At 43.9% G+C, this 60,075-nt stretch overlaps 1 protein-coding gene across 1 annotated transcript; it reads right to left on the bottom strand.

Moving 5' to 3' along the window:
* Window positions 1-23,931: 23,931 nt before the first annotated feature.
* On the bottom strand, window positions 23,932-59,874 carry LOC124594210 (chymotrypsin-like). Its single transcript, XM_047132570.1, has 7 exons — window positions 59,830-59,874; window positions 56,463-56,520; window positions 43,753-43,894; window positions 38,199-38,380; window positions 32,312-32,404; window positions 26,275-26,387; window positions 23,932-24,090 (listed from the first exon to the last, which is right to left on the bottom strand). Exons 1-7 carry the CDS (start codon window positions 59,872-59,874, stop codon window positions 23,932-23,934), a joined length of 792 nt encoding a protein of 263 aa, XP_046988526.1.
* Between the last annotated feature and the right edge of the window lie 201 nt (window positions 59,875-60,075).

The raw sequence follows: 60,075 nt of genomic DNA, 5'->3' as shown, positions 1-60,075 counted from the left end.
TCCAGAATTCGAATCGAGAACAGCTGCCAACATGAGTAACGTAGAAGTAAATATCTGCGGAGTAGTGAAGTAACTTAAATCACTTAATAAAAGCAATTCTTCTGTATACCAATTAGGTTCCTTTAGTAGTATGCTGGTGCATTAGCTCCATACTTAACCATAATATACAACCGTTCGCTCGACGAAAGATCCGTACCCAAAGACTGGAAAGTAGCACAGGTCACACCAATATTCAAGAAAGGTAGTAGTAGTAATCCACTAAATTACAGCCCATATCGTTAAAGTTGATATGCAGCAGGATTTTAGAACATATATTGTGTTCGAACATTATGAATTACCTCAAAGAAAACGGTCTATTGACATACAGTCAACATGGGTTTAGAAAACATCGTTCCTGAGAAACACAACTATCTCTTTATTCACATGAAGTGTTGAGTGCTATTCACAAGGTACACTCCTGGAAATGGAAAAAAGAACACATTGACACCGGTGTGTCAGACCCACCATACTTGCTCCGGACACTGCGAGAGGGCTGTACAAGCAATGATCACACGCACGGCACAGCGGACACACCAGGAACCGCGGTGTTGGCCGTCGAATGGCGCTAGCTGTGCAGCATTTGTGCACCGCCGCCGTCATTGTCAGCCAGTTTGCCGTGGCATACGGAGCTCCATCGCAGTCTTTAACACTGGTAGCATGCCGCGACAGCGTGGACGTGAACCGTATGTGCAGTTGACGGATTTTGAGCGAGGGCGTATAGTGGGCATGCGGGAGGCCGGGTGGACGTACCGCCGAATTGCTCAACACGTGGGGCGTGAGGTCTCCACAGTACATCGATGTTGTCGCCAGTGGTCGGCGGAAGGTGCACGTGCCCGTCGACCTGGGACCGGACCGCAGCGACGCACGGATGCACGCCAAGACCGTAGGATCCTACGCAGTGCCGTAGGGGACCGCACCGCCACTTCCCAGCAAATTAGGGACACTGTTGTTCCTGGGGTATCGGCGAGGACCATTCGCAACCGTCTCCATGAAGCTGGGCTACGGTCCCGCACACCGTTAGGCCGTCTTCCGCTCACGCCCCAACATCGTGCAGCCCGCCTCCAGTGGTGTCGCGACAGGCGTGAATGGAGGGACGATTGGAGACGTGTCGTCTTCAGCGATGAGAGTCGCTTCTGCCTTGGTGCCAATGATGGTCGTATGCGTGTTTGGCGCCGTGCAGGTGAACGCCACAATCAGGACTGCATACGACCGAGGCACACAGGGCCAACACCCGGCATCATGGTGTGGGGAGCGATCTCCTACACTGGCCGTACACCACTGGTGATCGTCGAGGGGACACTGAATAGTGCACGGTACATCCAAACCGTCATCGAACCCATCGTTCTACCATTCCTAGACCGGCAAGGGAACTTGCTGTTCCAACAGGACAATGCACGTCCGCATGTATCCCGTGCCACCCAACGTGCTCTAGAAGGTGTAAGTCAACTACCCTGGCCAGCAAGATCTCCGGATCTGTCCCCCATTGAGCATGTTTGGGACTGGATGAAGCGTCGTCTCACGCGGTCTGCACGTCCAGCACGAACGCTGGTCCAACTGAGGCGCCAGGTGGAAATGGCATGGCAAGCCGTTCCACAGGACTACATCCAGCATCTCTACGATCGTCTCCATGGGAGAATAGCAGCCTGCATTGCTGCGAAAGGTGGATATACACTGTACTAGTGCCGACATTGTGCATGCTCTGTTGCCTGTGTCTATGTGCCTGTGGTTCTGTCAGTGTGATCATGTGATGTATCTGACCCCAGGAATGTGTCAATAAAGTTTCCCCTTCCTGGGACAATGAATTCACGGTGTTCTTATTTCAATTTCCAGGAGTGTATTTCAGATCCATTCCGTATTTCTGGATTTCCGGAAGGACTTTGACACTGTACCACACAAGCGGCTCGCAGTGAAATTGCGTACTTACGGAATATCGTCTCAGTTCTGTGACTGGATTTGTGATTTCCTGTCAGAGAGGTCACAGTTCGTAGTAATTGACGGAAAGTCATCGAGTAAAACAGAAGTGATTTCTGGCGTCCCCCAAGGTAGTGTTGTAGGCCCTTTTCTGCTTCTTATCTATATAAACGATTTGGGAGACAATCTGAGCAGCAGTCTTCGATTGTTTGCAGATGACGCTGTCGTTGACCGACTAATAAAGTCATCAGAAGATCAAAACAAACTGCAAAACGATTTAGAAAAAATATCTGAATGGTGCGAAAAGTGGCAGTTGACCCTAAATAACGAAAAGTGTGAGGTCATCCACATGACTGCTAAAAGGAACTCGTTAAACTTCGGTTACATGACGAATCAGTCTAATCTAAAAGCCGTAAATTCAACTAAACACCTAGGTATTACAATTACAAAGATCTTAAATTGGAAGGAACACATGGAAAATGTTGTGGTGAAGGCGAACCAAAGACTGCGTTTTATTGGCAGGACACTTAAAAAATGTAACAGACCTACTAAGGAGACTGCCTACGCTACGCTCGTATTCTTTTAGAGTACTGCTGCGTGCTGTGGGATCCTTACCAGATAGGACTGACGTAGTACATTGAAAAAGTTCGAAGAAAGGCAGCACGTTTTGTATTATTGCGAAATATGGGAGAGAGTGTCACAGAAATGATACAGGATTTGGGCTGGAAATCATTAAAAGAAAGGCGTTTCTCGTTGCTACGGAATCTTCTCACGAAATTCCGATTACCAACTTTCTCCTCCGAAACGAAAATATTTTGTTGATACCGACAATAACTTCCTCCTAGGAACCCGCATATGACCGGGTTCCTAGGAGGAAGTTATTGTCTGTTCTACGAGATTATGGAATAGGAGGCAAACTGTTGCAAGCAATTAAAGGTCTTTATATGGATAGTCAGGCAGCAGTTAGAATTGACGGTAAATTGAGTTCATGGTTCAGAGTAGTTTCAGGGGTAAGACAAGGCTGCAACCTGTCTCCACTGTTGTTCATATTATTTATGGATCAAAATGGCTCTGAGCACTATGGGACTCAACATCTTAGGTCATAAGTCCCCTAGAACTTAGAACTACTTAAACCTAACTAACCTAAGGACATCACACACACCCACGCTCGAGGCAGGATTCGAACCTGCGACCGTAGCAGTCCCGCGGTTCCGGACTGCAGCGCCAGAACCGCACGGCCACCGCGGCCGGCTTTATGGATCATATGTTGAAAACAATAGACTGGGTGGGTGAGATTAAGATATGTGAACACAAAATAAGCAGTCTTGCATATGCGGATGACTTAGTTGTGATGGCAGATTCGATTGAAAGTTTGCAGAGTAATATTTCAGAGATAGATCAGAAATGTAAGGGCTGTGGTATGAAGATTAGCATCTCCAAAACGAAAGTAATGTCAGTGGGAAAGAAATATAAACGGATTGAGTGCCAAACAGGAGGAACAAAGTTAGAACAGGTGGACGGTTTCAAGTACTTAGGATGCATATTCTCACAGGATGGCAACATAGTGAAAGAACTGGAAGCGAGGTGTAGCAAAGCTAATGCAGTGAGCGCTCAGCTACGATCTACTCTCTTCTGCAAGAAGGAAGTCGGTACCAAGACTAAGTTATTTGTGCACCGTTCAAACTTTCGACCAACTTTGCTGTATGGGAGTGAAAGCTGGGTGGATTCAGGTTACCTTATCAACAAGGTTGAGTTTACGGATATGAAAGTAGCTAGGATGATTGCAGGTACTAGTAGATGGGAACAATGGCAGGAGGGTGTCCTCAATGAGGAAATCAAAGAAAAACTGGGAATGAACCCTGTAGATGTAGCAGTCAGGGCGAACAGACTTAGATGGTGGGGTCATGTTACACGCATGGGAGAAGCAAGGTTACCCAAGAGACTCATGAGTTCAGCAGTAGAGGGTAGGAGGAGTCGGGGCAGACCAAGGAGAAGGTACCTGGATTCGATTAAGAATGATTTGAAGTAATAGGTTTAACATCAGAAGAGGCACCAATGTTAGCACTGAATAGGGGATCATGGAGGAATTTTATAAAGGGGCTATGCTCCAGACTGAACGCTGAAAGGCATAATCAGTCTTAAATGATGATGATGATACCGACCTACATAGAGAGGAACGATCACCACGATAAAATAAGGGAAATCAGAGTTCGTACGGAAAGATATAGGTGTTCATTCTTTCCGAGCGCTATACGAGATTGGAATAATAGAGAATTGTGAAGGTGCTTCGATGAACCCGCTGCCAGGCACTTAAATGTGATTTGCAGAGTATTCATGTAGATGTAGATGTATCGGTGTATAGTAGACATGAGAGTGATGTGGTGCTATAACACATGGTTAAGAACAAAAGTGTGGTTTATACATGATAGATCTCCAGGTGTATGTAGTTTCAAACATTTCACGTAAATCAACCATGCTACCAGTTCTGAAGCATTATTCCACTGTCTGGAATACCAGGAAGATACCAGCAAGAGTGAAATAATCGTAATGTGTAAACATACACTTCTATGGTTACATGGTTCTGCACCTTAAAACACTATATTGTTAAAGCCGTATGATTTCCGAAGCATTAGTCATGTGGAATGCAACTCTCTTAATACTCCACTGCAGGATATATTTGTCCGACGTCAGACATACAACCCTCTTGCAAGTTTCCTATCTCAAACACTACAGCGATAAACTTTAAAATCACAAAACTACTTTCTTATACACTATTCTCGTGTCCTAAGAAGGCAATGTCAGTGTGTATCCGCCGCTCGAGCTGCTTGTAAATCAACTAGAATTAAGTTCTGCTTTTCTGTCTCTTAGGAAATTAAAGGATTTTATTCGTCCTTTTCAGTCGGAAACGTATGTACCCTCTATCAAACTTAGCACTTCAATTGTGCAGTTTTGACGGATGTGCTGTGTCTCTCAACGAAATATAGCGAGAAAAAAACCGACGTGAATATTTTAGATAGCTGATACACTGAGGTATCACCCACGGCCTGCAGCACGGAGATGCACACGAAGAAGCAGTAATTTCTTATGAGGGAGTATGCACCATGATAAGTAGCCAAATGAGATGTAACAGTCTTATTGCTGCTTACAGTAGCATCACCACAGCCCTGCTAGCATTCCTCTTGCACAATGAAGTCCACGTCTCATGTTAGGTAGTTTTGACCATGTGCAGAATAATATAGCAATTGCGCCCTATTAAAGGTGTCATATGAGACACTGCTTTAATATGGCGCCTCTGTGTAATACTTATGTCACCTTTGTTGAAGTGTGTGTTACAAAAACTCACATAGTTTACAGGGGTGGGGGAGAGTAAAAGTGAATGCAGCCAGAGCGTAATTTTTAAGCTTTTGTCGGTCTTGAGTATCTGAGTACTCCCAACCCACCCCAGTTCTCGCATATCATGCTACATTATCTCTAATTATATGTATTCTCAGTAAATTTACGTAATTCTGCAAATTTGTTTCAAGATTTTACATAATCGTATTTCTCTCAATTTTAAGTATTTCCCTTCATGTGTCGTAATTATACCAGGATTTCGTCGATTTTTACAGATTTTATGTCATTTTTTATTTTTTTTTATTTTTTGGGTATTTATACGCCATATAGTCTGCATACCCATGCGTCACTTGATTTTATACGAGGGTATTTGTGTGTCCAACACACCAGACTACCAAAAAATCCTAAGAATTCCCATTTTCGCGATTATCTACATGCATACGTTTTGGATAATATCATGAAAAGTATAGTAATGTGTAGCTGCATGTTTAAAAATGGGTATTACCGCAAGCCCTGAGTTATTTCGTACTTCATAACCGCTAATTAAAAGTAGACATTGCTTCAATTATAGCTCGTTGTGGAACCTAGAAATAATAGCGGTTTTTTCTAACATGTGCGTAGATTGCGTGGAACAGGCTGTGATGATGAAAGTGCTTACAAAACTAGAATACTAGAATCTGCTGTTATTGTGATTGATTGTCTGTTGTATGATAGGATTTTACACTCAGGTCAGTAGAGGGGAGTTATGGATCAAAAATGTCAAATGTAAGAATGCGGACTGTATTTGATTTCGGCGTAATGGAAGAGAGAGAGAGAGAGACGCGGAAAATTTGCAGGAGGTTCTATTACAAGAAGGGTCTTCACGATTTGTTTCGTAAATGCAGATGTGATATAGCTTCGGACTGATAAAACAGATCCCGCCATAGTGTACAAAATAGCAATGTCCTCTTGAATTATAGCTTGATTGTTGTCAAACGTAAAGTGATTGTGTTTTTTCCGACAAGTGGCCAAATGGAATGAAAGATTGTATTCTCTAATCATATTTCACGTGTCTGAAATGTTTGTAATACACACATGCATGACAGTTTATTTACGGACACTGATTTGAATGCGAGAGATGCCCTCATGTCGTGTAATTTGCCCATCAAGCTAAAAGAAATAGCTTAAGATAGATGTTTTTTCATCGCAGTTTAAATTCTAGCTTTTCTTTACTCCGATGACGGTTTTAATATAGCTAGGACATTCTGCAGTGATTGGTAGTCTTTGCAGTAAAATAGTGGAAGCTTTTTTCCCCAATTTTTTCCAGGGTGGACATGTAGAGAAGGCCTATATCCCGACCTCTGAATTTTGGTCATCTGTCTTTGGCGGTGGTGCACTTCGTTGGATGTCGCAAAATAATGATATTCAAATTGTATCCTGCAGTTGAATGTAAGAACTATACCAATTTTGGTCATATAACATTTATTATTGTCACGATTGTGTTTCCCTTTTTAATAGATGCTCGATTTTAGGAGATCAATTGACATCATCATCATCATTTAAGACTGATTATGCCTTTCAGCGTTCAGTCTGGAGCATAGCCCCCCTCATACAGTTCCTCCATGATCCCCTATTCAGTGCTAACATTGGTACCTCTTCTGATGTTAAACCTATTACTTCAAATCATTCTTAACCGAATCCAGGTACCTTCTCCTCTGTCTGCCCCGACTCCTCTTACCCTCTACCGCTGAATCCATGAGTCTCTTGGGTAACCTTGCTTCTCCCACGCGTGTAACATGACCCCACCATCTAAGCCTGTTCGCCCTGACTGCTACATCTATAGAGTTCATTCCCAGTTTTTCTTTGATTTCCTCATTGTGGACACCCTCCTGCCATTGTCCCCATCTACTAGTACCTGCAATCATCCTAGCTACTTTCATATCCCTAACCAAAACCTTGTTGATAAGGTAACCTGAATCCACCCAGCTTTCGCTCCCATACGGCAAAGTAGGTCGAAAGATTGAACGGTGCACAGATAACTTAGTCTTGGTACTGACTTCCTTCTTGCAGAAGAGAGTAGATTGTAGCTGAGCGCTCACTGCGTTAGCTTTGCTACACCTCGCTTCCAGTTCCTTCACTATGTTGCCATCCTGTGAGAATATGCATCCTAAGTACTTGAAACCGTCCACCTGTTCTAACTTTGTTCCTCCTATTTGGCACTCAATCCGTTTATATTTCTTTCCCACTGACATTACTTTCGTTTTGGAGATGCTAATCTTCATACCATAGTCCTTACATTTCTGATCTAGCTCTGAAATATTACTCTGCAAACTTTCAATCGAATGTGCCATCATAACTAAGTCATCTGCATATGCAAGACTGCTTATTTTGTGTTCACATATGTTAATCCCACCCAGCCAGTCTATTGTTTTCAACATATGATCCATAAATAATATGAACAACAGTGGAGACAGGTTGCAGCCTTGTCTTACCACTGAAACTACTCTGAACCATGAACTCAATTTACCGTCAACTCTAACTGCTGCCTGACTATCCATGTAAAGACCTTTAATTGCTTGCAAAAGTTTGCCTCCTATTCCATAATCTTGTAGGACAGACAATAACTTCCTCCTAGGAACCCGGTCATATGCCTTTTCTAGATCTATAAAGCATAGATACAATTCCCTGTTCCACTCATAACACTTCTCCATTATTTGCCGTAAGCTAAAGATCTGGTCCTGACAGCCTCTAAGAGGCCTAAACGCACACTGATTTTCATCCAATTGGTCCTCAACTAATACTCGCACTTTCCTTTCAACAATATCTCAGAAGATTTTACCCACAACGCCGATTAAAGAGATACCTTTGTAGTTGTTACAATCTTTTCTGTTTCCATGTTTAAAGATTGGTGTGATTACTGCTTTTGTCCAGTCTGATGGAACCTGTCCCGACTCCCAGGCCATTTCAATTATCCTGTGTAGCCATTTAAGACCTGACATTCCGCTGTATTTGATGAGTTCCGACTTAATTTCATCCACCCCAGCCGCTTTATAGCACTGCAATCTATTGACCATTTTTTCCACTTCCTCAAATGTGATCCTATTTCCATCATCATTCCTATCCCATTCTACCTCGAAATCTGAAACATTACTGATAGCATTTTCACCTACATTGAGCAACTCTTCAAAATATTCCCTCCATCTGCCCAAGGCATCCACAGGATTCACCAGCAGTTTTCCTGACCTGTCCAAAATACTTGTCATTTACTTCTTACCTCCCTTTCGAAGACTGATAATTACACTCCAGCATGGTTTTCCAGCAGCTTGACCCATAATCTCCAACCTGTTTCCAAAGTCTTCCCACGATTTCTTCTTGGATGCTGCAATTATCTGTTTGGCTTTGTTTCTTTCTTCAACATAACTTTCTCTGTCTACCTGGGTTCTGGTATGTAGCCATTTTTGATACGCCTTCTTTTTCCTTTTACAGGCTGCCTTGACTGTATCATTCCACCAAGCTGTTTGCTTCATCCTACTTTTACACACTACTGTTCCAAGACATTGTTTAGCCACTTCTAGTACTGTGTCCCTGTACCTTGTCCATTCCTTCATTGACATTAAATACAATTGTTTCAGGGCAGTGTTTTCACATTCAAAATGGCGGGCTTTTGTGGAGCTGGTGTGGTGACGGTCCAGTGTGTATGTGTGTGTGGTCGACCTAGACAATTGTGCCCCGCCTGTGGCACGGTATGTGGGGTGGGGTGGCCCTAATTTGTCTCATATTGTTTATTTGACTTTGCATCCTTTTGTGGTGGTGAAAGGCCTATGATGGCCTGACAGCTTAAGATGGGCCTGGTGCCATTCATCTGCCGGTGGGAAGCATCCTGGAATGTGAGAGTTTCCCCTCCCTCTGCCTGCAGAGTGTGCACCACTGGCAACGTAATTTAGAAATGAACAGTTAGCAAGTTATGCATTCGAGCCGAAACTATCCGCCACTGACAGCTCTACACATGTAGATATAGAGACTATGCATGCATATTGTGAATCATGAAGTCTCGATTTCATCTGCTTATATGTTATTCTCGACAGTCTTACAGCCCTGCAAATAGCGAAAAACTCTTCTCAAAGCGATTCTGCAGGGGATGTAAGCACTTTTAAATTAATCCTGCTAAAGAGGATAACATATTCGATGCAAGTTATATTACCGATATTTCGTAACAATATCGTCTACATTCTCCAGTAATAACATCAAACCAGAGAATCCAGGTACGCCTGTCTCACCACCTTTTATATTCTTAAAGGTCCACCATGATGCCACATTCCCAATTCTGCTGTTTTGTCTGATGGACGTCCGTTGGATGGAGGAACACAGTCTTTCGTGAGTATTTTTCTTATGTATGTTACAGAACAGCACGTTAGTCAGATAGTATAGTACTGTAATCGAATGCAACCAGTCACTTACAACCAAATATTCACAGAAGAAGTGCAACTGCTCTATTTTTTGTATGTGTATGTCTATGGGAATGTCAATGATGGCTCCACTAAATCTGACCCAGTCTTATCCGTGGGGGCTCAGCCACACAATTTATCCCAAACGGTGTCTGGAGGATGGTCCGCAATGCAGTATATCCAGGACAGAGTATAAGTGGTTAAAGTTTGCATGCAGATAGTTCTCTCAAAAGTACACTTATTTTGCCCAGAAGACTAATTGAAATTGGCTGTATCCATTCTCGTGGAATCATGACTGTTTCTATTATTATTGTCACGATTGTGTGTATAAAAGTAGGTGTTACCGCAAGTTCTATGTTATTTCATACTTCATAATCTCTAATTATGAAATAGACATCACTTCAATTATAGCTCATTGTGGTACCTAGAAATGAGAGCATTTTTTCCCAACATGTGAGCAGATTGAGTGAAACAGGCTGTATTGATCAAACTGCTTACAAAAATAGAACATAATAATCTGCTGCAATTGTGGTTGATTGTCCTTTGTATCGTAGAAATTTTACACGCAGGTCAGTATAGAGGAGTTGTGGATACAAAATGTTAATGTAAACAATCAGAATGAGATTTTCACTCTGCAGCGGAGTGTGAGCTGATATGAAACTTCCTGGCAGATTAAAACTGTGTGCCGGACCGAGACTCGATCTCGGGACCTTTGCCTTTCGCGGGCAAGCGCTCTACCATTTTTTATTTTTGTATGTACACTCCTGGAAATGGAAAAAAGAACACATTGACACCGGTGTGTCAGACCCACCATACTTGCTCCGGACACTGCGAGAGGGCTGTACAAGCAATGATCACGCGCACGGCACAGCGGACACACCAGGAACCGCGGTGTTGGCCGTCGAATGGCGCTAGCTGCGCAGCATTTGTGCACCGCCGCCGTCAGTGTCAGCCAGTTTGCCGTGGCATACGGAGCTCCATCGCAGTCTTTAACACTGGTAGCATGCCGCGACAGCGTGGACGTGAACCGTATGTGCAGTTGACGGACTTTGAGCGAGGGCGTATAGTGGGCATGCGGGAGGCCGGGTGGACGTACCGCCGAATTGCTCAACACGTGGGGCGTGAGGTCTCCACAGTACATCGATGTTGTCGCCAGTGGTCGGCGGAAGGTGCACGTGCCCGTCGACCTGGGACCGGACCGCAGCGACGCACGGATGCACGCCAAGACCGTAGGATCCTACGCAGTGCCGTAGGGGACCGCACCGCCGCTTCCCAGCAAATTAGGGACACTGTTGCTCCTGGGGTATCGGCGAGGACCATTCGCAACCGTCTCCATGAAGCTGGGCTACGGTCCCGCACACCGTTAGGCCGTCTTCCGCTCACGCCCCAACATCGTGCAGCCCGCCTCCAGTGGTGTCGCGACAGGCGTGAATGGAGGGACGAATGGAGACGTGTCGTCTTCAGCGATGAGAGTCGCTTCTGCCTTGGTGCCAATGATGGTCGTAGGCGTGTTTGGCGCCGTGCAAGTGAGCGCCACAATCAGGACTGCATACGACCGAGGCACACAGGGCCAACACCCGGCATCATGGTGTGGGGAGCGATCTCCTACACTGGCCGTACACCACTGGTGATCGTCGAGGGGACACTGAATAGTGCACGGTACATCCAAACCGTCATCGAACCCATCGTTCTACCATTCCTAGACCGGCAAGGGAACTTGCTGTTCCAACAGGACAATGCACGTCCGCATGTATCCCGTGCCACCCAACATGCTCTAGAAGGTGTAAGTCAACTACCTTGGCCAGCAAGATCTCCGGATCTGTCCCCCATTGAGCATGTTTGGGACTGGATGAAGCGTCGTCTCACGCGGTCTGCACGTCCAGCACGAACGCTGGTCCAACTGAGGCGCCAGGTGGAAATGGCATGGCAAGCCGTTCCACAGGACTACATCCAGCATCTCTACGATCGTCTCCATGGGAGAATAGCAGCCTGCATTGCTGCGAAAGGTGGATATACACTGTACTAGTGCCGACATTGTGCATGCTCTGTTGCCTGTGTCTATGTGCCTGTGGTTCTGTCAGTGTGATCATGTGATGTATCTGACCCCAGGAATGTGTCAATAAAGTTTCCCCTTCCTGGGACAATGAATTCACGGTGTTCTTATTTCAATTTCCAGGAGTGTATTTTATTCTGTATTGGTCGTTGAATTTGTTCGTGACGCACGTCCGATGACATTCGTTCAGGTTGTTCGTTGATCCGTTCACTCAGTTTTTTTTTATTGCAGAGGGTAGCTAAACCCTCTGACCGAACACGCTGAGCTGCCGTGCCGGTGAACCGTCTGAGCTACCCAAGCACGACTCACGCCCCGTCCTCACAGGAGACGGGGTACTGGCGGAAGTAAAGCTGTGAGGAGGGTACGTGAGTCATGCTTGGGTAGCTCAGATGGTAGAGCACTTGCCCGCGAAAGGGAAAGGTGCCGAGTTCGAGTCTGTGTCCGGCACACAGTTTTAATCTGCCAGGAAGTTTCATAAACAATCAGACTTTATTTGATTTCAATGTAACGGAAGAGAGAAAGATGTGGTAAAATCTTATATGAGGTCCTATTACAAGACAGCCTTCATGATTTGTTTCATAAATGCAGATATGATATAGCTTCGCGTTGGTAAAACGGAACGTGCCATAGTGTACAAGACAGCAACGTCCCCTTGAATTATAGCTTGTTGATTATGTTTTTTTTTCTTTTCAACATGTGAGCAAATGGCATGAAAGATTGTATTCTCTAATGTTTTTTCACGTGTCTGAAATGTTTGTAATACATACATGTGTGACAGTTTATTTAGGGACATAGATTTGAACGTGAAACACGCTCTCATGTTATGTAATTTGTCCACCAGGCTGAAAGAAATTGCTTAAGATAGATGTTTTTTCTTTGCAGTTTAAATTTTCGATTTTTCTTTACTCCGATGATTGTTTTGATACAGTGAGCATATTCTGCGGTGATTGGTAGTTTTCACAGCAAAATAGTGGAAGCTTCTTTTTGCAAATTTTACACAGGGAGTGAATGGCCTGACCTCTGAATTTTGGACATCTGCAGTTTGTGGTGGCGCACTTCATTGGATGCCGCAAAATAATGAGATGAAAATTGTGTCCTGCCAGTCGAACATAAAAGGTATACCGATTTTGCTCGTATAGTTAAAACAAAATGGATTGCACTCATTTTCGTGGAAATAGGACATTTATTATCGTCGCAACTGTCTTCTCCTTCTTAATAGATGCTCGATTATAGGAGGTGCATTGACATTAAATACAATTGTTACAGTACAGTGTTTCATGTGCGTTTGCCCTAGGAAGATATGCCCTGACCGGGGCATGGCATGTGGGGTGGGCAGCCATAATTTATCTCATATTGTTTAGTTGACTTTACATCCTTTTGTGTTGGTAAAGGGCAGATGCTAGACTGTCGCCTTATGAAGGGGCAGCGAGGTGGTAGGCCACAGACAAATGCGTGGCATGCGGTATTCTTTGGCCGTTTTAAAAGGCCCGTGTCCCCACCATAGGTGGAGGAAGGGAGAAACGGAGGAAGATGGAGGGGTGAGGGGTGGTCAGGGGGCCTCTGATCTCAGCGGTTTGTGATTGTACACTGAAAAGGATGCATGTTCGACAACTGTCCCCTTTGCAGTTTTTGGCATGAGGTTTTTCCCCAATACATGTGATGCATTATAAACTATTCATTGTGAGTGCTATATTTTTAACAACAATTTCGATATTTAATTAGAAAAGTGATGCATTGCCCATCAGTTGCGACAGCGTGTATTGGCTTCGATTACTTGGGCTGCAGGGCGACTATCAAGCAGGCATTTGTAGCGAACTCTGACACCAAACAGCAATAGATAAAGTCCTCAGCAGTATGCTTACAGTTAATACACTTCATAAACTCCTCTCTGTCCAACACCAGCATCGTGTCAGTTGAATATATTTCCCTCAAAAAGAGGAAGATAGTACCTTACACCCAACCTTTCTCCTGCAAGAATGTAGGCGAAGGGTACAGTTTGAGTACGTCTGCCAAGGCTTTCAAGTCACATTGTGAAATTTCTTCCCATCAGGATAATAACAAGTTCTATGGCATTGTCAATTTTTGAGCTGTATAGCCATTTTAGGATCTCCTTGTGCAGCACTACGCATATAGAACCAATCTTTTTGATTTATCACGTAATTAGGACCGATCTCTATTTCAGTTTCCCAGCCAAAATAATTAAAATACACTAACCTAACCTCCCTATCCTGCATCTGGACAGTATCCATGTGGTGGAGAATGCACTTAGGTTTTCTGTCCAGAAGGACCAGGGTTCGAGTCCCAGAAATGGCACCACTATTTTTAATTTCTTGCCGATTCCCAGGAGAGGTGTGGGGTGGGGTGGTATATCAGCACAACCGTTGGACAAAGACATAATTCGAAATTCCCTCCAAACTTCAAAATTCCCACTGTAATTCGTAATTCCCACCAATGGGATAGGTGGGAAATGGAGAAGGAGGGGCCAAGGGCCCACGTGCCAGCTGAAGTTGGGGGGGGGGGGGGTAGGAGATGAGGGACGTAATTAAGTGATCAGTTTAATTAATCTGCATATCAATTTTATATCATGCTGCCCTTACCCTACTACTCCAAGTAGTGAAGGAATTAGTTATTTCATTAAAATAAAAGAGATAAAGTTAGTGAAATGCTTATAGATGTTGATTCTGACATTATTGGAATATCGGAACACCACTTAAATAATTGGACAATTCAGAGGCTTCCTTTACCAGGATACAGGTTAGCTGGCTTTTTCTCAAGGAATTCTTTGTGGAATGGGGGAATGGCCATGTATGTAAAAAACAGTATTCCATTGGAGTCTGTAGACGCATCACGTCACTGCACTGAACAGGTATTTGAATGTATTGCAGGAGGATTGGATTAAGTGAAACTAAACTTCTCATTCTTGTTGTTTATAGGTCCCCTAACTCTGACTTCAGAGCATTTCTGCTCAAACTAGAGAGGGTTCTTTGTTCACTTTATAGGAATTACCAAACATTAATCATATGTGGTAATTTCAATATTAATTCTGTATATGATTGTGCAAGAAAAAGGATATTGGTAGATTTTCTAGACTCGTATGATCTGATGCAGATTGTGTTTTTTTTAACCAGGGTGAAGGGGAACAGTAGCACAGCCGTAGACAATATTTGTATTCATTCGTCAATACTTGATGGGCATTCTGTTAGTAAAAGGGTGAATGACCTTTCAGGCCCTGAAGCACAAATTTTAACACTAGAAGGTACGCAAACAAATGTTATATCCGCTTACAAACTATATAAAGAAGCTAATCTGACGGCACTAGAGAGGTTTCTAAACCTCGTTAAGGAACACGAGTGTCAGGATATTTATAGCGCCAACGTCATAAATGACAAATATAATTCTTTCCTTAACACATTTCTCATGCTCTTTGCAATCTGCTTTCCATTAGAACGTTCTGAACAGGGTACTAGCAGTAAAATGGAGTCTGGGTGACCGAGTAGTGGGATAAGGACATCGTGTAGAACAAAGTGGGAATTATATCAAAATGCTAGAAGTAGTCACAATAGAGCTACAGTAGCCCATTACAAAAAATATTTTAAGGTGCTAAAAATGTTATTAGGGAGGCAAAGAGCATGTGGTACGCAAATAGAGTAGCTACTTCACAGGATAAAATTAAAACCACGTGGTCAGTCATGAAAGAATTGTCTAGTCAGCCGCACAAGGTCTACGATATGAAGTCAGTTCGTAGCAAAAATGTTTTTGTTACTGATAAGTATTATATTCTATTTTCTCTGTGAGGTACTGGACGGACTAAACAAAATGTTTCGAACGCTAGGCACTTTTTTATTTAACTAAGGCGTTTAATTGTATTGATGACAAAATATTGCTCCAGGAGTTAGACCATTATGGAATACGGTGAGTAGCTCACAATTGGTTCACCTCTTACTTCAATAACAGACAACAAAAGATCATTCTCCACCGTGTTGAGAAAGACTATGACGTGTGGCCTGAATGGGGCATAGTGAAATGGGGGGAGCCCAAGGATCAATGTTGGGGCCACTCATGTTCCTTATTTACATCAATAATATGCCTTCTAGTATTACAGGTGATTCTAAAATATTTCTGTTTGCTGATGACACTAGCTTGGTAGTAATGGGTGGTGTGTGCAACGTTGGCACTGTTTCAAATACTGCAGTTAAAGACATAAGTTCGCGGCTTGTAGAAAATAAGCTTACGCTAAATCATAGTAAGACTCTGTTTTTACAGTTTCTAACACACAATTCAACAAAATCAAACATTTTAATTTCACGGGATGGGTATATGATTAGTGAAACTGAAGAGTTCAAATATGTAGGTGCTCAGATACATAATAATCTGTTGTGGGAATCCCACGTTCACTGTTATGTCCAAAGAATTAATGCTGCCATTTTTACCATTCGAACGGTATGTGAAGTAAGTGATAGTTCGACCCGAAAAGTAGTCTACTTTGCTTATTTTCATTTGCTTATGACGCATGGTTTTATATTTTGGCGTACTATTTCCCATTCTGACTTTTTTTGTGTATCATGGAGCATCAGTTCCACCACTTATAAATTTATTAGGCATAAATCTCTCAATTGCTGTCACTATTATGTCGGTGAATTTCAGCCACAATTGGACTATGCTCACATTGTCAGTTTGAAAGAAGTGGGTATTGTCTCCTAGGAAGGCGTTAAGCTTTTTTAAATACAAATAACTTGTGTGTATTTTTTGGTAGATTATACGGTATTCCGTGGTCACTGATCTCCGTATCCGTAATGATGCTCTCTATTTCCTCGGGATTATTTGTTACTAAGAGGTCAAGTATATTATAGCAACCATTTATATCTCGAGTGGTCTCCTGAAATAATTGCTTAAAGTACTTTTCAGCGAAAGCATTCAGAACAAATTTCGGGAAATGTTCATTCTTATAACCTTCTTCTAACATTTATTTTCGCCAACATCTTGACGGCAGGAAGAAGTCACCACGAACTAGTTAATAAAGGTAGTAGAAATTCGTGCGTCTGTAAAAAGGTCTGTGCGTGAAACATGCAACTACTTCCATCGTCATGCCTTAGCGGAGGATCTAGCAGAGAATCCGAGAAAATTGTGGCGATAAGTTGAAGGATTCTATTCAGTCACTCGTTGACCAGTCTGGCAACAGAAGCCAGCAAAAGGAAGATGAAGTTTTAAATTTCGCTTTTAAGAAATCATTCACGCAGGAGGAGTGTACAAACACAACGGCGTTTGATTGTCGCGCAGAGTCCAACTGAAAGGCTTGAAAACAAATAAGTTGCCAGGTCAAGATGGAATACTAGAATTGGTTTTATAGAGTGTACACTGCGGGATTGGCCCTTTGTTTAGCTTGCAATTATCGTGTATCTCTCTTCCAGCTTAAAATTCTAAGAAACTCGAAAAAAGTGCAGGTGGCTCCCACATATAAGAAGTGTAAAAGAACGGACCCCCAAAATTACAGATCATTAACCTTAACGTCTATTTCTTTCAAATTTCTTGAACATATCCTGATTTGAAGTATAATAAATTTCCTTGACACAGAAAAATTTGCCGGCCGAAGTGGCCGTGCGGTTAAAGGCGCTGCAGTCCGGAACCGCAAGACCACTACGGTCGCAGGTTCGAATCCTGCTTCGGGCATGGATGTTTGTGATGTCCTTAGGTTAGTTAGGTTTAACTAGTTCTAAGTTCTAGGGGACTAATGACCTCAGCAGTTGAGTCCCATAGTGCTCAGAGCCATTTGAACCATTTAGAAAACGCGCATACGTCGAGGATAATACTGTTGTACTCCCAAAAAACGGTGGAAGACATGTATTATCCTGTTTATCGATTTATTTGTTAACTTTGTCTCTTCAAGAGTAAGGGCCCAAGTTCAAATTTTCAGTGATGTATGGACTATTAACCGCACTCACGTACTCAGGATACCGTACCGTCCCTTAGCTTCTCGACGTAGAGCATATGGAACGACAAAATGATAGGGCATATCGCGTGTTACAGTTATGAAGCGAGACGACTACAGGACGGGAAGAGGGAAGGAAAGGGAGATGGCGTGTCCGTGTGCGGTGATCTCTGTAGGGAACAGTTACTAAATAAAGCGACACTGACTTGTTTTGATGGCAAACTGTCAACTGGTCGGCGCAGAAGTTGTGTATAATAAAGTAGCGATGCTGCTATGTTATTACCGACTCAGTTTGCATATAAGGCGGAGGATATGCTTTATTAGAGAAGAAACACGATTAAAAGCTCTGTCTGCACATAAACAGATACAGAAAGAACCGCGTGAACAAATGTTGCGGAAACAACGTACACAGTTACCAAGGAATACGGAAAATCAAAGCAAAAATTGCAGGTGCATCATTCTAACCATACAATGACACATAAATAATCACGTTTTAGATACACCACACACGGATTATGTTAGAAGACCGTACATGATGATACACACAGAACTGAGAAAAATAAAGGAAATCCGTAGATATTATAAAATGGTTAAATACAAGTATGTGTGTATGTTCCACATCTACTACTAAACCACTGTACCGTTTTCCACCATACTTGGTACATATCCCTTACTGTCAGGAAATAATCAAATGGTTCAATGGTTCAAATGGCTCTGAGCACTATGGGACTCAACTGCTGTGGTCATAAGTCCCCTAGAACTTAGAACTACTTAAACCTAACTAACCTAAGGACAGCACACAACACCCAGCCATCACGAGGCAGAGAAAATCTCTGACCCCGCCGGGAGTCGAACCCGGGAACCCGGGCGTGGGAAGCAAGCACGCTACCGCACGACCACGAGATGCGGGCTCAGGAAATAATCGCTTGGAGTAAGAACCACCTACTTATCACAGTTCAGGAGTATGACGTCATAGACAATATGCTGCGTGGCAAACTGCCGCATCATGCGTGACGTTTAAATGTATTACTCCGTGCTACTACTTGTGTTAGCAATAAATTTCGCTGACGGTACCTACAGATGTAGCTAAATGCACATACAAAATTATATCACGATACCACACGAAATTCAGGAGATGTGACGTCATAAACAATGAGATGCTTGAAAAAGTGCTGCATCAAGCGTGAATTTTTAACACATTTGTTCTTTGCTACTAAGAGCCCCGACACCTGGCAGCGTTTTTGACCACTTACAACTGCGAAGCGGAAAAAGTTCAAAAAATGGCTCTGAGCACTATGGGACTTAACTTCTGAGGTCATCAGTCCCCTAGAACTTAGAACTCCTTAAACCTAACTAACCTAATAACACCACACACATCCATGCCCGAGGCAGGATTCGAACCTGCGACCGTAGCGGTCGTGTGGTTCCGGACTGTAGCGCCTAGAACCTCTCGGCCACCCTGGCCGGCGAAGCGGAAAAGGGCTATAGGCGAAAACAATAGCTGCCCATAGAGCTATGAAGAGGCGTTGCCATAGGGACGCTCAGAAATGCGCGTTGTGGGCACATGAAGCAGCTGCATAGAGCGTACCGAACATGTACAGGATGCTGTACTTGCAAATGTGTACATTGTGCATATTTCTTGCACGACTGTTTCATAATTTCAAAGGTGCTTTAACGAATTCATGGGCATGAAATTTTACACTAGAAACACAGCTTTTTTTCATATGTAATAGAAAATTAGCGAAATGAATACCCTGGCAATGCCGGGTTTGGCAGCTAGTAAACTCATAAAATGGGCTGAGTGAGACAAAATAAACAGACAAATCCTAAGTTCTAAATGTTGTAACTATACTGAAACGCCGTTGAATTCGTCTCTTTTGACCTGAGATACTCGCAACAGAATTTACTATATATAGTTCTACCTGAAAAAATGACCTTAATACGGAAGTTCTTGTATTTCATATGCAGGGTGAGTCGCGTAAGACGTAACAACCCCTTTACTCCGGGGGCGATTGCACGTATCGGCTTCCGGTTTTCGGCGAATCATAGCGGACTATGGGGCACATATGTTGGTACATGCACAATAATCACAACGTTTATATTGACCGAGATAATGAGGCACGTACTCGTTTTTTAAATGGGACGCTATACTTTTTTTTACCATCATTCGAACGCTCTGGAAAAGACGCGTATAGTGATGTAACGCATGTTGCTATTGTGATTCAAACTTTGCTTAAAAGAGGGCGGATGAGGATTTACCTACGTAGCGTAGGCCGTGCATGCTGCATAGAGCACGGCAACTCGGCCTGCAGGTCGCGCGAGGCGTGTTTAGGTCTGCAGCCGCTTCCGACCGCCTCGACCTCCAATCGCACAATATTTCCCAGCGTCTTTTAAGCGAAGTTTGAATCACAATAGCAACATGCGTTACATCACTATACGCGTCTTTTACAGAGCGTTCGAATGATAGTAAAAAAAAGTATAGCGTGCCTTTTAAAAAACATGTACTTGCTTCATTATCTCGGTCAATATAAACGTTGTGATTATTGTGCATGTATCAAAGTATGTGCCCCATAGTCGGCTATGACTCGCCGAACACCGCTTGTCGATACGTGCAATCGATCCCGAAATAATGGGGGTGTTACGTCTTACGCGATTCACCCTGTAGATACGAGAAGAGACTATACGTCGTTTAGTGAATACCTGATCACGAATCATATGTGTGAAAACAGAATTACGGTACCTTAAACAATACCGAAAACTGTGTAGATGAAAAGCAGATAAAACACAGGACAAGGATACATCGAAGAACCATAGGTATTACAGTATTAAATTATCATAGTTGGGAAAGATTCAGAGCCCCAAGCAGTAATAGACAGAACCGAAGCTCAAATCGTTATAGGTACCGAAAGCTGCCTAATGCCTGAGATAAGTTCAGCGCCGGCCGCGGTGGTCTAGCGGTTCTAAGCGCGCAGTCCGGAACCGCGCGACTGCTACGATCGCAGGTTCGAATCCTGCCTCGGGCATGGATGTGTGTGATGTCCTTAGGTTAGTAAGGTTTAAGTAGTTCTAAGTTCTAGGGGACTGATGACCACAGATGTTAAGTCCCATAGTGCTCAGAGCCATTTGAACAATTTGATAAGTTCAGCCAAAAATTTTGCGGAGGACGTAACGGCGTTCGGAAAGGATAGTTTAAATATAGTTGGTGGTGGCGTGTTTATTGCCGTTAGAAACAGTATATCTTGCAGCGAAATTGAAGTTCCTTTGAGTTACCGTGGGTAGAGGATGCAATGGACAATCGAAATAAATTAATAATTGACTCCTTTTACCGATCCCCTGTCTTAGAGGATACAGTTTCTGAAAGGTTCAAAGAAAACTTGAGTATCATCTGATATAGTTATAGCATCTCTCATATAGCTGTAGTTCCATATCTATACGAACATAGCGGTTTACACTCCCCAAGCCACCCTGCGGTACATGGCAGAGGATACCTTGGACTACACACACCGAGTTTCTTCCGTTTTCCACTTAAAAATGGAGTGAGTGAAAACGACCGTCTATATGTCACAAGTACGAGACCTAACTTATCTTTGTGGTCCTTGCGTGAAATATGCGTTGGTGGAAGTACAAACGTTCTGAAGTCAGCCTCAAATGCTGATTCACCAAAATTTCTCAATAATGCCTCGCGAAAAGAACGTCGTCTTCTCTCTACGAATATCCCCATTTGAGTTCAGGAAGAAGCTTCGTAATACTTGCGTGCTGATGGAACCTTCCGGTAACAAATCTAGCAGTACGCCTCTAAACTGCTTCGATATCTTCCTTCAATCCGACCTGGTGGGGATTCCACAGACACCAGCAATACTCAAGAATGGATCACACTTGTGTTCTATAGGCTCTCTCCTTTATAGGTGAGTTACACTTTCCGAAGATCCTCCCAATGAAGTCGACCATTCACATTCCCTACTACCGTCTCTGCCTGCTCGTCCTATTTTATATGGCTCTGCAACTTTGTGCCTAGATATTTAATCCACGCGACTATCAAGCAGCACACGACTAATGCTGTATTCGAACATAACGGAATTGTTTGTCCTTCTCATCTGCATTAACTTACATTTTCCTACATTTAGAGAAAACTGCCATTCACCACCACAACAAGAAATTTTGTGTAAGTCATCTTGCATCCTACAGTCACTCAATGACGATACTTACTCGTACACCACAGCATCATCAGCAGCAAACAGCCGCGATTGCTGCTCTCCCTATCCGTCAGATCATGTATGTGAACAGGGAATAAAATCTGTCCTATCACACTTCCCTGGGGTACTCCTGACGATAACCTAGTCTCTGGTGAACAATCGCCGTGGAGAACAACGAACTAAGTTCTATTACTTAAGAAGTCTTCTAACCACTCACATACCTAGGAACCTATTCAGTGTGCGCTTAACTTAGTTAACAGTCTGCTGTGGGAAACCGTATAAAATGCTTTCCGGAAATCTAGGAATATTGAATCTACCTGTTGTCCTTCATCCATAGTTCGCAGGATGTCGTGTGAGAAGAGGGTAAGCTGAGTTTCGCATGAGCAGTGATTTTTAAATCCGTGCTGATTTGTGGACAGAAATTTTTCTGGTTCAAATGGTTCTAATGGCTCTGAGCACTATGGGACTCAACTGCTGAGGTCATTAGTCCCCTAGAACTTAGAACTAGTTAAACCTAACTAACCTAAGGACATCACAAACATCCATGCCCGAGGCAGGATTCGAACCTGCGACCGTAGCGGTCTTGCGGTTCCAGACTGCAGCGCCTTTAACCGCACGGCCACTTCGGCCGGCTATGCGCGTTTTCTCCACGGCGCTAAAACTCTTGCAAGCGACTCACCTTGAGAATGGTGAGAGGCTGTAAGCCGAAGTATCCGTATGCGACTTAATAATACTCCGGATGCATTCCTGAAAATTGATGGAATATTCGATACGCCTGGAAACTTCAAGAAACACAGGACAATACATGGTTTTTAATGCGAACTACAATACTTACAGCAATATAACGCCACATATGTGACTGAATTTTGGCGGTTTCCTTTTTTGTCGTTAATACACTAATGATTAATGCTCGATTATTGATATTTTATGGAAATACTGAAGATGAACGATGAATAAAAACGATATTTAACCTATTGCTGTGCAAAACTGACTCGTCTCATCCAAAACTGAATACAACAATTCTGATACAGCTTACTAGATATAGTGCTAGATTGATGTAACTATTGACGTGATTTGTTAACGGTGATACGACTACAACTTTTTTACGCTGCCTGTTCTTCTTTGCGGCTTCCTCCAGCAAGGTGTTCTTTCCTCCTTTTGACAGTAGTTTCGCCGGTAAGGAAACGCCAAATCCATGACGCACGCCGGTGACATAGTTATGCAACTAACAGTCGCGTCTTATCATCTACAAACACCTTCATATTTGCAAGCGATGAGTTTCGTAAAACCACTCAGCCACTGTTTTTGTAGAGTCTCTTAGGCGGGAAAATGGAAATCTTCAGGATTATTATTAAATTTCTGCAAATTAACAAACAACATATTTATATTATTTATTTGTTTGTATATAAACTTATGAAATTACACACGAAAACACTGGAAGCGATGCTGCAGAGGTGCACTAAGTTGTGGACAAGAAGTGATTCGTTACATGAAGTTGATGCGGAATTCTTCAGGAATAACCACTTCCTTCAACTATGATAGCGGCGGTTTTCTCTTGGAATATGCTCGTTGTATTAGAGAGCAAATGATTGACTGGCAGGGCTCTGGAAGCTTGTAATCCAGAGGATAAATTACGTACAGGACAACACTTCAAATTTAATAGAATGTCCCCTCAGCAAATTCTTCCAGATGTCACTATCAGCACAATCTCTGAAGTTAGGTCAACCGAAATGTCCCTGCAACAAGGCTTAAAAATCTAAATGACACATAAAGAAGGGACATTGCTATAAACGCTTTTTCTTTGCCTTTCTTTCAGTTTTCCACATCACCAATTAACAAATGGACTAAATCGAAATTGAGATGCTCCGGGCGAATGTCCTGATCGCTGCATGAAACGGCTGGCTGTCTCTCACAACGAATATCATTGCACGAAGATGTACACACGCGTATATGTCTGTGCGGATACAAGTTGGGCAGACACTCTTCTCCGTTTTCGCTGGCACACTGTCTGTCGTCCAACGTCTCGGAGGCATTCGGGCAGCCAGCAGTCGTTCAGGATACCATGATGGAAGTAACCACCTCTATCCACGTGAGGTAGGGCGAGACCAGCGTGAAGACGGTCCACGAGCTGGTGGGCACCGAGAAGCCGGCGATGCCGATGACCGTGTATGCACTGTCATTCTGCAGCACCAGCGGGCCTCCATAATCGCCCTGGAAAAAAGCAGGAGAGGATTCCATCCTTAACACATAAAAATAATCAAATGATTTCTCATGGGAGAACCACGGGAACAAGCAAAAATGTAGCAATGCGAACGTAGTTTCGTGATTTCATTGACCAGCATCATTTACAGAAAGAACAACATCCATGATACGTCTCGGTGCACTAGCGTCACCACGAAAACTGAAATACAGATACCTACTTAGCAACAGCAGTAACGAAAACCAAGGAGAAATATGGAAAGAATAAAACAGTTAACGGAGAAGAAAAATATTTGACGTTTGCTGATGATATTGCAGCCTAACTCTGTCACACATGGCAAAGGACTTGAAAGGCAAACGGATTCGGCTGTCTTCAAAAGATGTTATAAGATGACAGTATCAGCAAAAGTAAAACAAAAAATGGAATGGATATTGAAGGTAACAGGATACGAAATGAGCTACTAAAACTGGTAGATTGGTTTTGCTATTTGGGCTACCAAATAACTAAAGTAATGATATAAAGTGCAGAGTCGTAATAGCAAGAAAAAGAGTTTTTGAAGAAGAGGAATTTTTTGTCATCAAATAAATGGAATGGTTATTGAGGGTAACAGGATACGAAGTGAGCTACTAACACTAGTAGATTGGTTTTGCTATTTGGCCTACCAAATAACTGAAGTAATGATATAAAGTGCAGAGTCGTAATAGCAAGAAAAAGAGTTTTTGAAGAAGAGGAGTTTTTTATCATCAAATAAAAATTTAAGTCGTCTTTGGAGGTATATCTCTAGTGCGTAGCCTTTTACGGAAACGGTACGTGGATGATACGCAGTTTTCACAGAAGAACAGCTGCTACAGGAGAACGCTGATGCATTCTAATAAAGAGATATTGAATTGAATTGTGTAGAAAAGGAATTTATCACGCAAACAGACTAAAGAAGGGATTGCTTCATGATTATAAAAGAATTATTTTTTACATTCATGCTATTAATCTACATACATACATTTTTACCATTGCCACAGAAATAAGTGAACAGTTTACCAATTATATCGTTTCAAAAATGGCTCTGAGCACTATGGGACTTAACATCTATGGTCATCAGTCCCCTAGAACTTAGAACTACTTAAACCTAACTAACCTAAGGACAACACATAACACCCAGTCATCACGAGGCAGAGAAAATCCCTGACTCCGCGGGGAATCGAACCCGGGAACCCGGGCGCGGGAAGCGAGAACGCTACCGCACGACCACGAGCTGCGGACTATATCGTTTCGGAAATACATTTAGTTGATGCATCATCATCAGATTATTGTTCAGAAATCAGTATGGCTGGTCCCTAGTTTGAAACTTCCTGTCAGATTAGAACTGTGTGCCGGACCGAGACTCGAACTCGGGACCTTTACCTTTCGCGGGCAAGTGCTCTACCAACTGAGCTACCCAAGCACGACTCACGCCCCCTTCTCACAACTTTACTTATGCCAGTATCTCGCCGCGAAAGGCAAAGGTCCCGAGTTCGAGTCTCGGTCCGGCACACAGTTTTAATCTGCCAGGAAATTTCATATCAGTGTACACTCCGCTGCAGAGTGAAAATCTCATTCTGGTCCCTAGTTTATTTGGCTGGTGTGTTGTTACTCTATAGAATGTAGATTCCCGTTGACGTACCACCGTAGTCGGCGTTCGTCTCGGCCATCGACGGAGCGTGGAGTTTTGCAGTCATTCTCCGAGGTGCCTTCGTCAGTTCATGAAACACTTTCAGCCAAGAATCATACGAGAAACCTAAACACTTCGTCATTTGAGGAATACTGCCATCCCTGATACAAAAACTGAAGATCATTTCTTTTTCGACTTAAGTTACTCACTCCTCCTCCCGACCCATAGACTTGTGTTCTCAAATACTCTATCTGAATTTCATCGAACATCCTTGAAATGAACTGCAGCGTAGCTCAATTTCCTCGAGACACGTGTTTCTGAAAATGTGCTGTTTTGTTGAAAGACTGGAAGATTTAACACTGAATTTATAGCAGAAGGTGCTCGTATGTACATTAGTCTTTGGAGCACACAGCAGTGGGTATCCCAGTTGTTCCAACAACATGTTGTATCTCTTTATCGTTTCTTCAAGGTACGTGTCAGAGATCCAAAGATTCCATGTAAAAAAGAAAAAAGAAAAAAGAATAAAAAAGAACAGATTTCTGATACTCACGTTCCCGATCACCTCTCCAGTTGCGGTTGTCGCACATATAAGGAAGCTAATAGCTCCACAATTTCCAATGCTTGTCATCTCCGAGTACAGCAACTGCCGAGAAAATCCCCCTCCTGTGAACAAAAAGATATTCCACAATGCACTAAGAGCTTTAAATCATTCTCACCAATCACGATGCAGCAAAAAATTTTCACCTGGTGTGTAATCAGAATTACAGTAGACTCTGGAATTATTTTATACAACATAAATGACAGTGTCATGTTGCGAATAACGACTGTATTACATACTAACAGATCTTTGTAAAATACGCTTAGTAAAACTTTAACAGTGTACTTAGACACGTTTGTGAGATAGTTTATAAAAGCTGTCGGTCCCCTTCTTTATAAAATATTGTCTAACGATCCTTACCAGTGTAATGCAAGCCCAAGGCTCAGAGAACAATTTCTTGCGAAAGGACAGCCGCAGAATTCGTATTGCTGGCATGCTCCCAGTATCAGATGTATGAAATACCGGGAAGGAAGTGTTGTTTTGTGTTAAGAAATACGGAAAACACTCAGAATAATGAGTAAATAGTCGTTGATTGCTTTAAATTATGCTGCACATGTGACAAAAGTTAGTACTTCAAGATTAACCTAAAATGTGTTTAGTGAGTGGCTTCGTCTATGCAGAAGCACGAAGAAAACATTTTTATCAATAAAAACGCAAACAGTGGAAGCTCATCATAACTAATCACTCAACTCAGAGAAAAATTTCAACTTGTGCTAGTGCTACTTCTTTTAGAAAATGGGTCTTATGAAGAACGAGGCATCAAGCTGGACTGAGGGGGATAAATTCAGAGGGAGCCTAAAATCGCGAGATGAATATGTACTGTAAACGATCCATAGTTCTTTTTTTATTTTTATTTTATTTTATTTTATTTATTTATTTATTTTTCTTTTTTTTGGTGTTGAGTATTTTTCACTATCCAGCAACGAAGTAAAAATCCTTCAACATAGGGAAAAAAGTTTACAGACCATAATTCTGTGTTATCCAATTTACTAGACATGTACAATACAATATTTACAATACTTGGAAAATTCTGTTGACCCTTTTTCTTTTAATGTGCTTTTCCTATTGGCCTTGTAAGTTAGCTGTTGTTTCCTCTGACTACATGAAGACTGGCGGTGACGACTGAAATCGTACAATAAACATTTTGAAAAACAAACAATAGTGCCGCTACATTTTTTATGTTCCAATGAACAGTTTAGGGGTTATCGCAGTACTAAACAATTCGAATTTAAATCTATCATGGATGAAAGCAGACTGGCAGTGACAAACCGAACTTGTCGATAATATGCATACACGGCTTCGCACATCATTAGTTCCAAAGTTTGCAATATGATGCACAGTGGGCGTTTGCATGTAAAATAAATAGCACAGGGGTAAATTGTTAGCAACGAGTGAAAAGTATGTCATAATTATTAACAGTAACACAAAAGTACTAGAGAAAAGGCAATTAATTCTTAAGACTGTTTGATCACCACAGTGTATCACTAGGCATAAGGTGCAGGAAATGTGCCTGTAATCAATCAGCTACAAGCGTCTCGTTATGGGTACGTCTATAGGTTAACGTAGAATGCGAATCACAGAGGAGTTTAGACGTTTTTACGTGCGCAGTGTTTTTCAGAACTGAAAATAATGTCGGATATCGCGATGGATTAGAATTTTCTGCACATTGCCGCCACTGATCAAAGACCTTTGGATTCGAATCAATGGCACGGATAGTGAGAATAACAGGAAAGCAATTTTTAGTTTGATTATATCCCCCGGGCATCAATACTGGCAGATCTGTCCATACCAAGCCGGCCGGAGTGGCCGTGCGGTTCCAGGCGCTACAGTCTGGAACCGGGCGACCGCTACGGTCGTAGGTTCGAATCCTGCCTTGGGCATGGATGTGATGTCCTTAGGTTCCTTAGGTTTAATTAGTTCTATGTTCTAGGCGACTGATGACCTCAGAAGTTAAGTCGCATAGTGCTCAGAGCCATTTTTTTTTTTTTTTGTCCATACCAATGCGTGTCGAAGCCTTGATGAATTCGTGCTGTATGCGGTAGATGTTGTCTTGCCGAATAATGGCATCAAGAAATTGTTGCTTTTTGGATCAGACTAATGCTAGGCATAAATGCAAAAATTTGGTATGCCTGAAGGTATTGTGGATATTGACATGTCGATAAACATGTTTTGAATCCAAAGAGCACCGTTGTCATGATGAACAAACAAACCTTCTTCACAGTTAATATTAGGACATGTATACCAAATAGTAAGTTGGACCCATTCCAACAGCTTATTTCAGAAAACAGTACTATTGAATTTTGTGTTCCCAGCAAAGCCCACGATTACAAGATGTAAAAATAAAAATTAGAGATGACACAAAAACAAGATCATAGAAATATTTAGGAAGTAAGATAACTGAAGACGAAGGAAGCAAACGCACAGTCCACGAATTCTTTTTTAAAAAAAAGGCTTTGTTCAAACGACAGAAATACTGAACTGAGGAATAAGGTGGTTGAAAGCTGCATTTAGAACGTAGCACTTTATGCTTGTTAAACATGGGCAATAGGCAAAACTGAAATAAAATCTCTTGAATCATTTGAGGTGCAGACGTCTGTTAAAAGATAAAATGGACAGTCAAAACCACCAACCAGGAAGACTTGCAAAGAATCGACGAAGAAAAGTTGTATAGATGTCAACAGAATGAAGAAGACACCGAGCGTGGTGCCGCAGTGGTTAGACACTGGACTCGCATTCGGAAGGACGACGGTTCAATCCCGCGTCCGGCCATCCTGATTTAGGTTTTCCGTGATTTCCCTAAATCACTCCAGGCAAATGCCGGGATGGTTCCTCTGAAAGGGCACGGCCGACTTCCTTCCCCATCCTTCCCTAATCCGATGAGACCGATGACCACGCTGTCTGGTCTCCTTCCCCAAACCAACCAACACCGTTCGGTTGGGCACGTAACACAACAAGCTCTTTCTAAACATCCTAGTGGAACATTTGGGAGGAAAGATAGCACGAGGAAGAACGCGACTAACATTCTTAAATCAGTCTATATATGATATGGAGATCTAATTACGCAGATATGAAGTTAGCTTCCAATAAATCACAAGATTTGGTACGTAGGACATCCACAACTGAGAGGCATGATAATTAATTTACAGAGATTCCCTTCATTTGCCCTAATATTTATTCAGTTGAGTACCGGTTTCTGAATTTTAAAAAATGACTCAGAGCACTATGGGACTTAACTTCTGTGGTCATCAGTCCCCTAGAACTTAGAACTACTTAAACCTAACTAACCTAAGGACATCACACACATCCATGCCCGAGGCAGGATTCGAACCTGCGACCGTAGCGGTCCCGCGGTTCCGGACTGCGCGCCTAGAACCACTAGACCACCACGGCCGGCCTGAATTTTAAAATCCCATGTTTAGGTATATGAAAATATTGTATTTGGTGACACATAACGTGCGGTCTGGTCAGTCAGTGCAGGAGCTCCAATGACTGCACGTTGGTGGAAACTGCCCGCCGCCGGGCAGCAGTACGGTAGGAACGGCCACAACTGCTGTGTGGAAGATGTCTGGAAGTGCGGTGTCACACCTCCGGCGTGGCCCTCCAATATCAGTACAGCTGAAGCTGTCCTGTCTAAATTAGTTTTAATAAATCCAAATGGAGAACCGCCAAAGTGTTGAAAGATAATGAAGAACAAGAAGGAGACGTTTACATTCTAAGTCTTGTTGATTTGATTCCACGGTTCCTCGTGTTTTATTCGTAAAATATTATATTTTTATCAATTACCTTGTCTTAACAAAAATACACGATGATGAGGGGTGAAACGAAAATTCATTTAACAAAGCATTCTCCAATGCTCTGCTCACTCTCGTGCTTCGGACATTTTCTATACGAAAAACTACCTTAGGAGGTAGGTGCAATCCCTGATAAGATATGTGCAGGAAATTATTCAAAAGCATTCCCTGCTGGACTATAAGACATTGCTTTCACATCAATATCATCTCATGAGCCGGCCGGTGTGGCCGAGCGGTTCTAGGCGCTTCAGTCCGGAACCGCGCTGCTGCTACGGTCGCATGTTCGAATCCTGCCTCTGGCATGGATGTGTGTGATGTCCTTAGGTTAGTTAGGTTTCAGTAGTTCCAAGTCTAGGGGACTGATGACCTCAGATGTTAAGTTTAAATGGTTCAAATGGCTCTTAGCAGTATGGGACTTAACGTCTGAGGTCATCAGTTCCCGTAGAACTTAGAACTACACTCCTGGAAATTGAAATAAGAACACCATGAATTCATTGTCCCAGGAAGGGGAAACTTTATTGACACATTCCTGGGGTCAGATACATCACATGATCACACTGACAGAACTACAGGCACATAGACACAGGCAACAGAGCATGCACAATGTCGGCACTAGTACAGTGTATATCCACCTTTCGCAGCAATGCAGGCTGCTATTCTCCCATGGAGACGATCGTAGAGATGCTGGATGTAGTCCTGTGGAACGGCTTGCCATGCCATTTCCACCTGGCGCCTCAGTTGGACCAGCGTTCGTGCTGGACGTGCAGACCGCGTGCGACGACGCTTCATCCAGTCCCAAACATGCTCAATGGGGGACCGATCCGGAGATCTTGCTGGCCAGGGTAGTTGACTTACCCCTTCTAGAGCACGTTGGGTGGCACGGGATACATGCGGACGTGCATTGTCCTGTTGGAACAGCAAGTTCCCTTGCCGGTCTAGGAATGGTAGAACGATGGGTTCGATGACGGTTTGGATGTACCGTGCACTATTCAGTGTCCCCTCGACGATCACCAGTGGTGTACGGCCAGTGTAGGAGATCGCTCCCCACACCATGATGCCGGGTGTTGGCCCTGTGTGCCTCGGTCGTATGCAGTCCTGATTGTGGCGCTCACCTGCACGGCGCCAAACACGCATACGACCATCATTGGCACCAAGGCAGAAGCGACTCTCATCGCTGAAGACGACACGTCTCCATTCGTCCCTCCATTCACGCCTGTCGCGACACCACTGGAGGCGGGCTGCACGATGTTGGGGCGTGAGCGGAAGACGGCCTAACGATGTGCGGGACCGTAGCCCAGCTTCATGGAGACGGTTGCGAATGGTCCTCGCCGATACCCCAGGAGCAACAGTGCCCCTAATTTGCTGGGAAGTGGCGGTGCGGTCCCCTACGGCACTGCGTAGGATCCTACGGTCTTGGCGTGCATCCGTGTGTCGCTGCGGTCCGGTCCCAGGTCGACGGGCACGTGCACCTTCCGCCGACCACTGGCGACAACATCGATGTACTGTGGAGACCTCACGCCCCACGTGTTGAGCAATTCGGCGGTACGTCCACCCGGCCTCCCGCATGCCCACTATACGCCCTCGCTCAAAGTCCGTCAACTGCACATACGGTTCACGTCCACGCTGTCGCGGCATGCTACCAGTGTTAAAGACTGCAATGGAGCTCCGTATGCCACGGCAAACTGGCTGACACTGACGGAGGCGGTGCACAAATGCTGCGCAGCTAGCGCCAGTCGACGGCCAACACCGCGGTTCCTCGTGTGTCCGCTGTGCCGTGCGTGTGATCATTGCTTGTACAGCCCTCTCGCAGTGTCCGGAGCAAGTATGGTGGGTCTGACACACCGGTGTCAATGTGTTCTTTTTTCCATTTCCAGGAGTGTACTTAAACGTAACTAACCTAAGAACATCACACACATCCATGCCCGAGACAGGGTTCGAATCTGCGACCGCACTGGTCGCGCGGTTCCAGACTGTAGCACCTAGAACCGCTCGGCCACCCTGGCCGGCTCAGATGTTAAGTCCCATAGTGCTTAGAGCCATTTGAACCATTTGAACCATCATCTCACGGAAGAGCTCTGTACTTGACACTTCCAGTACATCGAGAAACGCAGTCATATACTGCTCTACAGCCTGCTCCAATGCCGTTGGGAGTGTTAGTGATAACTATATCGGTAATTGAGAGGACATATCACACTCACCGGCCGCCCCCCATCCGGTGAAATAGCCAACTTGATTGCCGTAGTAATTGCCAGCGTCTGCAAACGTTGGTAGTATGGCAGGTCTAATGTAATCTGGAACAGAAGAAAAATATTGTTACGTGAGAGCAACAAATAGCTGTCTCATTACTGATTATACACTCATAAACATCACTCTACGCCTCATTTAACGAGAATTATCAGTCAGATATTTTCTCGTTATTTTGTTGAACGCAATAAGAAGACTGTAGAAATCAATTTTTTCATTAGCGTATATGATCACCGAGAGGTTGAGTGCCGCCTATTAGCGTTGCGTGACACGGAAAGGAAAGTATATAAACTAAACTACGTCCGAACACGCCTTGTAGGTCCAACGGTACCGACCGACTGCCGTATCATCCTCAGCTCTTAGGCGTCACCAGAATCAGATGTGGAGGGTAGTGTGGTCAGCAAATCGCTCTCCCACCCATTGTCAGTTCATGGGACGGAAGCCGCTACTCCTCAGTCAACTAGCTCCTCAATTGGCCTCATAAGGGCTGAGTGCACCCCACTTGTCAGTAGCTTCGGTCAGACCAGGGCGGTCACCCATTCATGTGCTAGCCAAGCGATCTGACGGGAACCGATGTTACCACTGTGACAGGGCTGTTGGCAAGGAAAGTACGAGGGGCTTTTGAATGAGTAACGGAACAAACTTTTTTCTCGGCCAGTTTCTGTTGAAAAAATGCGGAATTCTTATTGAAACATTGTGGAATGTTCCTACTTCAGCCTCTATAGTTTCACTAACTTCTGACAGGTAGTCGTCAAAGTGGAGTCTGTAACGGAGGTCCGTTCCAAGCAGAAAGCTGTCATACCATCGCAGATATTCTCAGGCGTTTGCAAAGTGTCTACGGAGACCTGACAGTGAACAAAAGCTCTATGAGTCGTTGGGCGAGGTGTCTGTCAATATCGCAACAACGTCACGCAGATGTGTCCAATCTCCCTCGTTCCGGCCGACCGCACACAGATGTGATTCCTGCAATTCTGGAACGTCCGGACACTCTCATTCGAGGTGATCGACGGATCACAAACACCTTTCTGCTCAGCTGCTCTCTGTTGGTAGAGCTGACACACTCGTCCAATTTTTGGGGTATTCAGTGTGTAATCGATGGGATCCTCGTCCCTTAACAGAAGACCACATATATACAGTGTTAAGCGTAAGTATTACTACGACTCAAAAGAAAAAAGTCCAGTAAACACGGTCTCTAATTTCAGTGCCTTAAATAAAGCTATGTGCACCTGTTCATCGTCACTGCTGTCAAAAATACCCCTTCTACTGCAAGCACTTCGCTATTGCGAACGACTTACAGAATGCAGTAAACAAATAAGTAAACATATCAGAACCCATCTGACATGTGGCCTACACTTGGGAGCCATCGCTAACGGAGGCTCTCAATGTGGTGTCTATTCATAGTGGCGCATGCTTCTGTGCTGCGCCCTCCCTGAAAAACTCCAGATCGATCACGGATCCGCTGGCAGACATTCACGACACTTTCCTGTAGTGTTTGTACACCAGTAATGACGCATGCACCAAGGATTTCAAATGTCCGCGCAACCGAAATTCCAAAGGATTAAGATCGGCAAAACGAGCTGGCTAACGTACTGGACCTCCCCGACTACTCCACTGCAGCCGGCCGTGGTGACCGAGCGGTTCAAGGCGCTTCAGTCCGGAACTACGCAGCTGCTACGTCGCAGGTTCGAATCCTGCCTCGGGCATGGATGTGTCTGATGTCCTTAGGTTAATTAGGTTTAAGTAGTTCTAAGTTAGGGGACTGATGACCTCAGATGTTAAGTTCCCGCCAGGGTAGCCGAGAGCGCCAACGCGCTGCTTCCTGGACTCGAGTAGGGGCGCCGGCCCCGGATCGAATGCGCCCGGCGGATTAACAACGAATGCCGGTGTGGCGGCCAGCCTGGTGTGGGTTTTAGGCTGTTTTCCACATCCCGCTAAGTGAATACCGGGCTCGTCCCCACGTTCCGCCTCAGTTACATGCGTCGCAGACATTTGAAACACGTCCGCACTATTGCACGATTTACACTAGGCACAGCCAGTTGAGGTACACTGATTCTGTCCTGAGGGGTACGGGGTGGCGGCAGGAAGGGCCACCCCTAAAACTAACATTGCCAAATCCGTCGTAACCATGTCGACCCTGCGATCACTGCGGGACTATGGCATAAGTGAAAGAAAGAAAGAAGGATGTCAGATGTTAAGTCCCATAGTGCTCAGAGGCGTTTGAACCATTTTTTTAATTACTGCCCATTACTTGTCTGTGTGAGGTATTCTCGGACATATTGGAGAAAATATTCTGGTGCTCCATCACGCATAAACCACAGCCCCTGCCGTTGTTGGAATGGTACCTTCTCTAGCAAGACAGGGGAATGGTAGCTTCTCTAGCAGGGCAGACAAGTCGTTTGACTGGAACTGATGACACACAGAAACAGTCAGCCAGTTTGGTAGTATGTATGGTCCTATCATTCTGTCACCAATAATTTCTTCCCATGCATTAATTGAAATCGGCACGGATGTCTTTAATTCTTCAACTGCTTGTCGATTGGCGGCAGCCCACGTACGCTGGTTATGAAAATAGACAGTCCCAACTGAGTGAAACTAGCCTCATCTGTGGACAGTACTTTTGTTGTGAATTGCGGATCTTTGCAACATCCAGTGACAGAACTACATTAATGTAGGCTAACCTTGTGGCCGAAGGGCTTAGACACACTGTACATGATGTGAGTACAGCAACGGTTCATGCAGTATCGCCAAGACTAGAGGACGACTAACCCTGAGAAATGCTGAATTTCTACGTACACTACTTCCAAGATTTTCAAACACTCCTTGCAATAACACGTCATGTCTGTGAGCTCTCGTGTGGAATAACAGGTTACTCATTATGCTGGTAAGTGTAGATATAATACTATGTAGTAAAAGTATTTCACATATTTGTCAAAACACAACATAGTAATTTATGTGCTACATTTACGGAGAATTGCTTATGCGGTTTACAGTAACAGCACTAACACATGATTAATACTTACTCTATCAATGTACAATAACAGAGGAATCTATAAGTCGTTCGTCGTAACAAAGAGCTTGAGAGATGTGTTTCACAATAGCGACGATGAACAAGGTCTCATAGCTCTTAAGATAAGATACGCAGTTTAGACCCAATGTTTACTCGACAGTTTTGTCTTATTTTGGTCCACACTACCGCCCCTCAGAATATGGAATACCTTTCTTTAAATCTCTGTACACGCGGCACAGAGACGAATGTAGAAACATTCTAGCGACGATATAAACAGAAAAATGTTAATGTATCCATTTATAGATGCACTAGAAAGCCACTCGACCGACTAGTACCGGTTCCAAGATCAAGAAACCCGACAACGTCAGGGAGAGGAATGTGCTGAGGACATGTCCATCCAGCCTCAGCCAACGGTGCCATTGTTAGGGTATGGCGCGGCGTTCGGTCGCGGAACCTTTAGAGTATTCCCCAACGATGCACATGATGCATGGACGAAATATGAGCCCAGTTAGATGAGAATATAATCTAAACGTTTACATTTAGAATATAGTTTTCCTAAGGAGGACAATAAACTAATGTGACAAAACTCATAGCTGGCCGCTGTGGCCGAGCGGCTCTAGGCGCTTCAGTCTGGAACTGCGCTGCTGCTACGGTCGCAGGTTCGAATCCTGCCTCGGGCATGGATGTGTGTGTGAAGTCCTTAGGTTAGTTAGGTTTAAGTAGTTCTTAGTCTAGGGGACTGACGACTTCAGATGGTGCTTAGAGCCATTTGAACATTTGAACAAAACTCATAAGATAGCTATATGGCGGTACTATCGCGTGCACAAAGCATAAAAGGTCAGTGCATTGCCGGAGCTGTCATTTGTACTCAGATGATTTATGTGTAAGAAGTTACTGACATGAGCATGGCCCCTTGATGGGAATTAACAGACTTTGATCACGGTGCTAGGAGCATGGGACATTCCGTTTCAGAAATCGTTAGGGAATTCAATATTCCGAAATGCCCAGTATGCCGAGAATACCAAATTTCAGGCATTACCTCTCACCACGGGCAACGCAATGTCCGACGGGCTTCACTTAACGACTGAGAGCTGCAACGTTTGTGTAGAGTTGTCGGTGCTAACAGACAAGCAACACTGCTTGAAATAACCGCAGAAGTCAATGTGGTACGTATCAGTTAGGACAGTGCGGCGAAACTTGGCGTTAATGGGCTATGCCAGCAGACGGCCGACGCGACTGCCTTTGCTAACGGCACGGCAATACCTGCAGCGGCTCTCCTGGGCTCGTGACCATATCGGTTGGACCCTAGACTATTGGAAAACAGTGGACTGTTCACATGAGTCCCGATTTTAGTTGGTAGTAGCTGGTGGTAGGGTTCGAGTGTGGCGCAATCCCAACGAAGCCTTGGACACAAGTTGTCAACAAGGCACTTTGCAAGCTGGTGGTGGCTCCATAATGGTGTTGGCAGTGATTCCATGAAATGGACTGGGTCCTCTGGTCCAACTGAACCAATCATAGACTGGAAATGGTTATTTTCGGCTACTTGGAGACCACTGTAGTGATTCATGTACTTCATGTCCCCATGACAATGCGCCACGTCACCGGACCACAATTGTTCACGATTGGTTTCAAGAATATTCGGAACCGTTCGAGCGAGTGGCTTGGCCAAGCAGATTGCCCGACATTAATCCCACCGAGCATTTGTGGGATATAATCGAGAGGTCAGTTCGTGCACAAAATACTACACCGGCAACACTTTCGCGATTATTGACAGCTGTAGAGGCGACTTCTTGCAGGGGACTTACAACGACTTGCTGAAACCATACCACGTCGAGCTGCTGCATTACACAGGGAAAAAGAATGCCCTACGCCATATTGAGAGGTATTCCATGACTTTTGTCACTTCAGTGTACACCACACTGAAATCAGTGGCCATTCTAACATACATACGCAATTTCCTCGCAAACGGCTCGTTTGCAGACCCATGCTTAGCGAACTTCTTTTTTTTCATATTATTATCATACTTTTGCGGATGTACCAGCTTCCACTATTAATTTTGAAGCGCCTTGTATATGAGACGTTTGAAATTTCTGAAGAACAGCTAATGATGGGATTATATACTGTACACCATCCAAGTTTGTTTATTTTGCTGATGAGTATATTTCACTATCCAGCAACGAAGATTTTGTTCATTCTTCATGGAGGCGATTTCCTCATGAGCTACTATCCAACGTTTTGAAGCGTTAGACATACTATTTTATCTTCATAACAACGGCTACTCAAACAAACGCAAATAAAAAATGCCTTCTTCCTGGCATGCTCTACGTTTCGAAAATGGAGTGGAGATAGATACTGCTAAGGGAGCAACTATTTGCCGGCTTTAACAAAGTCAAATTAACAACAAAAAGATCACTATGTCAATATGGTAAAAAGTAAAATTCAGCAAGCCCTCACGCTATTAAACTGTCATGCCGTAATTTTGATGGAATTTCTCGTCTGGTCACGCGTTTAACACGGAGCCTTCTACTTCTTAAGGCAACATAACGGTTGCGACCACTTTATAGGAAGTAAACGGTCTACTGGAAAACAATTATTCAACAGTCTCTTGTGTATAATGTCTTGGTAATTACGAAAGAACGTTATGTTAGTTGTCAGCTCTTTACAGTAAAATGCAAACAGCTAGTGATGCAGAAGGCAGCACTTACGCTGAAATGAGGACAGCTGCTAAACGAGGTTACTGGAGAACTGCACTACCAACCACTGGGTAACGACAGTAGCTGAATATGTTAGACATGAGCATCAGGAAGCATCGTCAAGTATGCTGTGGGACTTACTGGAGGCGCCTGTGACGTAGCAGTCGAGATCCACGATGGCCATGTTGTATTTTGGCCAGCTGTTGACGGTACTGGCGTCGAAGCCTGGGTGGATGGTGCATATATTGCTAGTGATGGTGACTCGCTCATCTTCCAGCGTGTCCATGTCTTGCACTCCGATCCACACATCCCAATATGTGTACCTGCAACACGCACCTCACGTAAAGATACGTAGAGAACTGTAGCAAAGATACAGTTAGTATGTTGGACATTGTAGTCCCTTTACAGCTGCAGTCATGGAACCATAAATTCAGGTCATCTTATAACTCTGGGAAATTCGTTGGATGAGAGATGTATATTACTTTCCCGCTATCATGTGGTGCACTTGGAAGGTCCCCCTTGGTACTATGTGTTACAATAGTTCCAATTCCTTGATTCTAACCAAAGTTTTCGGAAACCTCCTTTGCATATTAAGCAAATATCGTAACTGGTAATAGCCTCCAAAACATTCGCAGTTTGGATTCTCTTTGTTCCCTTGCCAGGTCGCTGGGATTTAGGTGGATTTAGGTGAAAAAAAAAACAAGACATCTATAATGACCCACAATGCCTATTTGAAAAGGGACAGACGGATCTTCCGCAACAAAAAGCATTAGTATCCGAACAATCTATATTACTAAACGGTTAAAACGGTCGTCCAGTCCCAGCTGTGATGTTGCCTATCCAACAGCTTCCAGTGACAACAAAATTAGGTTTTCAGTACTTCATATAATTACTGACCAAATTTAAGATCTTCAAATTTTCTCGTAACCTGCTCATTGAAATGTGTAATCTTACGTAAAAAGTTTAACACACTAAGCTTTAAAGTTAGTAACTTTGTATATGTCTTGAGACTCACAGCGCGTAGGTTACCCAGAATATAATCATTCAATATTTGAGAATGGGAGCACATAGCATTTCACCAAACTTAACGCATAATTTCAAACAAATTTGAAACATTTCTCGCTGACACCACAAAAAATAATGAAAGAAAGAAATTATCGCTTATTACATTTTCGCTATTCATACAGTAAAATTTCAGCATCAGACACGACGTTTTAGTTTATTACTTGTTTAATACTGATTCTGTTCGCAACACATTTTGCAGATAGTATCCACATACAGCACTGAATGTAGCACCAAAATTGTTCCATTGTACGATAGACAATTCACGAATATGACTTCATAAACACTGATATGTATGAGAAACTAGCTTTTGTTAAAACGGAACGCAAACTATCGAGACTACACTCATCCAGTAAATTATCTGAAACTAATAAAATTAAGATAATTAGGTTTTTTCATCTTCAACCATTAAGGTTTAAAAAGCTTATTGTCAAATATTTAAGACTTTAACTCATTTGTAAATCAAGCAGGCGTTTTACTTTTAAAGAATGTGGGCTGGGGTGGAGGTAGTATCTGAAGAGAAAAATATCATTCAATGTACTTCGTCTGTAGGATGCTTGAAACAGCTTTAATACAGCATGTCCGAAAGAACAGACACCGTATCCATATAAGTATATAGTTCTAACAATACCGGCCATGACCTTCATCTTCTGTGCGGATGCACACATATTCCCCAAACTCTTACGGGAGTAATGATTGTGTTGCGGTGGGGCACTACGAAGGTTAGTGTGTGGACATACAAGGTGAGAATGTGGGTCTCGCGGGCGGCGGGCACGAGATATGCCTGTAATTCCTGTAGTCTGTGCCCTCGGTGGCTCAGATGGATAGAGCGTCTGCCATGTAAGTAGGAGATCCCGGGTTCGAGGCCTGGTCGGGGCACACATACTCAACATGTCCCCAATGGTGTATAAGAACGCCTGTTTGCAGCTGAAGGTATTAATATAATTCTAATAAATCCTTTTTTTCGATAATGCTAATAAACTATTTTCTACTGATCTGATCATCAATCAGCAAAGTACAAAATGCACAATCGATTTGCGGCATCGTACACTGATGACCTATAAATAGTTTCCAAGTAGCGTGTAGTAGCCCTTTTCACGGCTGTAATGATGGGCTGGACTCCATCACACAGTGCCGTCTGTCATAAATTGATGTGCATTATGGGATCCACGTACAATTTCTTATAATCAAGACAGTTGACGGAAACGATCGTCACCTACAGTGTCAGTATTTAGTTATTTCCCAGATGGCTCCGAAATAGAGAGCTACGCTGCTGGCCACTAAAATTCCAACACAATGAAAGTGGCATGCAAAGACAGTTGGTAGATAAGCAGTAAAAATCTGACCAAGTTGACGAGAGTGTGGGCACCTGAAGGAAATGATAAATGGGGGTTGGTCAATGAGTAACAAAATCAGATACATTCAAGGCACCGAGTGAGGTACCGCGGTGGTTAGCACACTGGACTCGCATTCGGGAGGACTATGGTTCAAAGCCACGTCCGACCATCCAGATTTAGGCTTTCCGTGATTTCCCTAAACCGCTCAAGGCAAATGCCGGGATGGTTGCTTTGAAAACGCACTGCTGATTTCCTTCTCCGTCCCTCCCTAATACGAGCCTGTGCTCCGCCTCTAATGACCTCGTTGTCAACGGGACACTACACATTAACCTCCTCCTCCTCCTACATTAAAGGCACGGTATCCATATGGCGTGCACAGGCCGGTCTGTAATACCGTTAGCCAATATTAGCAGCCCATGAAATGACGTTAAAATGTACCACGTATAGAATATGAAACAGCAATTTGGTTGCAATAATTATACGTCTGTTGTTTTTGAAACTGATAAACGATATTTTATTCAAAATAATTTCCATTGATATTTATGCATTTCTCCCACCTCTCCGGCAGGCTATGAACGCCACGCCAGCCCCCCCCCCTCCAACTCCCCCCCCCCCCCGAAAAAATTCTTCTTTTGAAGCGAACCAGTTAGCGAGCCATTTTCGTACATTTTCATACGAAATGAAGCGTTGTTCAGCAAGAGTGTTCAATTGAACTGATAATAATCGGACGGAGCCAAGCCTGGAGAATAAGCCGCATGCCCTAGTATTTCCCAACTGAACGCTTCAATCGTTTCCCTGGCCCGTTTTGCTGTATATAATGGGGCGTTATCATGGAGCAACATGACTTTGTGTTGCCTTTTTCCATATACCGTTTTCTACGTAATACTCGATTTAAATCGATCATTTGCTTTTGGCAGCGATCAGTGTTAAGGGTTTCGCCAGGTTTTAGCAGCTCATAATAAATGACACCCTTTTGAACCCACCAAACACAGAGCATTGTCTTCTTTCCGAAACGATTTGGTCTTGCAGTGGATGTCGATGGTTTGCCTGGATTCATCCATGATTTACGACGCTTAGGATTCTCAAAATATATTCATTTTTCGTCACCTGTCACTATTTGATGGAGAAACGACTTCCTTTTGTATCTGGCGAGCAGCATTTCACAAGTGGCCTTTCAGTTTGCTTGCTGTCTTCCATGCAGTTCATGCGGAACCCATTTTCCCACTTTCTGCACCTTTCAACCGAAGAGAAACGGCTTTTTGGGTCACATTCAATTGATACGCGAGTTCCTGTTCAGTTTGAGTGTCATCTTCATCCAATAGTCCTGCAATTCGTTGTCTTCGAACGTTTTCGGTGGTTTCCCGTGCTCGTTGTTTCTCACGTCAAAATCACCACTTCTGAAATTTTTTAACCACTGGAAACACTGTGTTTTCCCAAGAGCACGTTCGCCGAAAGCTTCGACAAGCATTCGATGCGATTCTGCAGCAGTTTGCTTCAAATGATAACAGAAAACCAATACTGTCCGCAAATCGTAGTTCATAGGCACAAAAGTCGACGTGTTTACGGGTTTGAAACAGATACCGATGTATGCAACTTGGGTTTCTGTGTGTTGATATTCATTGTCAGCCGTCAAAGGAAGCAGATGGAGCTGCAGAAGCGGTCTCGCGGGCCGTACACTGACGGCTAGCACCACCTATAGGGAAATTCTGGTTTCATACTTCTACACCTGGTATGTCGGAACAAAGTCAGAGAATACATCTAGAAACGGAATCAAGCCATCGCTAACTGGAAACTAGTGCCAGAGGAGCTTTTGGCTTAGAGCCGACGCTTTCTGGTGGAGGCCAGCAGTCAACGCGTGATTCCTCTTCCACGCTCTCTACTGGCTACTGTTCTCAGCATATCATGTCCCACAGCAATAAGCAACCTTTGCTAAAGTGACGGTCCTACTTGATACGTAGGCCACAAATGTGAGACAGCGTTATCCGCGCCTAATGGAGTTTGAAAGGGGCGTCGTTGTCGGCCTCCGTTTGGCTGGCTGACAAATCGATAATACCCAGATTTCTGGAGCATTGGCGCGTGACCAGTCGCCCGATGTAGGACTGCATGGGAATATGAGGACCAGTACACTCTTTGCCATGGTCTGGTCGATCACGTTTAATCACGACAAGAGAGGGTCGCCATATTTTGCGCAAAACACACTGTAATACCTTCACATCTGCGCGTGACGTCCAAGAACATGCTGTGTCATACTGCAGCATTGATCGGAAAATAGTAGCAGCCGTACTAAGGAATTACTGTACCGTGCGTAGGCTTCCGTTAACACCACAACACAAACGGCTGTGTCTGGAGTGGTGCCTTGACTGGGATGCACGGACTGCTGATAAATGACGTCGCATTGTGTTCAGTGGCGAACTGGGGTTCTACGCTACCCCAGATGACCATCTTTACCGAGTATGGCGGCGTTCTGGGGAGAGGTCCCATTCTTCCAGTGTGTTGGAGAGGCTCAGCGGTGCTGCCTGTGGCAGAGTGCCTGGGGTGAAGAGTCATCGGGTATGACTTGAGGTCGTGGTTGATAGTGCTTGAGGGAACTCAGACGACACAATAACATTCCACGGACATCCTGTGTCGTCATATGTACCCCGCACTCAAGAATACCGCTGCTCCATTTTTCAAAAGAATAATACTCGTCTACACATGAAACGTTTATCTGTAAACTGCCTCCGTGGTGGAGAAGTACTCCCAAGGCCAGCAAGATCCTCGATCCCGATCCCGATTGTACACGTGTGGGAACAGCTCCAACGTCAATTCGGTCCCAGCGCCAGTGTCCAGGACATCGAGGACCAGGTACAACAATTACAGTTACAGCATGCCTCGGGAGAGGGTACAACCGTGGTTATGACAGCCATCGCAACCGAATCAGTGCAAGCATCTAGACAAGAGGGGGTGCTACATCATCCCGATGAGTGGTTTCATGCTCCAAAGTTCTCCCAAGTTTGACTCGATTTTGTAATCACTGAAATAACATCGCATGCCCTCTCAACCTCCTACCCTTAGCGTGCTTCATTTTTTTGTCAGGCAGCCAAAGTTACTGTAGTTACGCAGAGATGAAGAGACCTGCTGAAGAAAAACTGTCATGCAAGTCTACATAAAAGCAGTCTTCGGTCTGATGACTACTGTAGCAAGTGCAATAACAGCAGCAATGTTAAGAAGTCTTTCCCAGTCGACCGGCATGTACTGGCTCTAGTTGTGGAAGCTGAACGACGGCCGCGTGTGCGGGCTGCGGCTCAGAGCCTCACCCGTAGCAGCAGACGGCGGCGGTGAGCACCCATCTGCTGGAGAGCAGGGCGCCGCTGCACGTGGTGGTTCCGTCGGCCACGATGCCCACCGTGTGCGGGAACTGGCCGCGGTACGGAGCGGCGCCGATCACCGGCCGCACGCCTGCAACGTGGTCACAACTTGTAAACATTCTCTTCCAGTGTATTTCAAACAAAGAAGGTGAGTACGACATCGCAGCATTTGTGTTATTTCGAGTTACAATGTAATGTTCCTTCGGACACGCATGCGTGTTCGAAGAAACGGGCACTGCGGCGACTACAGCCGCTGTGAAATACATGAAATGTATTCGTAGTTGCGAATACGAACAGCCATCAGCTGTATAAGGGCGACGACACCGAAAATTTGTGCCGGAGCGGAACTAGAGCCCGGGTTTCCCGCTTTTGTTCGTATTAGCAACTGCGAATACATTTCATGTATTTCACAGCGGCAGTAGTCGCCGCTGTGCCTGGCCCTTTGGAAGGACCATTGCATCGTTGTTCTTAATAGAACATGCACTACAATATTGATTCTATCCGCCGATCCCAGGCAGCGACTTTCAATTCAAAGCACTTTCTAAAGCGAAGACCGCATAAATATTTCTTTATTTTCGACAACTGGTTTCGACATACTTTGCTGTCATTTTCAGGTGTGTGATATAGTGTACATCGGTGGAATGTATCTTATATCATGAGGTGAGTCGTAACATTTGAAAAAAAAGTCGTAGGTTTGACATTACGAAAAACGGAAAAGGAATCTGTACATTTACATAACTTCAAAATCTTTGTTACAAAACGTATTCGTTGTGAGTTGGAACCTCACGTGAAATTGTCACGTTAGTGGATAATATCATGAGTTACGACGTAATATTTGATAAAGATTTTTGTTGTATTAGAAGAAACAAAAGGAACTGGACATGTACATACCTTCAAAATCTTTGTCACAAAACGTGTCCATTGCGAGTTGGAACTTCACGCTAAGTTTCATGTTAGTGTATAAAATGTAGTAACTTACACAAAGGTTTGTCACTAACAAAACAGTTACAGTCAAAAAGCAGCTTGTGTACATGGACCTGTCTTATATGTAGCGTTCACAGATAATTGTTACATCATAAAAATCACAGCATATAGTAACATTCACTGTCGCACATCAGCATACGTTAGCTCACATGTCCCATTACCATGCATTTTATTGCATGTTGTGATCTTTATGATGAAGTAATCATCTTTGAGTGGTACGTATACATGTACACAAGCGCTTTCTGATTGTAAATGTTTTATTGCTGAGAGACCTTTGTATAACTTAATACATTTTATCCACTAACATGAAACTTAGCGTGAAGTTCCAACTTACAATAAACACGTTTTGTGACAAAGATTTTGAAGGTATGTACATGTCCAGTTCCCTTTTCTCTTTCTTGTAATACAACAAAAATCTTTGTCAAATATTACGTCGTAACTCATAACGTGAGACACATTCCATCGATGTGCACTGTGTTACATACCTGTAAATGACAGCGAAGTCTGTCGAAACCGGTTGTTGAATATAAAGAAATATTTATGCGATCTTCGCTTTACGAAGCTTTCTTCGAAGTTAAACAGGTCACTCCTTACCATTTCTCAACATGAGAAAACTCACTTCTTCCATTAAAATGTCCTCCCCTGTACGAGAATTACATAACGTGTGTACGAATACAGGTAGTGATACGACAACATATGAACGGTTGGATCTGGCTGTGAATCGTGCACGGATAGCCAAAGCGGCAAAGGCTACCCCCTTGCCGCGCTGGATTAGCCGAGCGGTCTAAGGCGCTGCAGTCATGGACTGTGCGGCTGGTCCCGGGAGAGGTTCGAGTCCTCCCTCGGGCATGGGTGTGTGAGTTTGTCCTTAGGATAATTTATGTTAAGTAGTGTGTAAGCTTAGGGACTGAAGACCTTAGCAGTTAAGTCGCATTAGATTTCAGACACATTTGATAAAAGGCTACTCCTGGTGTTATGCGGGTTCGAGTGCCGGTCTGGCACAGATTTTCATTGCCATCATTCCCTTGTACAGCTGATGGTTGTTCGAATTTGTAACTGTGAATACATTTCATGTGAAGAGAGTGAGATTGGACTTTGCTGTAGTGCCGGCATCGTTAAGTTGACTCACGCAGCACTAGCTCAGGTCTACATGTACATCGTCACTTTGCAATTCACCCTTCATTGTTTGGTAGAGGGTGCATAGAACTATATCCAGACAATTTCTCGACCAGTACACTCTCGAATATCACGATGGACAAATGAACATCATCTAAAAGTTTCCGTCCGACTTCTGACTTCTCTTCTTTTTTCACTATGGTCTTTTCTCCCTATGTAGGTGGAAGTCAAAAAAATATTTTGGCATTCAGAGGAGAAAGTCTGTGATCGAAATTTTGTGAAAATATCTCGCTGCAACGAGAAACGGCTTTGTTTTAATGATTGGCAACCCAACTCGCTTATCGTATCCGTGACATGCTCTCCACAGCTTCGTAACAATACAAAACGAGCTGCCCTTTTTGACATTTCCGATATCCTACATCAATCCTTTCTCGTGAGGATACACTATCGCGTAACGAAACTCTAGAAGAAAACGGAGCATCGTGGTATAGGCAGTCTCATCAACAGACCTTCTAAGTGTTCTGCCAGTAAATCGTAGTCATTTGTTCGCATTCCCTACAACATTTTCTGTGAGATGTAAGACATTTAACTGAATGGACAGCCACCGATTTACATAATTTATCGTACAACTGAAACTAAAAGGAATTTTTATATTCAGCTGGAGGACGTCACACTTTTTATTATTCGGTGTCAGTTGCCATTCATCTTCAGTTTCACTAGATGTCTTCCCCTCAGTTACTAAGAACTGTGTGTTAAACACTGACAAATAAATGAGAAGGGGATAAAAATTGGAGGAAGAAGAATATGGCTTGAGGTTTGCAGATGACATGGCCCTTCTAACAACAGATATATTTACAAAATTTACCTTTCTAATTGATTGTCCTTTCTCATGACTCACACTGTGCAATGGTTCAAGTTCTAGAGTTGGTGGTTAGAGATCTCTGTGAGATGTTCCCGCGATCTTTGTGCATTACATTTTCGTCTTTACTGAGAATTTTCACAGTGGTACTTCCTGGTCTGATTTGACCCAATTTGTACGGTAAATCACATCTTCGCCTCCTCTCCAGTTTCGTCACGCTCCTCTCTTAGCCAGTTTTTCCTAGCCTGCTCTGTTTCCCTAAATAATTCGTTATTTATCCTTCGGTACGCCTTCCTTGCATCTTCATTGCTCTTGTTTTTCTTTTTTTTTTTAACTTTCTCCTTCTTCCATCTTCGAAATTATTTCCGTATAACCCTTGACTGTTTTGACCTTTTCCCTTTTACATGACCTATACACATCTGCCTTTCTTCTATTATTCCTTCTTTCAGCATATTCTTCAGACTTCTTCAGTTCTTTCATTTTTATTTCTATTTCTGCCATAAGTCAATTAATATCAGTCCCCGGTAATGTGCGCACTTCTTGATTCCATTTATGTGGCTTTCTTCGGCCAGTATGATATCAATTCGGTCTCTATATTTGTCCCATGGTGATTTCTAAACGTAGATCTTCCTCCTGTGATTATAACCATGTACGTTTTCACTACCAGCTGTCATTCCCTGCGGAAATCAAGAAGCCGTTCATCTCCATCATACTTCATTCAAAGACAATGACTGACTACGGTTCTCTCCATCACTTCTGCTCCACTTGCATTCCAATAGCCCATTACTATTTTTCAGAATCCTTGAGCATCACCCATCATTTTCTCTATTATGTTATATGTTTTCACTGCGAGCTGGTCATCATGTTCTGTGGTTGGCATATACACTTGGAAAATAAGTACATGTAATTTACAGAATTATCGGGTGTCCGGCCGGGTCACGTCGTAATTCCTCCACGATACTTTAGCAAACAGACAGGTTGCCATCTTCAGGTGGTCGCTGATGAACCTGAAAATAGTAACGTGTCTGTTTACCGAAATATCGTGTAGGAATTGTGACATGACCCGGCCGCACACCTGAGAATTCTATAAATTAGAAATACAGCGGGAAAACGTCAGACCGCTTAATAAATATATCTTTCAGTGATTCTTCCCGCCTTACACCAATAACCCTGTCACATCTATAGTCTACATTTTCCACGCAATTAGCCATTTCTTTGTCATAATCATTCCTACTCCGTTCCTTCATTTTATTCGTCCTCCTCAGTAGTACATTGCGTATTCATCAGATTGCAGTTCCCCACGTCCATCTTAAGTCAGAAACTCCTACTGAAACGTATACTTTCAATCTGTATATATGACAGTTTTGAATTATGGAAATCGTAAGTGTGTTTCCTGTGCGAAAACTATTAAGAACCTTAGGGTTCTCTTATGTTCAAACTAATGAATGACAGCAATTATTAACAGAAGCAGGAAAAGAATAGAAAAGAACCTTGATAGGGCGATGCTCTGCTGTAAATTTTTTGATAGCCTAGTGTCAATGGAAACTCACCTGAAATAACTGACGTTTACAACGTTGTAAGTTGCAGGGTTAGATGGAAAACAAAAAGAAAGTTCTCAGCACTGCCTTGAGCATTGGCCAATGAAGAGTGAATGAAACAGTGGGGTAATGTGCATATCTAGACATTAAAGTCGGTGTATTACAAGGAAAGAAAAATACCAGAAATTTAGATACCCAGCATTTGAGGCTGACTGCAGTACAATTTTACTGCCGCCAACTTACATTTCGCGGAAAGACCACAAAGATAAGATAAGAGAGATTAGGGCTCGTACAGAGGCATATAGGCAGTCATTTTTCCCTCCTTCTGTTTGGGGGTGGAACAGGGAGAGAAGATGCTAGTTGTGGTACGAGGTACCCTCCGCCACGCACCCTATGGTGGATTGCAGAGTATGTATGTAGATGTAGATGTAGATGTCGATCAGAAAGCTTTGTACGGTACGACTACCTCGCTTTTTTTAATGCTGACGAAAACCACAATAAAACTAATTTCTGTTAAAGATTAATTGATTTGTTCGCTATCTTAATGCAATTCGAGCGTGGATGTATATCCAGCACTTATCGCCAAAAACAAAACAGAAATCAAATCAATGGTAGAAGATCAGTGTCCCTGCAAGACGAAACGCGAAATCTGTTTCGTTTGGAGGAAATATCATCTCCGTCTTTATGAGTGAAACAAAAGGGATTGATTAAATATGAATACTACGGAGGTCTTTCGGACTAACTGGATGAAAAAGCTACAGGAGACGACACCGTGACTGCGAAATATCAACATCATCTAGGCGTAATGTCGCAAAGCGATATGAAATGGAACGAGCATGTCAGGTCGGTAGTAGGGGAGACGAATGTTCGGCTCCGTTTCATTGGGAGAATTTTGTGAAAGTGTAGCCCACCTACAGAGGAGGCAGCTTTTAATGCGACCCATTTTTTTGAGTATTGCTCGAATGTTTGCGATTCCAACCACGTCAGAATAAAGGAAGACATAGAAGCAATTCAGAGGAGTGCTGCTAGATTCGTTCTAGTAGCTTCGATCAGCAAGCAAGTGTTACGGAGATGCTTTGTGAACTCAAATGGGAATATCCGTGGAGGGAAGACGACGTTCTTTTTGCGAGGCGCTGTTGAGGAAATTTAAAGTGGGCATATAAGGCTGACTGAAAAACTAGTCCACTGCCGTTAACGTACGTTTCGCTAAGGGCCACATAGGTAAGATGAAAAATTTCGGCCCGTACGGTGACTGTCGTTGTTCCCTCGTTCTGTTTGCGAGAGGAAAGAAATGTTTCAAATGGCTCTGAGCACTATGTGACTTAACTTCTGAGGTCATTAGTCCCCTAGAACTTAGAACTACTTAAACCTAACTAACCTAAGGACATCACACACATCCATGCCCGAGGCAGGATTCGAACCTGCGACCGTAGCGGTCGCCCGGTTCCAGACTGTAGTGCCTAGAACCTCTTGCGAGAGGAACACGAAAGGAAATGGCTAGTAGTGGTACAAGGTACCCTCCGCCATGCATTACACGGTGGCTTGCGAGGTATGTACGCAGATGCAGATATAGATGTTAAAAATGAAGGATTTGCAACAGTAACAGTTGAAACATCCACCGTATCCAACAAATTTTTTTGTCACTGACTTTCTCCTATCGTCACGTCGGAAGAACTAGTGGCTGGAAAACTTTTTGTGTGCAGTGACAAATAAATTGATATAAAAGAAAGCTACTTCGATAAATCAGCGTATTTTCAAGTCGAACTTACAAACTGTCATTGACAGGTCAAGAAATGTTCTCCATGCTCATGTGTGTATGAAGCGTTCGCAAGAAGCCCTTTCAGTTCACAGACTATGTCCTTTCATCATGAAGTCTCACACAAATAAATACGCCTGTTCACATGACTGTTCTAGCCAACCAACTTTCTTCCTTTACTTATGCCTTTGTACCGCAGCGGCTCAGGGTCGGCAAAATTATGAACGAATTTGGCATGGTTGGTGTAAGTGGTGGCCGTATACCCTTCCTGTCACCTCGCCATCCCCCGGCCCCCAACACCGCCCCTTCGCCGGGCCTATGACTGGGCTGGTCCATATACAGCCACAATAATTTTACTGTGAATCAGTATGCAATTTAGACGTTTTGCTCTTAACTGTACCGTACCCCGTATATTCAACTTGGAACAAGTTTCCACTTGCCGCTGCATTTTACTCCCACACTGTGCTACACCTATTATGCATACCGCAGCAGAACTGTGTCTGCAGGAAATCCAGAACATTTATTCTCTTCTGACAACGTGCTACTTTTGTTGCGCAATCGTTTCAGAGTGCGATGACACCTGTCACTTTTTGAAAACACTTCGTATTGGTTTCTCACGCGTCGAGAAATAAGTCATATTCTTGCACGAAATTAAGCGTTGAGCGCGGAAGATGGAATTATAGTCTCTTTAGGTTGCATGTTAGTTAAACTACTCCTTTACTTACTTGGAAAGCACCCCTCGTAGCGTCATTGATTGGTAATCAAAAGGTCCTCGGTCCCGGGTTAGAATCCAGCCATTGCTTAAATTTTGATTAATAATCAGCATTGGCGGCCGAAGACTTCCGGCATAAGAAGTCACCCTCGTTCTGCCAACGGCCTTGTCAAAGAGGGCAGAGGAGCGAACTTAAGTTCAGGGCACTCTCTTGTCCTCTAGGGGTGAGAAACTGTTCCTAAAGACGGAAGAATCAGCAGAGATTAACGGCGTTAGGATGCAGCAGGCAATGGAAACCACTGCATTAAAGACATGTAACGTGTATCCATAGGACATGTGGCCTGTAATTGAAAAGTGTCATGACGATCTCTCCATTGGCAAAAGATTCCGGAATAGTCACTCATTCGGATCTCCGGGAGGAGACTGCCAAGGAGGAGGTGCCCATGAGAAAAAGATTGAATAATCAACGAAACGATAACGTTCTACGAATCGGGGATTGGAATGTCAGAAGCTTGAACGTGATAGGGGAACTAGAAAATCTGTAAGTGAAATTCAAAGGCTCGATCTAGTCAGTGAAGTGAAATGGAGAGAAGACAAGGATTTCTGGTCAGGCTAATATCGACAGGAGCAGAAAATGGTATAACGGGAGTAGGATTCGTTATGAATACTGTGTGTGTTACTGTGAATAGTTCAGTGATAGGGTTGTTCTTATGAGAATCGATAGCAAACGAGCATCGACAACTACAGTTCAGGTATATATGCCGACGTCGCAAGCTGAAGATGAAGAGATAGAGAATGTATATCAGGATATTGAAAGGGTAATACAGTACATAAGGAGAGACCAAAACTCATAGTCATGGGAGGCTGGAATGCACTTGTCGTTGAAAGAGTGGAAGAAAGGGTTACAGGAGAATACGGGCTTGGGACAAGGACTGAGAGAGGAGAAAGACTAATTGATTTCTGCAACAAGTTTCAGCAAGTAATAGCGAATACTCTGTTCAAGAATCACAAGAGGAGGAACGATATTTGTAAAAGGCCGGGTGATACAGGAAGATTTCAGTTAGATTTCATCATGGTCAGACAGAGATTCCGAAATCAGATACTGGATTGTAAGGCGCACGCAGTAGCAGATATAGACTCAGATCACAATACAGTAGTGGTGAAGAGTAGGCTGAAGTTTAAGACATTAAACAGGAAGAATCAGTACGCAAGGAAGTGGGATACAGAAGTACTAAGGAATAACGAGATATGCTTGAAGATCTCTAAGGCTATAAATACAGCAATAAGCAATAGCTCAGTAGGCAGTACAGTTGAAGAGGAATAGACATGTCTAAAAAGGGCCATCACAGAAGTCGGAAAGAAAAACATAGGTACAAAGAAGGTAACTGCGAAGAAACCAAGGGTAAGAGAAGAAATACTTCAGGTTATCTATGAAAGATGGATGTACAAAAATGTTCCGGGAAGCTCAGGAATACAGAAATACAAGTCGCTGAGGAATTAAATAAATAGGAAGTGCAGAGAAGCTAACACGAAATGGTTGCATGAAGAATGTGAAGAAATCGAAAAAGAAATGATTGTTGGAAGGACGGACTCAGCACACAGGAAAATCAAAACAATCTTCGGTGACATTAAAAGCAAGGGAGATAACATTAAGAGGTGCAACGGGACTTCCACTGCTAAATGCAGAGGAGCGAGCAGATAGATGGAAAGAATACATTTAAAGCCTCTATGAGGGGGAAGATTTGTATGAAGTGACAGAGGAAACAGAGTCGAATTAGAAGAAATTTATTATTTTTATTTTTTTTACACGTCTAGTTCCGTAGGACAAAATTGAGGAGCAAATCTCCAAGGTCATGGAACGTCTCAGTACATGAAATTACAACATAAAAGTAATAACAAATAAAAATAAATGTTTATGAACCCGAAAAAAGTCCGTCCACAAGTTTCAGTAAACGCAGTCAACAATACAACAAGAATCAGCTTAATTTTTCAAGAAACTTCACGACAGAATAGAAAGAGTGACCCATGAGGAAACTCTTCAGTTTCGATTTGAAAGCGCGTGGATTACTGCTAAGATTTTTGAATTCTTGTGGTAGCTTATTGAAAATGGATGCAGCAGTATACTGCACACCTTCCTGCATAAGAGTTAAGGAAGTCCGATCCAAATGCAGGTTTGATTTCTGCCAAGTATTAACTGAGTGAAAGCTGCTTATTCTTGGGAATAATCTAATATTGTCTAATATTGTCAACAATATTAGATTATTCCCAAGAATAAGCAGCTTTCACTCAGTTAATACTCGGCAGAAATCAAACCTGCATTTGGATCGGACTTCCTTAACTCTTATGCAGGAAGGTGTGCAGTATACTGCTGCATCTATTTTCAATAAGGTACCACAAGAATTCAAAAATCTTAGCAGTAATCCACGCGCTTTCAAATATATATACACTCCTGGAAATTGAAATAAGAACACCGTGAATTCATTGTCCCAGGAAGGGGAAACTTTATTGACACATTCCTGGGGTCAGATACATCACATGATCACACTGACAGAACCACAGGCACATAGACACAGGCAACAGAGCATGCACAATGTCGGCACTAGTACAGTGTATATCCACCTTTCGCAGCAATGCAGGCTGCTATTCTCCCATGGAGACGATCGTAGAGATGATGGATGTAGTCCTGTGGAACGGCTTGCCATGCCATTTCCACCTGGCGCCTCAGTTGGACCAACGTTCGTGCTGGACGTGCAGACCGCGTGAGACGACGCTTCATCCAGTCCCAAACATGCTCAATGGGGGACAGATCCGGAGATCTTGCTGGCCAGGGTAGTTGACTTACACCTTCTAGAGCACGTCGGGTGGCACGGGATACATGCGGACGTGCATTGTCCTGTTGGAACAGCAAGTTCCCTTGCCGGTCTAGGAATGGTAGAACGATGGGTTCGATGACGGTTTGGATGTACCGTGCACTATTCAGTGTCCCCTCGACGATCACCAGTGGTGTACGGCCAGTGTAGGAGATCGCTCCCCACACCATGATGCCGGGTGTTGGCCCTGTGTGCCTCGGTCGTATGCAATCCTGATTGTGGCGCTCACCTGCACGGCGCCAAACACGCCTACGACCATCATTGGCACCAAGGCAGAAGCGACTCTCATCGCTGAAGACGACACGTCTCCATTCGTCCCTCCATTCACGCCTGTCGCGACACCACTGGAGGCGGGCTGCACGATGTTGGGACGTGAGCGGAAGACGGCCTAACGGTGTGCGGGACCGTAGCCCAGCTTCATGGAGACGGTTGCGAATGGTCCTCGCCGATACCCCAGGAGCAACAGTGTCCCTAATTTGCTGGGAAGTGGCGGTGCGGTCCCCTACGGCACTGCATAGGATCCTACGGTCTTGGCGTGCATCCGTGCGTCGCTGCGGTCCGGTCCCAGGTCGACGGGCACGTGCACCTTCCGCCGACCACTGGCGACAACATCGATGTACTGTGGAGACCTCACGCCCCACGTGTTGAGCAATTCGGCGGTACGTCCACCCGGCCTCCCGCATGCCCACTATACGCCCTCGCTCAAAGTCCGTCAACTGCACATACGGTTCACGTCCACGCTGTCGCGGCATGCTACCAGTGTTAAAGACTGCGATGGAGCTCCGTATGCCACGGCAAACTGGCTGACACTGACGGCGGCGGTGCACAAATGCTGCGCAGCTAGCGCCATTCGACGGCCAACACCGCGGTTCCTGGTGTGTCCGCTGTGCCGTGCGTGTGATCATTGCTTGTACAGCCCTCTCGCAGTGTCCGGAGCAAGTATGGTGGGTCTGACACACCGGTGTCAATGTGTTCTTTTTTCCATTTCCAGGAATATATATATATATATATATATATATATATATATATATATATATATATATATATTGAGAGGCCAATGTCCAAATACCCAGACTCGTGAACGGGGGTCGACAAGAGGTTCGTGAACTTACACCACTTATTACCCGAATCCTTTTAGAATGGGAAGAGCTACCCCAAAATATAACACCATACGACATAAGCAAATTAAAATAAGCAAAGTAGATTAATTTTCGTGTCGAACGATCACTCACTTCAGATACCGTTCGAATAGTAAAAATAAGGGGATCCCGCATTAGAATCAGAATTTAAAGAGCTTTGGAGGACTTAAGATCAAATAAGGCAGAAGGGATAGATAAAATTCCCTCAGAATTTCTCAAATCACTGGAGAAGTGGTAACAAAACGACTATTCATGTTGACGTGTAGATTGTATGAGTCTGACGACATACCATCTCACTTTAGGAAAAATATCATCCACACAATTCCGAAGAGGGCAAGAGCTGACAAATGCGATAATTATCGCATAATTAGCTTCACAGCCCATTCATCCAAGTTGCTGACAAGATTAATATGCAGAAGAATGGGAAAGAAAATTGAGGATGTGCTAAATGACGATCAGTTTGGCTCTAAGAAATGTAAAGGCACGAGAGAGGCAATCCTGACGTGCGGTTGATAATGAAAGCAGGAAAAATCGACACGTTCATAGGACTTGTTGACCTGGAAAAAGCCTTCGACAATGTAAAATGGTGCAATATGTTCGAAATTCTGAGAAAAATAGGGGTAAGTTATAGGAAAGACGGGTGACGTACAATATGTGCAAGAGAATAATAACAGTGAACGACCAAGAACGATGTACTCGGATAAAAAGGGTGTAAGACAGGGATGTAGTCTTTCCCCCCTACTGTTCAATTTGTGCATCGAAAAAACAATGACGGAATTAAAAGAACTGTTCAGGAGTGGAATTAAAATTCAAGGTGAAAAGATATCAATGATAGGATTCGCTGATGACATTGCTGTCCTAAGTGAAAGTGAAGAAGAATTACGTGATCTACTGAACGAAATGAACAATCTGATCAGGACAGAATATGGATTGAGAGTAAATCGAAGAAAGACGAAAGTAATGAGAAGGAGCAGAAATGAGAAAAGCGAGAAACTTAACATCAGGATTGATGGTCACGAAGTAGATGAAGTTAAGGAATTATGCTACCTATGCAGTAAAATAACCAATGACGGACGGAGCGAGGTGGACGTCAAAAACAGACTAGCAATGGCGAAAAGGGCATTCCTGGCCAAGAGAAATTTACTAGTATCAAACATGGACCTTAGTTTGAAGAAGAAATTTGTGAGAATGTACGTCTGGAATACAGAATTGTGCAGTAGTGAAACGTGGACTGTAGGAACACCGGAACAGAAGAGAATGGAAGCATTTGAGATGTGCTGCTACAACCGAATGTTCGAAATTGAGTGGACCGATAAGGTAAGGAATGAGGGGGTTCTGCGCAGAACTGGAGAGGAATGGAATATGTGGAAATCATTGATAAGAAGGAACAGGATGATAGGACATCTGTTAAGACATGAGGGAATGACTTCCACGGTACTAGAGTGAACTGTTGAGGGCAACAACTGTAGAGAAAGATAGAGACTGGAATACATCCGGCAAATAATTGAGGACGTAGGTTGCAAGAGCTACTCTGAGATGAAGAAGTTGGCACAGGAGAGGAATTCGTGGCGGCCCGCGTCAAACCAGTCAGAAGACTGATGACCCAAAAAGAAGCTGGTATTAGGTGGAAACAAAGGTAGTATAAAAATTGCTGTCTGCATCGGTAATCTAGCTGCCACGCTTACCCTCACGCACGTAGCTGCTGTTGGCTGCCACTCTTCCTTCGGGCATCTGCATCGCCACCTAATGGAAAAAACAGTCAACATTTATTATTGTGTGTAATAATATATGTAGTTTCTTACCAAATTTAATTGGGGTTAACACAATACGAGAACACTACTCGGAAACCAGAGTTTAGTGCTCTTGGTTATTCCGGTAATTAATTCGATGGACAGTTAACACTTAAAATATTACATTACTCCTACACATAAAAGTTTTCTGTGTCAGTCATTTATCTGCAACTAGGCGTTTCGATGGTTCACGTCACCTTCAAGTGGAGAATTATTTATCTATGTAACTAAACAATTTTCCACCTGAAAATGATTGTGTGAACCATCGAAACCAATGGTGGCAGAACAAATAAGCGACTGACGCAGGGAACTGTTTTATTTTTATTTATCAGCTCTCATGAGATCAGATATTCAGTCACATTACACCCATTTATCTCTGAGTTAGTAGCAAAGTAGTTATTACTCGAACATACGATTTGAACTCGACTGCCATGTACAAGGTTTGGCTATGTAGTAGGCGGTTTGCTCTTGCCTTCCTACGACCTTATGGGTCACCGAGATGGTTTTAAAGGGTCATAGAATTTAATGTTAAATTCTAAACAAAGTGAAAAGAATTATCTACAATGAAAGCCATGTTAACTACCAGATGAAATTCTGTGTTGCTCAAGTATCGACCCACCCTTCGAATTTTATGCGCGCAAGCATGCTTCCAGAGTTAATCGCAAAGCTAAGCATTTATAGTTCATGTACAGTGTGTCTCAAACCTTTGACTGAAATTGAAACAGGTGATAGTGGGCCCACAACTGATTATATTGACATAGGGAACCCATGGGCAGAGACGCATGTTTATTGTATCTACATACACAGTCTGTACCGCATAACTACAGCGTAGCTCATGGTGCCTGTTCAAACTGACAACCACTTGTCTCAATGGTTCTATTGTAACGCCGCATGCAGTTCTGCCGCACTATCGCAGAGATCCTTGGTGTCTGCCGTACAAACGGGCACAGCACACCCCTTACCACCAAACAGCTTACCCCATAGCACGTGTGTCATGTGACGACCTTATGCTTCGCAGCGGATGTCCACAGCTCGTAGTCTACTGGCTAGCATAGCTGCCTCTGGGTCACGGGGTCCCAGGTTCGATGCCCGGCGGGGTTGGGGATTTTCTCCGCCCCAGGACTGGATGTTTGTGTTGTCATCATTTCATCATCATTATTCATGAAAGTGGAGATATTGAACTGAGGAAAGATTGAGAATTTGTGCGGGCACTGATAAGCGCGCAGTTAAGCGTTGAAAAAAAAATCATCGTCATCGCTCCGGCGCAGTAACCTGTCCCACACTCATGCCATTATCCCTGGTGTCAGTTGTTCGTTGCATGAGACAACCTGCCATGCGTCCGTGGTGAGGTGTGTTACAGTGTACAGCGCATGACGCATAGTCAAATATGGAACGTTTCTCGTCACAAGATTTGGCAGATATGCAGTTAATGTATGGTGTGGCAGGATATAGCAGCACGAATGTACTGAGAACGCTTTCCCAAGAGGCGTCTTCGTAAATGGCAGAAGTTTATCTCAGTGGATACCAGCTTACGAGGGATGAGGTCGTTCACGCCACAGAGAGAAGGCCAAGGTTCCCGCCAAAGACATGTCCGAATACCAGACTTTCAGGAGACGGGGTTGTATCGTGTGTCTAATCACACAGCAATAAGCACCCTTCAACATGCCCTTGAAAAGCACACTTCGAAGGATACAGTATGGAGCATACTGGTAGGACATGTATTACGCCCCTACGATAAAGAACGTTTGCAAGCATTGGGCCCAACGGATTTTGAGCCCCGCGTTCACTTCTGGCAATGGGGTACCCATCACACTCAAAAAATGGTTCAAATGGCTCTGAGCACTATGGGACTTAACATCTTAGGTCATCAGTCCCCTAGAACTTAGAACTACTGAAACCTAACTAACCTAAGGACATCACACACACCCATGCCCGAGGCAGGATTCGAACCTGCGACCGTAGCAGTCCCGCGGTTCGGGACTGAAGCGCCTAGAACCGCACGGCCACCGCGGCCGGCCCCATCACACTGCTCTAGTGCCGAACTTCGTACAGTTTGTACTGTTCTCGGATGTGGTCTCATTCGCCCATGATGGTATTTTCAACAGCTGCAATAGCCATGTCAGGAGTGAGGACAACCTTCACGCCACTCACATCGGTGGCCACCAGCAACGATTCTCTGACAACTTAGGCGTGAGCATTGTCCAAGATCATCTGATTGTACCTTATTTGCTGCCTCCAGATTTGAATGGTCCACGTTACCTAGTGTTAGCGTTAGATGTGCTGCCATAGTTCTTGTCCAGGAAAGGATGGAGTTTCAGCAGAACAGTGCACCAACTCACTTCGATGTTGATATCAGCGAACACCTGAACAGCATGTACCCTCATCGCTGGGTTGGAAGGGGAGGTTCTGTCCCACGGCCAGAGCGGCCGCTTGATCTCACACCATTGGATTTTTTTCCTCGGGAGGTAAGTCAAGACGCTGGGGTGAGAGACCCCTGTAGTAGCGGATGAAGACCTGCTTGGCAGGGTCCATGCTGCCTGCCTCCTGGTACAACAAACACTAGGAATATTTGAGGGAGTGCGGTAGAATTTCATGCGCCATTGCCATGCATGCCCTGAGAGTGGCGTTTGTCACTTAGAAGAATTACTATGAGCTACGTTGTAATGCGGTATACGCTGTGTTTGTTCGTAACACAATAAATACGCGTTTTCAACCATTGGTTTCCTGTCTCAATATAATCGGTTGCGGACCCATTATCACCTGTCTGAATATGACCCAAAAGGTTTGAGACACACTGTATACATAAGTGTAACATTGGTCAATATGAAGTCTGAAGCCGGCCTGTGTGGCCGAGCGGTTCTAGGCGCTTCAGTCTGGAACCGCGTGATAGCTACGGTCGCAGGTTTGAAACCTGCCATCGGGCATGGATGTGTGTGATGTCCTTTGGTTAGTTAGGTTTAAGTAGTTCTAAGTTCTAGGAGACTGATGACCTCAGATGTTAAGTCTCATAGTGCTCAGAGCCAGTTTTTGAAGTTTGAATTGGTTGCCGTTTGAGCTTTGTTATAACGGAACGGTTTTATTTTCGACCTTTGTTAAAGTTATTTACCGAAAGGGTCCTGCTTGTCTAACAGCTTTAATCTGACATATCATTGTACTTAAATGTACCCATACTGAAAACATTTAAAAACGTTGTTGTATTCTACTACTACCGTGGTGGTCGCATAACCGTAACCGAGGCACTTGTGACAGAGAGAGGACTCACCGCAGACGCAGCCAGCGTCAGGAGCAGAGCCACCAGCCTCGCCATGGTCGATGGTTTGCCGCGACTGCGGCGCCGCCCTGCTGAAGCCGCTCCACATATAGCTGCAGTCACGCGTACTCGCTCGTGGCCTTTATCTCTGGCCGTATAGCAGCTACTGCAGCTGAGATAGGTAACCGCGGCTTAACATCAATGGCAGGTGTTATTTGGACTCTGGGTCTTTCTGTCATGAATGGATAATCCAGCAAT

This window comes from Schistocerca americana, chromosome 2 (assembly GCF_021461395.2).
Source record: "Schistocerca americana isolate TAMUIC-IGC-003095 chromosome 2, iqSchAmer2.1, whole genome shotgun sequence".
Classification (NCBI taxonomy): domain Eukaryota; kingdom Metazoa; phylum Arthropoda; class Insecta; order Orthoptera; family Acrididae; genus Schistocerca; species Schistocerca americana.
The sequence above is the reverse complement of the archived record's forward strand: the minus strand, read 5'-3'. Positions and strand labels throughout refer to the sequence as shown.

Excerpts from the sequence above, each read along its gene's own strand:
- LOC124594210 (XM_047132570.1), bottom strand. The coding sequence starts at position 59,874 with ATGGCGAGGCTGGTGGCTCTGCTCCTGACGCTGGCTGCGTCTGCG. Across the intron at positions 43,895-56,462 it reads CAGCAGCTACGTGCGTGAGG|GCGTGCGGCCGGTGATCGGC; the intron begins GTAAGCGTGGCA and ends ACCACGTTGCAG. Across the intron at positions 26,388-32,311 it reads CACCGGATGGGGGGCGGCCG|GAGGGGGATTTTCTCGGCAG; the intron begins GTGAGTGTGATA and ends TTTTGTTCACAG.